The sequence below is a fragment of the Sapajus apella genome, unplaced genomic scaffold (assembly GCF_009761245.1).
Source record: "Sapajus apella isolate SASKATOON/1434 unplaced genomic scaffold, GSC_monkey_1.0 scaffold1, whole genome shotgun sequence".
In the NCBI taxonomy this organism is placed as follows: domain Eukaryota; kingdom Metazoa; phylum Chordata; class Mammalia; order Primates; family Cebidae; genus Sapajus; species Sapajus apella.
This window is the reverse complement of record NW_022436941.1, coordinates 79,842,426-79,914,514: the sequence shown is the minus strand read 5'-3', so window position 1 is coordinate 79,914,514 and position 72,089 is coordinate 79,842,426. Positions and strand designations below refer to the sequence as shown.

At 38.5% G+C, this 72,089-nt stretch overlaps 2 protein-coding genes across 4 annotated transcripts in view; one reads left to right on the top strand and one right to left on the bottom strand.

Moving 5' to 3' along the window:
* Nucleotides 1-34,579: 34,579 nt before the first annotated feature.
* On the bottom strand, nucleotides 34,580-40,819 carry PLK2 (polo like kinase 2). Of its 2 annotated transcripts, none has more exons than XM_032280309.1 (14): nucleotides 40,263-40,819; nucleotides 39,562-39,669; nucleotides 39,302-39,418; nucleotides 38,981-39,110; nucleotides 38,646-38,733; nucleotides 38,074-38,169; nucleotides 37,767-37,965; nucleotides 37,519-37,666; nucleotides 37,068-37,165; nucleotides 36,609-36,738; nucleotides 36,121-36,361; nucleotides 35,868-35,997; nucleotides 35,511-35,621; nucleotides 34,580-35,373 (listed from the first exon to the last, which is right to left on the bottom strand). In XM_032280309.1, the coding sequence occupies exons 1-14, from the start codon at nucleotides 40,530-40,532 to the stop codon at nucleotides 35,182-35,184; spliced, it is 2,058 nt and encodes a 685-aa protein (XP_032136200.1). In that variant the 5' UTR covers nucleotides 40,533-40,819; the 3' UTR covers nucleotides 34,580-35,181. The 2 variants fall into 2 exon arrangements, 1 of the variants encoding a protein (XP_032136200.1); XR_004269649.1 differs by having other exon boundaries at nucleotides 35,228-35,373; nucleotides 36,117-36,361.
* Nucleotides 40,820-70,751: 29,932 nt separating this feature from the next.
* Nucleotides 70,752-72,089, top strand: part of GAPT (GRB2 binding adaptor protein, transmembrane) — a 4,817-nt gene continuing 3,479 nt past the window's right edge. The window contains exon 1 of one of the 2 annotated variants that reach the window (XM_032280290.1): nucleotides 70,752-70,882. The gene's annotated coding sequence lies outside the window, so the exon portion shown is untranslated. The remainder of the gene's footprint in view (nucleotides 70,883-72,089) is intronic. The other variant, XM_032280298.1, reaches the window with a different exon arrangement.

The window sequence follows — 72,089 nt, the reverse complement described above, 5'->3', positions numbered from 1 at the left end:
TCTGGATGAAAGGGTAAAAGCTTTCAATTATACGATGCATAAGTTTTGAAGACCTGATGTACAACATGATAACTATAGCTAAGAAGAATGTGCCGGGTGCGGTGGCTCGCGCCTGTAATCCCAGCACTGTGGGAGGCGGAGGCGGGTGGATCACGAGGTCAAGAGATCGAGACCATCCTGGTCAACATGGTGAAACCCCGTCTCTACTAAAAATACAAAAAATTAGCTGGGCATGGTGGTGTGTGCCTGTAATCCCAGCTACTCAGGAGGCTGAGGCAGGAGAATTGCCTGAACCCAGGAGGCGGAGGTTGCGGTGAGCCGAGATTGCGCCATTGCACTCCAGCCTGGGTAACAAGAGCGAAACTCCGTCTCAAAAAAAAAAAAAAAAAAGAAGAAGAAGAATGTATTGTTTATACTTGAAATTTGCTAACACTGTAGATCTTAAGTGTTTCTATAGATACACACAAAGTAAACATGTGAGATGATGGATAGGTTAATTAGCTTGACTGGGGGAAACATTTCACAATGTATTCCTATATCAAAACATCACATTGGGCATCTTGAATGTACCCAGTGTTAATCTGTCAACCACACATTGATTTTTTTTTAAAGAATGGTAGAGATGCAGACAGATTAACATGAGATACTAACTTGAGAGAATAATTTAAGAGATGTATTAGACAGTTGTACTCTTTGCTCTAAAAACTAGTGGTAATTAGATAGATATTTTGTTCTAACATTGTGACTTTATTTTTAATTTGTGTTCTTTGGTACAAAATTATTGCAGGCTTTCTCTCATCATTTATAGAAAGTTCTAAAATGACTTTTTTCTCAATAGACAAAGGTTTTGTGTTCTGTTTCATATTAGTGTAGAACCGTTTATTCCAGAGAGGCAAGGATTCATTAATATAACTCCCAGGAAGTAGGCAGGCATCACAAGCTGGGTGATGAGAAGGGTCACATGGAAAGAAGTGGATGGAGTTGTTGTATAAGTATTCTATGTGTGAAAGAGAGAAGGTGTCAAGGATGGCTTTGAGCTTTCAGACTAACACAACTGATTGGAAAGGCTAGCCACTGAGAAATGGAATAATAAAATAGGTATGGGAATTAGGCAAGAAGGTCATAAGTTCAGATTTGGATATGTTGAATTTCATCTAATTTGGGGGCTCTAAGATGACTTTTCAAATAAATAGTTAAATATATAGGTATGAAGCTCAGAAAAAGATCAGATCTGGAGAGCACTGCTGTGAGTTGTCTGTGCATGTATGTAATAATTGAAGCAGGAGTGGAGATGTGTGAATCTTGGGCTACATCTTAAAGGACTCCAATATTTAAAGATGAGACAGAGAATCAGGTCTTGAAAGGAACACTGGGAAGGAACAGCCAAGAGGATAGGTAGAAAATCAGGACTGAATGTTGGGTTTTAGAAGTCAAGGAGAAAGATTGTTTTAAGGACGAAGTTGTCATTGGGTTAACCACTGGTGAAAGATACACTGGGAAGAAAACATGAAGAATAGATTCTTCTGTGCTAAATAGAAAGGATTCATAAAGCTTCTCTTCCAGAGGAATTTGGTTCTATTTTACTGATTCCCTGCATCACATTTTTATGAGAAGGCTAAGAAGATTTTTAACCTCTTGGGAAATCATGGAAGACCACAGGAGGCTCAGTATGATATATTCAGATTCAGAAGGATGTACAGTATTATTTTTCCCAAATGTAGAAATTAGTACTTGCAGATTATGATTTTATTCAATCATTTACTTTAAATGTTTAAGGGCCCCATAATCATCATACTGATTTCATGTTGAAAATGTAGGTAAAGATGAGCCTGATATTTCTAAAAGTTCTAATAATTACAGAAACAATTTTAATAGTGTGGGTAGGAAAATGAAGGGGAGAGAGAAAGCTGAAGAATGACCGCAGGAAAATATATCATCAAAAGACTCTAGATCATCCCTATCTGTTTTCTTTTATTCGTTGTGAGGTATTGGGATGTATTGCATAGCTTAACTTATTCCTGGTGCTCAATGCTTATAACACAGTGCTTTTTTAATAATGGAAAAGAGGCTGGTAGTGTTGGCCCACACCTGTAATCCCAGCACTTTGGGTGGCCGAGGCAGGTGGATCACCTGAGGTCAGAGTTCAAGACCAACCTGACCAATATGGTGAAACCCCATCTTTACTAAAAATACAAAATTCGCTGGGCATGGTGGTGGGCACCTGTAATCCCAGCTACTTGGGAGGCTGAGGCAGGAGAATCGCTGGAACCCGGGAGGCAGAGGTTGCAGTGAGTTGAGATCGTACCATAGCACTCCAGCCTGGGCAGCAAGAGTGAAACTCCATCTCAAAAAGTAATAATAATGATAATGAAAAAGAACATGCAAACCTGAATCAGAGAAATCAGAATATATATGGAAAGCAATTAAAAATGTATATTTCATCTTCAAAAGAAATACTAAGCCACTCTTTCCAACTACATGACAAATGATATTTGGAAATAATTTTGATATGTTTCTTATTGCATAGGGTATTTCCTGATCCTCGTCTTTCTTTTTCACTTATTTTTATACCAGTATATATAAATACTCTATCTACTCTTTCGGCCAGGAACAACCTCTTCCATGGAGTGAGGAAGAACAGGGCCAGGGAGCCACATTATTCGAAAAGCTGCCTGACAGCAAGAACAGAGCTACTTTCTGATGGACACCTCATTTAATCCTCATGAAAAACTCATGAAGTTAGTCTTAGTCTCCCTCATCTCACAGATACAGAAAGTGAGATTCTGAATGGAATTTGGCTCCAGGAGGAACAGTAGCTGTTTTCACCTCTGAGCCAGAGTTCACACAACTTGTTCTATATCACGCTGTCTACGCAGAGCCTCAAGGATGCCTGGAAGAATGTTCTTTCACCTCAAATACCATCTTTACTTGGTTATTAAAGTCTGAGTTATTCTATATGAGGTATACATGTTCATTCTAAATTAGACTTAAAGAGGTAATGCATTTGGGTGTAAAAGCATGACATTGGATTGTTTCCTATGAGCAGATTAAAATAAGATAGATAAAATGTCATTGGGCATCTGAGAGAGACAGGACACGGAATAAGTGAAGAGAGGATCAAGAAGGACCTTGGAATACCCAAGACAATTTCCTCAAATTTTGCCTTCAGCTGGCACTGTTGAGGGCAGAGTCACTGTGTTATTGATGGAACATTCTTTCCACCTGGAACAATTAGCAAGTTAGTACCAATATTTTCCCTTCGCACAGTGTCCAAAATAATTTTTCTCCATTTCTGAAGCTACAACTTTAATCCAAGGAATAATGATTCCTGGGTAAGGTGCCTTTGATAAGAGTGCAAGTTCCACAGACAGGAACAATCGAGTCCACAATCCATTCATTAACTCTGAACTAGAACAATCCAGTCCACAATCCATTCATTAACTCTGAACTAGAACAATCCAGTCCACAATCCATTCATTAACTCTGAACTACATTGATTTTTCCAATGTTATGGTTAAAAAATAAAAAGAGCAGAATAAGTTCATGACCACAGAATGTCAGTTCTAGCTAATGTTTTTTCCTCAGAATTTCCCAAATGGAACCTCCAAAAACAGTCGCCCTCTACCCAACAAAATTTGATTTGGAAATTAACACCTGTCTCATTGAAGAGTTTTAGTTCCATAGGAAAAGATATTAGAGAGGTAGCTGTAAATTGCACTTCTACAGTTCTCAAATGTGTGACTGCTTCTGAACTACAATAGACTGTTCTGCCTTGTACATAGCATGGCAATTTCAAAAGAACATGGCATCCTTCAAGGGACTTCACTGTGTTTTTAAAATACAGTATCATCATGTAAGTCAGTAAAGCTACAAAGCTAGATATGTGATTCAGTGACTCATCTGCAATGCTCTCACATAACCCCAGGCTTGTTCTACTAATTAACCTGAACTCAGCACTTCACTTTTTTTATGTAGCTTTGCAGTCCCTAGAATGAGAGATAGAGGCTGGAGAGGCCCTGAGAACCTTCTAATCCACTACAGTTGCTTGGGGAAGAGGCTGTCAGATAGCCATTACTACACGTTGCTGCTCAATCTCTCTAAACATTTCAATATTTGTTTTAAATACTTTGGTTTCATTTAAAACGTTGAAAAACATTTAAAGTACTTTTCAGAGGTTATTAAAGAGACCGCTCAATTTTTCTGAGTGATTTTTTTTCTTTTTGTCTCCTTCAGAGTTTAAATTGTGCTTAATTGTAACTTCCCATAAATATCAAACAATAAAGGACTAAAAATAGGAATAGGATATGTTAACATACTCATTGGTTTAATAAATATGTAGTAAGAATCTGTTGTGTTCTGGCACTGTTCTAAATTTCTAGATCCTTATGTGTCATGAGAGATACTCCACATTCACAAATAGCTATGATATAAGTTCCCATGTTAAGTTCAAAAAATGGGGCATGAAGGAGATGCTTTACTATTTTAGAGACGTGGCTGGGCTGATGACTACTTAAGAAGAACAGAATGTGTATTGTCGATTGGCAGCCTAGATCATTTTCTGTTCTCTTCTGTTGTTACTCTGCATTTCAGGGCCTAGAAAACTAGGAGCTCTATTTTCCTGAATCCCTTGCTAGCAAGGTTTTAGGTTAGTCTCTGCCAGTGACAGGAATATATGCAAAATTCGGAGGCAAAAGAGACACAAAACCATATTATTGTTCCTTTGACAGTAGCAAGCTGTGGGGTGAGCTACACTATAGCTGAGGTTTTTTAGTGACTTTAGGCATTTTTTTGAGAATTATCTGTTTTCCCACTCCAGGCAGCAGTGAACTTCACTGGCAATTTTCTCTGGTTCTTTGAACTTCCTGATTTTATAAATGTTAATAGCAAACCTAATAACTAGCAATAGCTTTCCTTGACCTTTGCTTCCTACAGTCCTTTCAAGCACCTATACCCTTTTCTACCTAAATTCCTACACATGGCTTTAGCTGAACTTAAAGCAGGAAGGCAAATTTGGGAATGGGCGGCAGAGTAGACAGTGAGCGAGGGCAGGGTTGTCTAAAGCCCTGCATGAGCACCAGTGCATCCTCTTATCATATTTCCCATCACTATCTTCACTGCCACTATTTAGAGTGTTTTCTCTATGTGTCACGTACTGTTCTGGGTACACATGAACTCATTTAATCCTTAAAACAATGATTTATAGGTGCTATTACTGTAAAAAATGAGAAAATAGATGCCAAGAGGGGCTAATACAACTTGCCTAAAATCACAGAATGACCAAGCAATAAAACCAGAAGCCATCATGTTTAGATGAGAAAGAGTTCTCCTAAAATTATTGGAGATATGGCCAGAGAAATTGAGCCAAAACATTGTAGGTGGTCTTAAATATTGTGAATGAATACTTTTCTTAAAACTTTTTGTTTAAACTATCTATACACTTAGAGGAAGTTTCCAAAAAAGACATTAAAAAAAGTAGCAGAGAAGTGTTCCCTTCCCCCAGCTTCCCCCAGTGGTAACATCTTAGTAATTATAGCATAATAGCAAAACCAGGACATTGACCTTGGCACATACCTATAAACTAGGCAATAGATCTTATTCAGATTTCATCAATTTTTAGATTCACTCTTATGTGGGGGCTAGGGAGAATGTGATAAAATCAATTCCCATTTTTAAACCCAGAAATTTAACTCCACAATGTTAGCATGGTCTAATAGATTTTCAACGGAGAGATGTTTGTCTGATATAAACTCATTTTGATTTAATAATATAACATAATCACTGAAAGTGTTCTTAGGTAGCCTTAATATCACTATGGTACGCATTGCTTAGATCCCAGCTCAAGAACTGTGCTCATTTGGACCAAAAGAAACAAGACAAAGACTCCCAGAGAAAGGCAGCTAGGTGTTAAAGGGTGATAATCAAGAGTCTGAAATCCCTGCTGTACCAAGGAAGGTTGAGAGAACAGGCAATGTTTACCTCTGAGATGATGTAGGCAGACATGATGTCAAGCTGCCTATTCAATTCTATGTCTTACATTTACATATCACACTTAGTTAAACCAAGTATCCACCAAATCATGAACATCTATACCTTCCTTACATAAAAAGCCCTATTTTCAGAAATTCTTCCAAGATTTTTATTAATCCTTTCTTGAGTATACATGGCATTTACCAAATGACCAAATAATTTAGCCTAGTGGTTTTCAAAGAGTGATGTAGGATCAGCAGCCTTAGCATCACCTGGAAATTTGTTAGAAATGTAAAATCTTGAGCCCCAACTCAGACTTACTGAAACTCTAAGGGTGAGGACCAGAAATCTGTATTGTAACAAGCCATTGGATAAGCTTATGTACACTAAGTTTCCAGATACTGGTGTAGCTCTTCACCACTTGAGTTATTGTTATTTTGTATGTGAATATCATCTCCTCACAACTGTTGTTCTGTTACATCTGTACATACTCTCACCTGACCATCTATGACAAGATCATGGCCAAGGAAACATATTGTTCCCTCACCATGTAGCTCCTTTAGCTGGCTTCCCTATCAAAGCTCAGGTCAGAGAGTACTGGACTGTGTTTTTCATTCCTAGTCTATCCTCTGCTTTCTAAGAAACTGGAACTGAATGCTTCCATCAGAAATCAACAATCTTGTTTTCACAAAATCAATAAGTATTTATTAAGTAACTGTTTCTTAGTGGCAAAAGACATGGCCCCTACTCTTAAAGAATTATTTTTAGGGACATCAAGGGGCATCTGAGATTAGTTCAAGGAAAAATTCTTCTGCCTCCCTTCCTCTCTCTACCTCCCTAAATCGACAAGCCATAAGCAGTGAAGGCCAGGCACTCATGCCTGGGTAATACTTTTGTGTATGATTCCATGTTTCCTGAAGGGGTCTCTAGCCTTCTTCCCTGGCTAATGAGGCAAGATCAGTGGGTCTCAAACTCTTGTGTACCTGAGAATCACCTGGGAATGTGTTAAATTTGTGCCAGGGTCACTGCACAGAAATTCTGATTTAGTACATCTGAGATGAAGCTGGGAAATCTACAATTTTAGCAAGTGCCCAGGGTGACTCTGATATAGGTATGCAAATGACACCTGAACAAATTGCAAGCAGAACAGCAACACTTAGAGTATTTAACACAGCCTGATTCCCCAATGAAGAGGCAGAAAGTAGAGATGGCCGTAAGTCTGTTTTCACATCTTACCAGCCAGTCTTCAGCATTAGTGATGTGGTGTCACCACTTAGTGACAATGCATGGCCTGCATCATAACATATACCTTAAATATTATTCAAGTTTTTCAGCGAATCTCACTCCACACATTATGGGCCAGGTCCTGTGCCAGGTGCTGGGGTTACTGGGAGAATTAAGAGATGACAGTTTCTCCATTCAGGGAAACAGAGACAATTGTTAACTTTGCCCGTATTAAGGAGGTATTACAAAAGGAATATTGTAATCTGAAGAAACAAAGAATAGAATTAACCTAGTGGCCAGGGTTGAAGGGACAAGGGATAATACTTCATTTACTTAAATGACTTTCTCCCTCTAAGTAAGGAAAACTTTTGAGACATGCAGAAACTCACATTGTTATTGGCCTCTTCCTTTGGAAACACAGTCTGAAGCAATGTAAAGTCCTCTCAAACCAATGGCCAAAAGAAATGTTTCAAGTTTTTATAAAACATACAGCCACGGAACAAATATGTGTATGGACATATACATTTGTTTAAAAATAAAGATTATATAGATAAATACAACTGGAGAATTCAGCATAGTTTTGATCTCTGGGATTTATGATTACTGATGATTTCTAAGTTTTTGATACTTTATGTTTTTCAAATTATAATAAGTATGCATTTTTGGAATCAGATAAAAATATTATTAGAAACCAAGCTAAGGCAGATTCTACAAGAAAAGTCAAAGGCATTCATAAAAGACAAGTATGGAAAAATGCATTGAGGCAAAATGCATTTTTTTAAGTGTTTCCTATGTAGATACTAAAATTCCCAGAACCGTAAGCTGTAGATCTTCAGGTTACCAGTTGCGTGGTGTTGGATAAATTACTATATCCCTGTGCATCCATTTCTTCACCTGTAAAGTAGCTCAATTGCATCTATTTGGTTGGTGTGACAATTAGATGAAATAATGCTTGTTAAGTAGTTAGAACAGAACTTTGAATAGAAGCTGATAAGCCCTCAGTAAATGTTAGCCACAACTATTATTGCTGTTATATAAATAATTATTGTGTCATTCGATCAGGGAGTCACCAGGCTCTTATAGAATACGATTTGAGAACATGAGCACTTCACTTTCTACGATAGTTTTTAGGTTATTAAACAAGTCTGCTTATTGACAAGCTCTGCCCTATGCTGAGATGAAATATGCTTCCTTGGAGTTTCCATTGGACACTCTTCCTTCCATTACAGCACAATATTGCAAACTACTACCACTTTTTCTCTCAGACTTTTCCTCTGCTTGGTAAACAACTCCTCAAATGGCAAAACAGCAAGAGCAGTAACACTTGTCTTATACTTTATAAAGCTCTATCACATATATTATGTCATTTGAGCCTCTCAGCACATAGGATAAATATTACCACAATCATCATTTTATAGGTCAATAAATTCAGGCTTGAAAAGGTAATTGACTGATGAAATAGCATGTCTAGAAGGTGGTGGTGTTGAGAACTAAACACAGATGTCTAGTCCAGGTCTCTTTCTTCTATACCACTTCTGTTTAAAGTGCCTACCTTAAGTGCAACACTGCAGTTGCACACTGAAGGAGTCTCCCATGTCTTCAACTGCATTCTTTTGTGGCTGTCAATTAAGTTTATTATTAGTCAGAATTCAGCCATGAAAAATAAAAATCACTCTACAACTTCCAAACCTGGGAACCATACAAGGAACTTGGTTACATATGTGGTGAAAGAGTTGAGAAGCCAAACAGGGGATGCACAGACTATCAAGAGATTAGCAAAAGCAGGAGCTCATTACCACCCGTAAGACACAGAAGTTGAGTCCAGGAACAAGGGCTACACAATGGAAGCTGCAAAGTAAGACCTAGCACAGCCTGCCTGTGAGCTTGATGGCCACAAGAAACAGATGCAGGGATTAGAAATGCTCTTGCTGCTCCTCCCCTTCTGCCCTCCAATCCTCAGTCAGGTCTGGCATTGGCTGAACATAACTGGAAATCAGAGTCCAAGGAACTTAGGAAATATGGTTCCTGAATTACAGAGCAGAGGCAAGGGATAGTGACAAGTGGATCTGAGCACAACCTAACTCTGTTGGGGGCACAATTTCTTGATGACCACATCATATTCCTAATTTATATTAAGTTCACTGTTAAGTTAGACCTAGGCCATTTTTCATATGAACTCTTTTTCTTTCTTTTCTTTTTTTTAATTGTACTTTAGGTTCTGGGGTACATGTGCAGATCATGCAGGATTGTTGCATAAGTACATACACGGCAATGTAGTTTGCTGCCTCCATCCCCCTGTCACTTATATCTGGCATTTCTCTTTATTTTATCCCTCCCCAACCTCCCCACCACCTGCTGTCCCTCCCCTACCCCCTCAACTGATCCCAGTATGTGATGCTTCCCTCCCTATATCCATGTGTTCTCACTGTTCAACACCTGCCTATAAGTGAGAACATGTGGTGTTTGATTTTCTGTTCTTGTGTCAGTTTGCTGAGAATGATGGTTTCCAGATTCATCCATGTACCTACAAAGGAAACGAACTCATCCTTTTTTATGGCTACATAGTATTCCGTAGTGTATATTTGCCATATTTTCCTTGTCCAGTCTATCATCGATGGACATTTGGGTTGGTTCCAGGTCTTTGCTATTGAAGACAGTGCTGCAAGAACATACATGTGCATGTGTCTTTATAATAGAACAATTTATAATCCTTTGGGTATATATCCAGTAATGGGATTGCTGGATCAAATGGAATTTCTATTTCTAGGTCCTTGAGGGATTGCCACACTGTCCTCCACAATGGTTGAACTACTTTACACTCCCACCAACAGTGTAAAAGTGTTTCTGTTTCTCCACATCCTCTCCAGCATCTGTTGTCTCCTGATTTTTTTTTAATGATAGCCATTCTAACTGGTGTGAGATGGTATTTCTATGTGGTTTTCATTTGCATTTCTCTAATGACCAGTGATGATGAGCATTTTTTCATATGTTTGTTGGCCTTATATATGTCTTCTTTTGAAAAGTGTCTGTTCATGTCCTTTGCCCAATTTTGAATGAGTTTGTTTTTTTCTTGTAAATCTGTTTTAGTTCTTTGTAGATTCTGGATATTAGCCCTTCGTCAAATGGGTAGATTGTGAAAATTTTTTCCCATTCTGTTGGTTGCTGATTCACTCTGATTATTGCTTTTGCTGCACAGATGCTCTGGAGTTTAATTAGATCCCATTTGTCTATTTTGGCAAACTTTTTTTTTCTATTTTCTGATTGACTTTTTGAATGTAAGTATGGGTTTTACTTCGTCTTGCTTGATTCCATCATTTGACATTCGGTCAGGCTTTTAAATGTTGTTATCCTTTCTCAATCTATACTTGGATAACCTAGAAATTAATCAACATAATTTGTACACATATTCAAATTATTATTAAATATTTTGAACAGGGTAAGGTTTGTAGTCAGTAACTATAGAGTGGCTAGGGTGAGACAGGTGAGGTACTCTCCTCAGGAGCGAAATGTGAGGGGGTGCCAAAAAACATAATAATCAAGATAAATATTTCCATGCAATTTTTAAAAAATCAAAATTATTACAAAATTTCATGATGAACAAAATATTGAAAATACAAGTAAAGACAGGACCCACAAGTGATGAATGTTTATCAATTTTTAAGCCTGTTGCACATTCTTCACTTTATACCCTCATTTACCCCATAATTTCCACTGATTGCTGAAGAATATCATTTTTAAAACTTTGTCAAATCAAATATCTTTCAAATATTTTGAAACATTTTGTTCTAGAATCTAGAACACCAATTGATTAACAGTGTAGAGAAAGAGAGCAAACTCAGCATCAGATTTGGAAGCTTGTACAAATTGGGGCTATGTGTTTAAGAAAATAATTCAAAGTTGCTGTGAACCATGTATGTACAACCATTTTATGCTAAACATATCCCCATATCAACATCCTTCGCCAGATCCACCAAATGTGGTGACTCCAATCCTGCCTGACAAGATGGAAAAGATAACACAGGCAAAGTAGAGGTGGAAAGGGTGTCCTTAAGTGATTGTGGTTAAAGTATTTTGCAAACTTTATGAAACATGCATTCACATGATCACCTTATGCCACTGCCAAGGCTGTGGAAAGGGCCCTTACTAGTGAATCTTAATTAATTTCAACTCTGAATTTAGACTAACCTTCAAGTCGAATTTCATTTGAGTAAAACAAATTCCAGCAGTAGCTTCCATTGTGCATGATCACACAGAGCTGATTTCTTCCTATATCAAATGACACCTTCTGAACAAAATTACTTGCCTACACATGAATAGATAGGAGCCAATGGTTTTAAAGATGTTTTAATTTTAACATCCTGCTCCACTTCGTAAAATACGAGCTGGCTATTTCAGTGTTAGTATAGAACAAAAGTGAGAGTCAACTTTCCCAGCATAGGTTCTATAGAAGGAAGTCTGAACATAAAGCATCTTTATATTGCAAAATGTCTCGTTTACAAAAATATTGTCTCAATTTAAAAAAAGAGCTAAATTCACAGTCAATTTTTACTAAAAGAAATGAATATCTTGGTATAGTTTACCAGTACAGATAACAAAAGTAACCGAGCTTTAAATTTCCAAGAGTTGGCCTCACCATTAACATTTACTCAAGGAGAACATGTCTGAAAATAAGCTCAAGTCGCTGGATAAGATTGGGTTTTTAAAAGAAATGATTCAAAAATGCTAATATGGATGCTGTAAATCAAACCCATAAATGTCTTAAGTTAATATTTTTAAATGAATTGTCTTCTAAAATAGGATCATTACTTTTTCAGTAAGTCGAACACAGAGAATGGCAAAATCCTCCACAATGAACATCTCAGTCAATGTGGTAGGAGGTATGATAAGTGATAAGAAGAGCTGAACAAAATGATTTATATGTATGAAAGAGATGATCTGGCCTTTAATCTTGGAAATGGTAAATACCCATTTTAGAACAAGAGATGCAGTCTGACTCAGAAAATCTGAGTACATCTTCTTATCACTCTGTTAAAACCACCCACAAACAAGAGACAGATCTCCTTTGCTCAAATCATAATAGTTTCTATTTAGACTTGTGAAAGTGACAGTTGACTCTAATAAAATACAATCAGTATAATTTCCCACTGCTTAATACAAAAGCACTAAATCTGATTATTTAATTGACAATGATTTTTGAACCTCAAAATTTTAAAGATAATTGAAATATTAAGACAATCATTTAGAAGCATGTATTTGGCCCCTACAATCCATGGTAAAAAAAATAAAAATAATGTAAAATGTACATCATTCTATAAAAAGTATGGTGTTATTTTGACAAGGACTTTTTTTTTTCAGTATCATGTAGAGAATATTTTTTACTTGTTATTCATTCTAACAAATGTTATCTATTATTTTGATAAAATTTATAATTATTCATTTGTTCATATTATTTCTATCATTCAGTCTTCTTAGTTGTTTCCAATAACATCTCAAAATCTTATCAGATTAAGTATAAACAACTTGGTTTCATTTTTTTCTGTATAGAATTGTATCTTTCAATGGTAAATATCAGTGGTTTTTATGTAGCTCATGACATCCTATCTTAAATTCCTATAACCGCAATTGTAACAAAAAGTAGGAAGAATTTATAATATGAGTTTTGATATTAGCAAATACCATGTAATGATTTCAGCTGGCCCTAAAGGAGGAAAAATTGACATTGTACAAATGTACATTAACAGTCTGATTCCACGTGGTCTTGTTTATGCAAAAGAGGTCCAGAAAATCTGTAACAACTCACGCAATTCAGCATTCACAATTTAATGATGAAGTAGTTTATGTCTGCAAGATATCCAGTTACTTCTTGATAGAAACAAAAATTTATATTAGCATATTCATCATTATACTTGGAAATAAGTTTTGGCACTCATTACTCATGAATAAAAGAATACTGATGCAATAAAATCCTCAGAGGCAATTTTCATAACACAAGGGTTTGTTTGTTCAACCAAAACCTTCCACTGTTGAGCCACATTTGGGAAACTAAAGTTTATGCTTCAGAGTACCTATTTGAAAAATCAGATGAAATTTAATTTTGAAGCTTATTGGTTCTTAAATCTTTATTTCATGGATTTCTCCTTGAAAAGATATTGCATATATAATTCAGAAGATAAAAAATAACTCTGGTTTGTTATATACAAATAGAAATGTCTAAATTCTCATTCTGACCACAGCTCATATCTTCTAGTATACATGAAAAAAGATTATATTTCAAGCCTGTCTTAAGCACAAGGTAATTTTCTATCTTCTATAATATAAATTAGTTTACTGAAAATGCTTATATGGGGGATAAGACGAGGTTCTCAATGCTCAATGTTGTCCCTATCATACATCCTCATTATTTACAGAGCATTTTGCACTTTGAAATACTTTGTTAAACTTTACTAGTCATTTCTTATTGTATTCTTTGCAGTTGTATCATTACACTCATTTGATACACAAAGGAAAGCTTAAATAGAAGTATTAAGGCTATAGTTTAATCTGTGCCAAAAATACTCATTTCATTCTGTCAGTGCAGCTCATCTGGTCATACAAGAAAAAAAATCCCTGCTTAATCAAGACATTTGTCACTACATAGACAACAAAGAAAACCAAACAGAAAGTAAATATAAACAGAAAACCTGTTTATAGAGATTACCTAAATTAACTGACTATGACTACCATATGTAAGTTGTTTGTTACAACAATGTTTCAGACGCAGCTTCTGCCCAGCATATGAATTAACTCCTGGGGAAAAGTTAGCTACATTTTTCTCCCTGAAGATATAAGTTATCATTTTCATTAGTGCATACAAAAAACTCTACAAAAGGAGTTTTTACTATGTTCATTTGAAGTTTGTTTATCTTAACTTTTTCACATTAAGAATTATATTTCCCTCAATTGTTAACATTTTAAAGAAAAATGATAGTTAATATTTTTGGAATCACTCACATGAGTCATTATATTTAATCCTCAGAGAGTTCATAGTCCTATGACATGGATTTTTATGTCTTATTTGTAGGGATCATGATAAGGACCAGAGAGAGAAGTCAAGTAACTTGCTAAAAATAAAGAAACTAGTTAGGATATATCTGGGTCTTGGACTCAGTGGTCTGACCTTAGAATGTGCATACTCTAACAGAGTTCAGCACAAATGTCTGTCACTTGGATTTGCCCCAACTCTGACACCATAGACTCATGACTTGGTCCCAGGTAGAGAGAATGCTGTGAGTAAAACTTAAAATAGTTGCTTTCACTAAAATCTCATAAAACAGCAGTACTTTGATATTCACATGACACCATGCCAGACAAAACAAAGATGAGTGCTTCTTCCTCCCGCTTCTGTTTACAAGGAACCCTTTGCATCACGTCTTCAGCCATTGAAGTTTCTGGAATATATACTCTCAATTTGACATCTGGAAAATTTTGATATGAGAGCAGGATATTGCTTGATGGTACCTAGGAGCAGTAGTACTGTGTAGATGGGCGTTGTGGAAGCCTGGGCATTCTTCTAGAGGATGGAAGAGCAGAAGAAGCAAAATGGTTTGTAGCTAAAGCAACTAGCTGTGAACTCATTCCTGCAAACCCTTTTTGTAACACCATTAATCCATTCACAGAGGTGGAGACATCGTGACACACCTTTCGAAAAGCTCTACCTTTCAAAATCACTGTTTTAGGTACCAAATTCCCACACATGAATTCTGGAGGACATATGCCAGTGAGATATCCCTGCAGACTTTAAAAATAAGTGGAAAGAAGCATTCTGCTGGAAGATAAAAGTTCTTCAGTAACAAGTATGAGTGAGAACCTAGAAAACCAACATCGTAACTGCTGATCGCATTCTATTTTTACTTTCCCTCCCTCCCTCAAGACTCAAAGCAACATAAGAAAACACAAACTACACAAAAAGTGGCTTTCATCTCTGCAATGGTGTGAGTATGTCCCTCAGAATTCGTGTGCTGAAAACCTGATACCCAGAACAGTTATGTTGAGAGTTAGGACTTTTCGAAAGATGTGTCGTAATGGGTCCACGTTTGTGGATGGATTAATGGTGTTATAAAAAGAGCTTGCAGAAGTGGGTTCACTCTATCATGCCCTTCTACCATGTAAGGACACAGAAGACTTAGCTTTTAAGGCACTATGTGGAAACAAACAATAGCCTTTATCAGATACCAATATCTTGATTTTGGACTTCCCATCCTCTAAAATCATGATAAATAAATTTCTGTTTTTTAATAAATTACCTAATCTGTGGTATTCTCTTACAGCCACAAAATACATGTATGGCATATCTTGGTGATATGGCAGGTTCAGTTCCAGACCACTGCAAAAAAGTAAATATTACAATAAAGGAACTTTTTTTTGTTTCCTAGTACATATAAAAGTTATGTTTACACTATTCTGTAGTTTATTAAGTAGAATACAATAGCATTATGTCTAAAAACAATGTACATATCTTCTAAAATATTTATTGTTAAAAATGCCAATGTTGTTTTAGCCTTCAGCAAGTCATAATCTATTTGCTGGTACGGGATCTTGTTTGATGTTGATGGCTGCTGACTGATCAGGGTAGTGGTTGCTGAAGGCTGGGGTAGTTGTGGTAATTTTCTAAAATAAGGCAACAGTGAAGTTTGCCACATCAATTGACTCTTTCATGAAAGAGAAGTCTTTCATGAAAATGATTTCTCTGTGCATGCAGTGCTGTTTTGTAGCATTTCACTGACAGTCGAACTTTCTTCAAAATTGAAGTCAGTCCTCTCAAATCCCACTGATGCTTTGTCAACTAAGTTTATGTAATATTATAAATCCGTTGTTGTAATTTCAATGATGTTTGCAGCATCTTCACCGGGAATAGATTCCATTGTAAGCAACTTTTTTTTTTTTTTTTTTTTGTTCATCTATAAGAAGCAGCTCTTCATCTGTTCAAGTTCTATCATGAGATTGCAGCAATTCAGTCACATCTTCGGGCTCCACTTCTAATTCTAGTTCTCTTGCAGTTTCCACCACATCTGCAGTAACTTCCTCTACGGAAGTCATGAACACTTCAAAGTTATTCTTGAGAGTTGAAATTAATTTCTTCTAAATCCCTATTAATGTTGATGTTTTGACCTCCTGTCATGAATTGTGAATATTCTTAGTGAAATCTAGAATGGTGAATCCTTTTCAGAGGGTTTCAGTTTACATTGCCCAGATACATCAGAGGACTCACTATCTATGTCAGCAATAGCTTTATGAAATGCATTTCTTAAATAAGAAGACCTAAAAGTCAAAATTATTTCTTGACCCACAGGCAATGGAATGAATGTTGTTTGAGCAGGTATTGATCTCCCTGTACATCTCCATCAGAGCTCATGGGTCACTAAGTGCATTGTCAATGAGTAGTAATATTTTGAAAGGTATCTTTTTTTCTGAGCAGTAGGTCTCAGCATGGAACTTAAAATATTCAGTAAGACATGTCATAAACAGATGAAGTGTCATCCAGTCTTTGTTCCATTTATAGAGCACAGGCAGAATAGATTTAGCAAAATTCTTAAGGGCCCTAAAATTTTCAAAATGGTCAATGAGTATTGGCTTCAACTTAAAGTCACGATCTGAATTACCTCCCAACAAGAGAATCAGCCTGTCTTTCGAAGCTTCGAAACCAGAAATTGTCTTTTCCTCCCTAGATATGTAAGTTCTTAATAGTCTCTTCTTCCAAGATAAGGCTGTTTCATCTACACTGAAAAATCATTGTATGTAGCCACTCTTATTAGTGATCTTAACTAGATCCCTGGATAGCTTGTTGCAGTTCCCACAGCAGTAATTGCTGCTTCTCCCTGTACTTTTATGTCATGAAGACAGCTTCTTTCTCTAGACCTCAAGAACAAACCTCTACTAGCTTCAAACTTTTCTTTATGCAACTTTTTCACCTCGCTCAACCTTTATAGAATTGGAGGGAGTTACGGTCCTGCTCTAGATTAGACTCTGGATTAACAACATCCCGTAACTGGTTGGATCTTCTGTCAAGGCCACTAAAACTTTTTCCATATCAATAACGTTGTTTTGCTTTCTTATTGTTTCTGTGTTCACTGAAATAGTACTTTTTTTTTTTTTTTTCAGGCAGGGACTCACTCTGTCACCCAGACTGGAGTGCAGTGGTGTGATCTCAGCTCACTGCAACCTCCACCTCCTGGGCTCCAGCAATCCTCTATCCTCAGCCTCCCAAGTAGCTTGGACTACAGGAATGTATCACCACACCTCAATTTTTGCACTTTTTTTGTAGAGGCAGAGTTTCACCGTGTTGCCCAGGCTGGTCTTGAACCTGGGCTCAAGTGATCCCAGGTCAGGGCCTGCCTGGGCCGCCCAAAGTGCTGGGATTACAGTGGCTAAAATACTGAGCCTAAAATAGTAATTTTCATTTCCTTCAAGATCTTTTCCTTTGTAGTCACAACTTGACTAACTCTTTGACAAAAGAGGCCTAGCTTTGGGTCTGTTTCGGCTTACAACATGCCTTCCTCACTGAACTTCATTATTTCTGGCTTTTGATTTAAAGTGAGAGACGTGACTCTTCCTTTCACTTCAACACTTAAAGGCTATTGTAGGGTTTGTAATGGCCTAATTTCAATACTGTTGTGTCTCAGGAAATAAGGAGGCCCAAGGAGAGGGAGAGAGATGGGGGAATGGCTTATTGGTGGAGCAGTCAGCACACATATATTAATCAAATAAATGTGCTGTCTAATATGAGCATGGTTCATGGCACCTCCAAAAAATTATGATAGTAACATCCAAGATCACTGATCATAGATCACCATACAGATACAATTATAAAGAAAAATTTGAAAGATTGCAAGAATAATCAAAATCTGACACAGAAACACAGAGAGAGCACATGCTATTGGAAAAGTGGCACCAATAGACTTGCTTAACTTGGGGTTGCCATAACCTTCAATTTGTAAAAAGGGCAATATCTACAAAGTATGATAAAATGAGGTATATGGCCAGGCACAGTGGCTCACGCCTGCAATCCCAGAAGCTTGGGAGGCCGAGGCGGGAGGATCATAAGGTCAGGAGTTCGAGACCAGCCTGATCAACATGGTAAAACTCCATTTCTACTAAAAATACAAAAATTAGTCAGGCGTGCTGGCACACACCTGTAATCCCAGCTACTCAGGAGGCTGAGGCAGGAGAATCGCTTGAATCCGGGAGACAGAGGTTGCAGTGAGCCAAGATCGTTCCACTGCACTCCAGCCTGGGGAACAGAGCGAGACTCCATCTCAAAAAAAAAAAAAAAAAGAAAAAGAAAAAGAGATATATATGTATGTGTGTATTTGTGTGTGTGTGTGTGTGTGTGTATATCTTCTCAAAAATGTCTTTTATATACCATCTGATAGTGTTTTAAATATTTTTCACTCTACTCTTGATTTTTTTGATTTCCAGTTTTTCATTATATGTAGGTTCACTGTGTATTTCAGTGGTAAATCATACTATGAATGACAAGGCATGAGTTTTCTCCTTAATACAGCATGAAATTGTCTCCAGCCAAAGTAGCCGATTGACATTGTGATTACATTCAAAGTTAATACATAGGCTTAGGAAGTAATCCAAAGAAAACAGGTCAACACAAAAGCAGCTACATACGTGCCAGGAAGGGGCTACACAGGAGCTGTTACCCAAACGTTACTTTTTTTTTGTTTTGTTTTGTGTTGTGTTTTGCTTTTCAGTTTCATGCTTCTGATATCTTTAGGGGCCTATGGATGAGAACCTTTATTATGGCTGTTCAGGGCGATGACTATTTCTGGGATTCTTAATAATAAGAAGAAAGTACAGGCATAGCCTGAAGGATTTTGCTTTCAAGTCCAAAATTATAGGCAGATTGTAACAAGACACATTGAGGAGAATAATCACAGGATACCTGCATGCGCACACATTCATACGCATGAATGGTTTATGTGTCTTGGAAGGGGGCAGGCAGCTTTCTTAGCTTGGTGTCAGGAGTACCAGAGTGGCATGCTGCTCATGATAGGCAGCTGAGACAAAGGAACCCAAAGAGAGTTTTCTGAGATCCCAGGAATAATGCCGAGGCTCAGAGTCTCCACAGGTATGGAAGTGAGGGTCTGGGATTTACCTTAGATCCACACTACCCGCCCATGTACTTCCCTTGAATGAGGCCTGGCCAAGGAAAAATGACCCTGCCCCACCTGGCCCAGCCTTTTTTTGACCCTAATGGAGGCATGAACTTTGGATCCCCCATGGCTCTGTAAAGATATCTTCACATTAGATCCCTTAATAGAAGAAGTTTCTGCCTACTTTAACTTTGCTTGTGATGATCATAATAAGCATTATTAACTGTACCTCATTTTGGTAGAATGCTTTGCATTCTACAAAATATTTCAAACCTGGTATCCAATCCAATCCTCACAATACCCCTGATGTAAAGTTAGGGTGGTATTATGTTTACTTGCAGTTGAGGATACAGACCCAGGAAGGAACTTGGCTTAGGTCAAACAGCTTGTGAGTGGCAAAGCAGCTCTCAGACTTCCAGAGACTTCCCTTGCCAAAGTCCTATGCTTCCCCTCTAACTGTGGGCAAGCTTCTAAAAAAATGAATATCTAAGCTGCAGGGAGAAGTCATCTATATGCTTTGTTCATCCCAATGAATTCATGACAGTATGTTCTCTTCAAAAATTTTTGGATGAAATGAACAAAGAGATAGACTCTGTTTATTCACACTCTTTGTCTCCAGGTTCTGTTTACCTCTGACTCTGCAATGATGAATAAATTGTTCACTTCTCTGTTTGTCAATGTCTGCCTTTAAAATGGAGAGGATAATACTTGCCACCCACTACCATCACTAGAATGAAGGAACTAATGCTTCTAAAATGTTGTGAAGGAGATGCTCTAGAAATAGAAATTTGAGACTTTTATTGAACTTGTATCTGTTTATGATGACAGCCCATCTGTTTATGACATTTAAATGTAATTTTTAACTGAAATTATGGTTTCACCAAAGATTCTTGCCACACTGAACTAATCACAATTTATATTATTATTATTACTATTTTTTCTGTTTTACTTTAAATGCCAATGCAGGAAATAGACTTTCCAATTTTATAGATCTTGCCATTTTACAGACCACTGCTGAGGGCTGCAATCCTCTTATCTTGTGCCGTCCACCCAAGCTTTGTTTTACCTAACTTGTACTAGCTATCACTATAAACATTAACCATTTTGCTCTACATAGGTAACAACATATTCTATAGAAACTGGCTCAGAAAATTGCATAAAATGATGAAACAGGCTTTGCTTTGACACTAAAAGCGTCACTTTGCTACATAACCCAGAAATGGCACAACAGGATTGCTGGACCTGGTGACTGTCTTCATTAGTCAGGCTGGCTGGCAGGCTTTCTGTGCAGGGGAACTGGAGAGTTTGTAAGCTCTCCAAATAGTGCCTGAGGTACAGCAGCCAGACAGCTGAGGTCTTCCTAATGAATGACTACTTCAACAAGCCAGAGTTCTCAGGGATAAAACCATTAAGCCACAGAGACAGCTATGGCTTGTAAATTTCATGTGGTATGCTAACTTTTGAGAAGACATTTTAAGATAAGAAATGCAAACTTTCACATTGGGTTGGATTGTCCAAAGCACCTGAACAAACAAAATGTTTTTGGCTATCAAAGTTGACTTTGAAATGATACAAAATCATTTTTCTCAAAGAATCTGAAATTCACAAATAAGAATTTTTATGACTATTATACTTTATCAACTATTTCATGGGAAGTAATTTTTTTCTAAATTTAACTAGTATTTCGCTTGTCTTTCTCTTGTTTTAAGGAAAACAATAAGTTAATACACTTTTAAAAATCTTCTAAGAAATAATTATATTTACTCTGCAAAGCAACTGTCAAAGTTCTTTGCTGAGTTGTAATAAGCAGTGTCTAAAACACACACACACACACACACACACACACACAAACAGTTCATTCCTCAAAGGATTTTATTTGTTAACTTTCTTAAAAGCAGGAAGTTCTAGCTTAAATGATTTTAAAATGTTCATTCTTTCTCATGGCACCAGTCATATTTTGGATGCTTTGGTTAGAGATGTGCTTTTTGTGCTGTTTTTTTTTTGTTCTATTTTATAAAGTGAGTAATATTCTTCCATTAACCTGTCAAGAAACTGTCCTTTTGTTCATCTCATGTCCATGAAAACAAGCACACAATGTTTGGAAAACAATCTACAATAATTTCAACTGGGGTCAGTACGTTGGAATGTAACCAAACATTGAGATTCTCTCTAATTTACTGACCTAAAATTCCTTCAGGGTCACAAGACAGTTGCCCCTACAGACATTTGGTGTGTTTTAGTATCAGACTGGTACTGTAGCAAGAGTGCTAGGTCAAATATCGACATGTGTAATACTGTTTCTGAAAAGCTCATTGCGCTTCACTGAAAAAAGTTATTCAAACACACAGAGAAATTAAGACCATGCCTGTGTAAGTGAAATAAATGATATGTTTTTAAAAAACAGTTACTTTAGTCATTTCAATGCTGAACTCACTAATGGCACAGAAGAATGAGAGGTTAAGTCTCCTTTACAGGAATCTGGGGTACTGTGATATAACCTATAGTATCTGCTATTTTTTAAATCACGAACTTTACAATTTTCAATAAATATATTGATATATCCTAAAGATATTTAATATTATATTTTTGATTATTAATTGGAAATCTTTAAATACACATAATAAAAGTCTCATTTTCAGTTGTTAAAGTACCCAATCTTCATTTCTGTTTTTTTTTTTTTCTCACAAATAAAATGTAACTTCAAGAAATCATAATATATCATTCTTATGCCATGAGTGCTAAGAGGAAAGCCACTTAGAATCAGGGAAGACCAAATGAATATTTCAAATTGTGATGTACTACACTAGTGTATTCTCTACATCACTATAGCAAACCACCTGTTATATGCCTGGCATAAAGCACATTCTTACTTTTACTTCTTAAGGAAGCCCATAAAATTTATCAATTTGATTGCAATTCTAAATGTATTAGCAAATTGACAGTGTTACTAAGTTCAAGGTGAAATTCTTTTGAAGTACCTAGGAACCCAGAAGAACATTATTTTACAACTTCCTTTCCTGGATAAATAATTATGACATCTTGGTGTGTTTAGTTAGCGTTGGCATTTCAGCTAATATTGACCAAAGAAGGTAGTGTGGCTATATTTAAACTCTTATCTCTGTCAGAGTTTCACCACCACGTCACAGCACATTTTAAGTATCTTATAATGAATGAGACCTATTATTCCCAGAGCACGCTTCAAATTCATTCATTTCTCCTCTCAAATTATTTTTCTAGTTATGTCCGCCTAAACTGTAGGAGATCCTTTTATCTGAAACAAGAATTTCATATTTCTATTTCAGTCCTTCCTCTATGAAGCCAGGATGAAATAATGTTGCTATGTAATACAACAAAACATATACTTCCAAGCTGAAATGACAAGGAGTTGATTATGACTCAGAGTCTGCAAAAGATTAGTGATTAGAGAAACTATACCCTGCCCAAATACATATCTTTCATTCTCATATGCCAGATGGTACCTGTGTCACTGACTGTCATCAACAATTTTTACCACCACAGTCACAGTGGTCAACAAAACAGAAAAAGTGAAAAATAATATAAGGGGTAGTAGGATCTGAATGAATGTACATAGCCTGCATTCATTTTTCTGCTGTTCTCCTTAATAAATCACAAAAATAAGGTCATACATGGTTATAGCATGAAAAAATTTGAATCTGTCTTTTATAGGAGAAGCAATTGAAATCAAAGATGTGGTAACATGAGAAGTGGATCATGCTAAATGCATCTTAGCTACATTAAACTCACATGGGCTAGCAATGAATATTTCATGGTATAACCATATAATTCTTCTTAGAAATACAGACTGTTTTAGAGATGGGGTCTCTCTCTGTCCTCCAAGCTGCAGTACAGTGGTGTGATCCTGGCTCACTGTGGCCTTGATCTCCTGGGCTCAAGCAGTCCTTTCACTTCGGCCTCCTGAGTAGCTGGGACTACAGATGCACATGAGTTGCACACCCAGGTAATTTTTGTTTTTTGTTTTTTTTTTTTTTTTGGTAGAGACAGCATCTCACTATGTTGCCCAGGCTGGTTTTGAACTTCTGGGTTCAAGCGAATCTCCCACCTGAGCCTCCCACAGTGCTGAGATTACAAGAGGAGACTACCACCACCCCCAGCCAAATACAGAGATTTTTAACTGAGACAAAGCATGGCTAAGAGTTTCCCAGGTAAACAGATGTGCAGTCACCATCCATAATACATGCATTGTATCTTTGGCACTACACAGCTGTTCAACACTAGTGAGAAATAAAATGGACTGTTTTATCAACAGCAAGTCTAACATGTTCCAAACCATGTAGTGGACATGGAAGGATGCATCTCAGTTGAATTGAACTGTGAAGTTATGTTTTATAAATTTGTATAAGAAACAGTTTAAAAATTATTCATTTAAGTTTTCTTCGATATTTTTGGTTTGTTTTTTTTTTTTTTTACCAAATTTTGTTTCTATGTCACTTCTGGACATAGAGGAGGAATAACTCCTTTCCTCACTGTGCAATTCAAATAAATCAATTGAAGCATACTCTACCTATTTTAAATTTTAACTTTAAAAATCTTATTTTCATCACTTCTTGGCCTTTTGGCTAAGATCAAGTGTAAAGGTCTTGCTCTAATGTACTCAATGTGGTATAGCCTCATGCTTTGTTAGTTAGGTTCTCCCCCAAAAGTGGCCTGTGAAGAAACAGCTCTGGAATCACAATGCAATGGTTTGAATAAGTCCTCCAAATTTCATACGTTGGAAACCTAAAATTGGTATGTTAATTAGAGGTGGGGACTTTGGGAGGTACTTAGGATTAGATAAGGTCATCAGGATGGGACCCCATGGTGAACCTGATTGCTTTAAAGAAGAAGAAGAGAGATCTGAGCTCATATGCATGCTCTTGCTCTCCTACCATGTGATGCCTTCTACATCTTATGACACAGAACGAAGACTCTCGCCAGATGCTAGCATCATGCTCTTGGACTCCCCAGCCTCCAGGACTGTAAGAAGTAACTTTCTTTTCTTTGTAAATTACCCAGTCTGCAATATCCTATTATAGTAATGCAAAAGAGACTAAGACATATGATGTCAAAATTGGTGCTAAATTTCCTAGTTACCTAATTATTGTCCTACTACAAGAAAAATCTGAGCTGGCACCCCAATCTATTTGACAGATTCAGGATCTTTTTAAATTAAATGTACCTTGTATAAGACAATTACTTACATATATTGACAAAATCTTTCAGGGAATATTCTTTGTGATCTTAAAAGTTATTTTGAAGAAAAATAATGTGTCAGTGTGTAAGTTTGGAAAAACCTTCACACTCTATTTCTCTCTTGGAGATTCATAATGCAGATTTAGGATATGGAAGTTCTAGAAAAATCTTGATTTAAAGAAAAATGTTTATTTTATTTAAACCAGCATTTCCCAAAAGAATTTGCCAGTTAGTATGTTTTTCAGGAAATATTTTATAATATCAAAGAAATTTGGTATTCCTGGAAATACAGTTGGGGAAAATTTTTAAAGGTACAAGTTGAGAAGGGACAACAATAAGAAAAAGCAACATAAAAAGAGTCAAAATGTAGGAAACATTTATGTGACTTACCTTTGATTTTGTCAGTCATAAGAGAGTAAATTGGCTGGGTGTGGTGGCTCACACCTATAATCCCAGCATTTTAGGAGGCTGAGGCAGTTGATCACCTGAGGTCAGAAGTTCCAGATCAGGCTAGCCAACATGGCAAAACCCCATTTCTACTAAAAATACAAAAATTAGCACGATGTGGTGGCATGCACCTGTAATCCCAGATACTTGGGAGGCTGAGGCACAAGAATTGCTTGGACCCAGGAGGCAGAGGCTACAGTGAGCCGAGATCATGCCTCTGCACTCCAGTCTGGTCAACAGAGTGAGACACAGTCTCAGGAAAAAAAAAAAAAAAAAGAGTAAATTGCTCACACTTTGGGACACTCTCCAATTTGGTTTCCCCAAAAGCATGATGAAGGAAGCAATTAATAATTTAAAAGCTCTAATAATAGGTTAAGTATAAGATACTGAATGACAACAGTATAACATGACATAAATATCAATAACTACTGATGTCAATATAAAACAAAGAGTTAATATGTATAGAGAAATATTAATAAAGATATAATATTAAAATAATTAGAGAGGGGAGGAAACTTACTAATTTCTCCTCTTGCTATTCTTTCAAATAAGAAAGGGTTTTTGTTGTAGGTCAAAAATGGTCAAATACTCACAATATTATATTGTTCTAGCTAATGAATTCTAAGACAGTTTTTATTATTATCTTTGTTTTACAGAAAAGAAAAAATAGGATCAGTGTCATGTTCATGATTGTTCACCAAGCAATTGGCCCAGTTTCTTCAATCTTGATATATCTGATTAAAATTCCAAACATTTTCTGCTATATGGTTTTAACTTGAATAGGATAATTGACTTAAAATAAGCGTGTGTGTGTGTGTGTGTGTGTGTGTGTGTGTACCCCTGGGGGAGGAAAAATCTGAGAGGAATATGTCAGAGTTGACAAAACTCAACTGTTATTTTTTCTTTAGTATCTAGGTAGAGAGTTGTATTTGGAGGAAGATTTAATTGCTTCAACCCAGAGTATATTATTTATTTAAATTCAAAAAGCCTAGTGCTTCTCTTGGGCCTATTGTCAGCCACTGGCCCATCCCTATGACTAATCTGTATTGTGGATATCTGGAGCTTAATCCTGAGTCACTCTGTAGCAAAACTGCCAGGCATACCTGCCAGATAGTGAATAGAAAGGTTTGTCTCACTAAAGAATTCACGAGGTTAAGTCCACATGTAGCACGTGCAACTTGCTGCTATAGCTGCCCCTTTGCCACCCATATATGTTGCTCTTCCTCAAATGATTATGTTATTCCCTCTCCCAATGTGGTAAAAGAAATAGAGATTAGCCACATAAGCTTACACAAGTCCCGATATTTCAGAATCAGTAAAGTCAGTCTATTCACAAGCCTAACAAAGGACATGAGGATAGATTATGGCAACTGCTGATGAAATTGATATTTCAACCAACAATACAATTGAGGGATGATCTCTTGTTCCTAGTTAACTAAACTGCCAAATTCACCTTTATCCAAAATTTTATTATGAATTTAAGAGAATGATGTGAGTTGATAACCTTATGTGGATCAGGTGAAAATCCATGTAGAAAAGAAACCATCTACATCGCGGTGGAAACCTTGGCTTATGAAAACTGGTAGGTCTTCTATTGTCAGACTTATTCTTCTATTTCTTTTCAGTGCTACTGCAACGGGAAAAGGTCCCTTGTTCCCCTCACAGGGCATGTGATGGGGGTGTGGTCTGCTTCTTTGGTCAAATCTCTATGGGGAGCATGCAGACAGGCTGTGGGCCTCTGACCTCATGGCAGCAACTAGGGTGAATGTTTACCGCTCCTGAAGCTCCAGTGGGCATGTGGTACCATGTGCTCTTTCAGTTTTGCCAGCTGTAGGCGGCTTGTATTTATCAACTGAATTAGACCCCTTGCCTTACTGCAAGGACAGAGGGCTTTCTGTATCCCAGGGTTTCTTGCCTTGGTGTACCAGAAGAATCAAATCACACGTGGGCTTGGAGAAAGAGTGCAAGGCTTTTTGAGTGAAAGTAGCTCTCAGCAGAGGGGGGAGCCAGAAGCGAGATGGAGTGGGAAGGTGGTTTTCCTGTAGAGTCGGGCCATTCAGCGGCTCTCCTCCGACAGCCCTGGCCAAACTCCAAATCATTCTGCCGCTCCATGGCCTGTCATCCTCTGCCGGTGCCTGTCGATGTTTTCTTCCCTGGTGCGTTCTTCTCGATGTCCAGCTGCTTATGTCTTCTTCCACCACTGTATTCCCCCTCCACATCCAGCTGCTTGTGTGGGACCCGCCAGGGTCTCCAGGTTTTTTAGGCACATGATAGGGGCGTAGAGGGCTAGGGTGGTCTCGGAAAATGCAACATTGGGCAGGAAAACAGAAGTGCCAGTCCTCACCTAGGTCCGTGGGCACAGGCCCAGGCGTAGAGCCCTAGCCAAAATCCCGCCTTTCTCCACCCAGCACTTCCCTGCCCCACTCTAGAGTCATTACCTGACCTTTAACTCCACTTAAACCAATAACACTTAAAATGCCAGAAAATAGCTTTGGATGAAGCCCACACTTTCCCTAAAATCATCTATATACTTTTTGGAACTAAAATCAGCTTTCCTAAACAGAACTTGGAAATAGACAGGCTCCCTGAATATTTCACCTGACTCCATGCACTAGGCTCACCTTCAAACATCTGAGGAACCAGTTGAGTGAATCCGTCAAGCAAGGTCCCTGGAGAGGGTTGCCTCTTCTCTGAGGCAGGTGCTTCTCAGCTCCAGCTGATTGTTGATATATAGAAATGTCTGATCATATTGTCTGATCATGAAGTTTTGCAAAAGAAGTTAGAAATTTTCATTTTTATCTGAAAGCTCCCAATGACTAAGTGATGACAATTGCTTGAAAATATTTTAAAACCCACTCTAAAACTCGCTGTTCTCAGCTCTAAAGGTTTGCCTAATTCTCTACATGAATTCATCTTTGCCTTTCATTTCTACTCATGTCATGTTCTCAGAAGAATATTCCTGGAATAAAATTACATGCTTTTATCAGAAAATTATATTGACATTCATGTACAAACAGAAATTCCCAGGAAAGCAGATAGCCAATGAGTTGTCTTTTGTTTTTTGGTTTTTTTTTTTTTTTTTTGAGATTGACTTTCATGCTCAGAAGTGGATTTGGTTTTCAAATCCAAATGTTTGGACATTCAGTGTACTTAAACATCTAGTTCTTCTTTGTATTTTTAAGTTTAATTTTAAAAATTTATATTGTTTCTATATTTCAACAAGAGACTTTAAGAGGACTTTATTATAGGATCCTAGTTAAAACTTAATTAAATTCTCTTTAATATTTTATATTACATTTAAAATATGCTTGACTTCCTTTTAATATACTGTTTTGCAATTGTCTGCTATAACAAATACTCCTAAGTATGTAAACGTTCTAAGTTGAATAAATTAAGCTTTTAAGATAATAAATTTAAGTGATCATATAATACTAAATTTAAATGTCATAAGGCTTTTATCATATAATACTAAATTTAAACGTCATAAGGCTTCAGTTTAAATTTCTAAGGCCATATCAGCTACTAAAATTTCAGGTTTTAATTGGGATTATAGTACTAATACATTACTGTATGTGAAAATTAACATAGAGTTTCAATGTTAGGGCTAAAATGTAGACATTCTTTCTGTAACAAAAATTATTAATTCCATGATTCAGATTATCTTAAATACTTATGTGCTTATTACTAAGTCTTCTTGAAATTAAATGGTATTTCACTACTAAATAAACTGTTATATTATCTAAATTAAAATTTTTGTTTGTAACCTAGGCTGGCTGAGATTTTACATACACAACCACAGCTGTAGACCAAGATATCTACTGCAGTGCTGTCTGAGATGTTAAAAAATGTATACCAAGCCCTGTTATTCAGAATATAGGGGTGCTATCCTACTTCTCAGACCACATGTAATTCACATCCCCAGGTTCAAATTATTATTGTAAACTGGAGCTGGTTTATAAAGGTTTGTGAGAAGTGATGGTTAAAATATCAGGAATCATGTGAGCCAACTGTTAACACAGCCATTATGTATTTATATAGACTTACAATTATATAAATTATGTTTAAAACAAAGACAATAAATACTTTAAACTCTCTGCTGATTGTCTCCCTACATTTTGTTATTATACTTGATCTTAGCCAAAAGGCCAAGAAGTGATATACATTTTATTATTATCTATTTTTTGAGGTTATTTTTGTCTGTTATATCTGTATGCTGGAAATACTTTATAACGATGTGCTGCTATGCATCTCTTTCCAAATCCACATTCAGTGACATCGCTCTGGTAGGGAGAAGTCCATCATGGTAAAAGAAATTATACCACAGAAATCTGCAAATGCAGTAAATCAGGGTTCTAGCTGATTTACATTCAGCCAGAATGTAAATCTGGCTGGTATGAATGTTTTGGCTGCTAAACATTCATTGGTACACCAGTAGTTATGTTATTATCGAATTCTCTGTCTGCACTCCCCTCCAGGATACCCTATCACTTGTTTGGATTTCACATTTGTTTATCTCTTGAAATATTTGAAGATCTTCCATGTGGTCCCAAAGTGTGCACCTATCACATTTTTTCTATTTAGTAGGATCACATAGGTCACATAATAAATTTACATCTCAATGAAACTATTTGACATGTCTATATGATCATACTTTTGAAATCTGCTGCCACAGATTTCAAAGAGGTGTAAAAGGAAGGCATTTTTTGCTTACTTCATTGAAGTCTGATGCCTTATTTTTTTTGTCTGTTTGTTTATTTATAGAGATGGGGTCTTGCTCTGTCACTCAGGTTGTAGTGCAGTGGTGTGATCACTGCTCAGTGTGGCCTTAACCTCCTGGGCTCAAACAAATCCTCCTGCCTCAGACTCTCAAGTAGCTGGGACTATAAGCATGCCCCACCATGCCCAGCTAATTTTTAAATTCTATAGCAAGATGGAGTCTCACTGTGTTGCCCATGCTGGTCTTGAACTCCTGGCCTCAAGTGATCCTACCACCTCCCAAAGTGCTGATATTACAAGCAGGAGCCACCACCCCTAGCCTAGGCCTGTTGCCTGATTTCGTGAAGAACTGATTTTTTTATAGGCTTGGAACAGAGAATGTGTTCTAACTTGCATGGCTAGGTTAAAATATCTAATCATTTAGTATTTCATAGCAGAGATAGATTGGTAGTTTGTTATTTTATCTCACCTTAGAAGTAAAGTTTTTGTACCTCAATCATTAAAATCAATTTTGTTTTACATATAAATGTATTATCAGGCTAATCCTAGAGGCAAAATCTATTTATTCTATTCAATTGAATTTTAGACATCGATGAACCATGATATTATTTTCTAACACTGCATACGAAAGTTTACCTTTTTAATTTGAGTTCACTAATATAATTAAATTGTGACAATTCAAACAAAGAAATATCTTTCATTACTAAAGTTAATAAGATACAAAGAAGAGCTAGAACAAAGCATGAATCTGACCAAATATAAACCAGAATCTCTTCCAAGTTGGGAAAAATAAAGTGGAATCTACAGGTTTCTGGTTAAAGAAGAGTTTATTACAAGGTTTAGAAATATACTGATTGTCTCATGGATGGATAATCATTCTCTCATGCAGCATTGGTTTTTCTGTGTACCTTATGAAGATGCAGCTATTCATTTTTAGTCACACGTATTTTCAGTAGATTAAAATCTCTATAATGTATAAACGGTCTGATGATGTTACAGAACACAGAGGCCTCAAGCGGGAATGACTCCATTCTTCATGCCCACCCATGCATGTTGTTCCTTCTCCAACCTTCCACTGCCTGTCATCCTGCTGCCTAGCTAACTACAGCTCTTAGCAATTATTTCACTTTGGTATTTAAGAGGAGAAGATAGAAGTGGTACAAAATTAATGGAAGATAAAAACTAAGAAAGGAAGGTAGGCCATTAATATGCTGACTAAGGCTCAGATCCATTCTCTGCCCTTCATCTTCTTTATTTTGCGATACTACAATGACCTGACAACTATATTTCTGAGGTTTTTTTTTTTTTTTCTACTGCCTTCCAGCTCATTTGGTCAATCAGAGATTGGAGGGCAAAAGCAAGAAATAATCCAAAACATTTTGTCCCTTTTTTTTTCTCATCCAAATAGGCGTAGGAGTCATCTCAAGCAATGATGACATTTGTTCCATGATTTCAAAATCCTGGTAAGCAGTGACCATCATGATTCTAGTTTCGGCCAGAAGACTCAGTTCTGGGCTCTGGTAACATGACTTTTTCTCTGGATCTCTCTAGCCATTGGCATAGTAGCGCCTTCTGCTGCTGTGAGTCTCTGGGTTGCCTCACTACTGAGCTCTTCCATCATCTGTATGACCAACAATCACCATTAGGTTCTTCCTCCCTGAAGGTCCCAAAATGATCCCAACTGGATCTCAACTTACACAGAACTGAAGACCCGATTACAACTTACATAGAACTGAAAGTGGGAGAAACAAGAATGAGACAGTTATTTTATATTCTAGATAATTAGGGTTCCTGCCGTTACAGATGTGGAAAGAGGCAGAAGAAACAAAACAAGAACAGGAACAAACACTTACTGTGTACCTTTGATGTGCAAGTATTTTATTTTCATTTTAACTTCACAGATGAGAAAACTGAAGCTTGGAGAGATTAGGTGTTTACTGAAGATCGCATTAATAACATGTGGTTGAACAGAAATTTGGACTCAAGACTTGACTCCACAGCTTTTCCACTGGAGTAACCTTCCTCCCTAGCTGACATGAGGTTACATTCAGAAACAGTTCTTGAAGGGTTGATGGGACTAAGAGATAAAAGTCTTAAATGTCAAATAATCTGAGAGATCAAGGTTAATATCATGACCACACTAAGTTTAGTTGAAGGTATCTGTTATTTTCTTTTTAGGAAACAAGGTCTCCCTCTGTCACCCAGACTAGAGTACAGTGGCATGGTCATAACTTATTGCAATCTCAAACCTCTGGGCTCAAGCCTCCTGCCTCAGCCTCCCCCATAGCTGGGACATGTAACAAAACTACAAAATCTTTAAACATTGCTTTTTTTTTTCTCAGCCTATAGACTGTTAGGATTTGTGAGGGCTAATGGAGAAGTGTTCCTGGGGATCAAAGGTGTTCATTAAAGAAATCTAGAGGTTTTGGGGTTTTTTTTTTGTGGAATTCAGGGTCCCCTTATTTGGAAGGGTAATTTACTTGGGAATTTTTTATTCTCCTTCCCCCATGGCAAAGACTTATCAACACATATTTTATGGAGATAGCCTCTGTACTCCTCCCCCAAAAATGCAGTTGGGAAGGGGAGACAGAGGTATCCTTATGTGTTCTCATCCACTCCCAAGATATTCTCCAAAACCTGGTTACTTCCAAATGTTGCTTTCTCTTGAGATATAGACCTGCATATCCACGTGTTTTCTGGACCTTTGTGGGCATCCTTATACAAGTCTGATTTGATATGTCTAAAACTCCCTATATTTCCCGTCAAGCTCTTCCTTCTTATTCCTAATGTACTAGAGTTAATGGCCCAAGAATGCAACCCTTCCACCACTGACTGCCTCAGCCAATCTTTCTACACCTCACATTCTTTCTTAGGCATCACATTCAACCAGCCTCCAGATCCTGTTAAAATCAACTTTCTAAGTCCCTCCCAAATCAATCTTCATTTACTCATTCGTTTGAGAGTTGCCTGTCCCGTACCAGATCTGGTGCTCTGTGCTGGAACATTGAAATGAATCAGGTGGGCCAAATGAGATATTGCCTAACTCTTCCTTTGCTCCTTTTCATTAAGTCTCAGATCCTTTCTCAACTGAATCACAACGTTAATATTTTTACTGTTTGGGCTGTTTCCTTCTTGTTCCCCACTCCTATCTCCTATGCTCCCAGAATAAATTTTAGGAACCTGAAATACTATGTCACTTTTCCTCCTTGAAATTTTTCAGTACTTTGGCATAGCCTTCAAATGCAGCCTAAAAGTGATGGGTTGCACAATTCATGTCTTACAGCCTTTACCTGTAATACTTCAGACTTGCACACTCACATCTGTGAACTCTTTCATCCTCCAGGCTTCTGTACGTGCTATTCCCACTGCGTGTAACAGTCTTCCCCATCACATACTTCTGTTTACCCCACACTAGTCTTTCAAACCCAATAAAAACAAATTTCTTCTCTGGAATCTATTCACTGAGTCCAGCCCATGCCTGGGGCTTCTTCCTCATGATTCCTGCTGTGAATTCCCACAACACCCAGTACATACCTTTATCATAAAATCACAGCTGTTATCACCCTAATAGTAAATGCACTGTCTCCTCCACTCCACGGTGACTTCCTTGATGGTGGGGTGGGGGGGCAGGTGGCTCGGGTTTACTCTTTGTCTCCAATGCCAGGCCCTGGATGTGGTATACAGCAGATGCTCAGTACATATAAGAATGGGTAAATGTGTATTTTGGAACCATGAGGTAATATACAATCTTCTACTGTGAAACTCAAAAGAAAGGAACATTTTTTTTCCACTGTTTGGAAACTATTGTTTCTTCTCTGCTCATAAAAATACAACTGGATTCTACCTTTGCACAGCCAGCTGTTAATATTCAGTTTCCTTCAGCTATAAGCCATTTAAAGAAAACTGAATTTGTATACATGGCCAGAGAACTCCAGCCAGCAGGAGTTAATCTAGGACGTGTGAAATACTCATAACATATTCCCTGGATTTGGCTTTTATTAATACAATATACAAAGTGGAGTTTTAACAACTTTAGAAAAATGTAAAAATGCAACTAGCATCTCTATACTATGCTGTTCAGGATCACAATGTAAACACAGCCTTTACAAGCCAAAGCACTTCTTTCCATAGGACAGTATTTTTCTTATAGTGGGATCACAATTGAACAAAAAATATTTACATCTTATGCAGATCCCTGTAAGTTCAGAGTAACAGGATAAGCAGCTTTCCTTTACTACACCTATCAAAGAGTAGATTCCACTGAAAAAGAAAACCTCAGATTTACCTCATAGGTAACTTAATAGTTTAAAAGATGGGCCCCAAACTGTAAGTTGGTTCCCATACCACTCCTCAACTACCATGCACCAGAAGGAATATAAAATGACTTATTCACAAAGTATTTCTCACTACTAGAATCAAGTGCTAGTACTGCCAGAGGCACTAGAAGTGTTTAGGCAGGTTTATGCTGAGTAACATGTTTAGCTGGTGCACACATTCTAATTCAGTTTTGCCCATATTAAGATAAACTTCCTGTGCCTATTGACACTTAATAACAGACATCTGTTTACTCTGGCTTTACCTCCAAGCTATGCAAGTCTTGAAGAAATACTTCAGAGAGAAATTGGATTTGCATTTTGTAGGAGGCTTATATTTTGGTTGTAACTAGAATGGTGTTCTTAAGCTAGATCTACCCTGAAAGTTTATGATTGTACTTCAGGTATTAGACATCCTAGAAACTGTAGTTAGAAAAAAATTGAAGATCTAAATTTCTAGTATGCTTCTATCCTCAATGGCTTCTTGGCACTGCTTGGCATAACCTTATCAAAAAATGCCACAATGTGGTGATGAGTTCTACTAAAGACAAGAGAACATTATTTCTGCTTTTTCATACTCTTTATTGCCAACAGTTTAAAATGATCAACATAAAAAAAAGACATCTTGATAATAAATACTGCTCTTTGGGCTGTAATAAATAAAAAGTTTATTAACAAGGAATGCACTTTTCCAGCCACAAGTATCTTCAAAAATTAATGAAAAAAAAAATTATATATGGCCATAGTTCACAGTTACGCAGCCAAAAGCTGCTCCAATTACAGCCGTTAAACAACGTGGGAGCTTCCTCCCTTCTCCCTCCCCTTCAGGAAGTATATTCACAGTTCCAAGTCCTCTGGCTGAAATGCTCTCAACAGAGAGAATTTAAGAATCAATGCACCTTTCTGCAAAATTTTCTTTAAAAACCTTTTAAAACAGGTATCTCAAGGAAAACTGCATCCTGGTTCACTCTTGGACTGTCCACAGTCAAGAACTGGATGCCCTGGCCTCTTCTGGTTCCACCCAGTCCAGCAGGCCACAGAGGAATTGTTTTCGTACCACCATATGTCCATCTTCTTCAACATGCTCTAGATCATTCTACTGCCTTCCCTGTAGATCTCACAGTGGAAAAGAGGAGTCCCATAGGGTCTGTTCAAAAAGTCTTTTAGTTACATCTCTGTAAGAGCATGTTTAGGGCATATTCCATTCGATTTTTTAATTCTGATGAACAGCCAGACATCAGCAGAGTTGTCAATCTGAAAGTTGTAGATATCCTATCCTCATTGATGTAAGTGAGAAGGTATTCTTCATTTTGGCTACAGATGATTATTTTTGTATGATCATGGTAGAAATTCACCTTAAAAAAATAAACACGGACATTAGATCTCTTGAAATAGTCAAGAATTAGAAAAGTTCAGTCAATTACTAAACTGCCTAGGTACAAATCTTTTTGTTTAGGACCTAAACATGCACTGTCCTGCAGAGTTCACTTACCTGAAAGGTGCCATCATTAAAGAGCATCATCAAGGCCTTATCAGATTTTAGCCACTGAAGGAGGTAGAGCCGAGGTCTTCGAATATCAGTAACACTAGGCAGATCTCCACCCTGGAAGAGATGAGTGAGTTAGTGCCTACAAAGATTTTGTAGCATGTACTCTATTCTTATTCTAAGAAAATCTTTTCAAACTTAAGCAAGCATCAGAATGGCCTTGAAAATCTCTGCCTCCATCTCTCAGAGATTCTGATTCAGTAAATCAGGGGTAGGACAGGCGAATCTCTAGTTCTAACAAGCTTCAAAGTGATTCAGATGCTATTGGTTTGTGGACTACCCTTCAAAAGCCACAAAACTTACATCCATTAGGTTCTCCTCCATGTAATGAGAAAAGTATTTCAGCACCGTCACTTGACTAATAAATTGCTCAGGAGCATCTGTTGCTGAGAAAACAGAGCACTGGCCAAGCTCTGCGTAATAGTGAACTGTTCTATAAAAACAGGAACGACAGGGAGAAAAGAGGAAAAAAAATAGAAGCAGTTAATCACTGTTTTTAGATTTCTTTAGTCCAAGACTAGAGAACTGACAGTATTTCATTAATCAATACACTTACTTTTTATCTGGAAGGAGGCTCATGTGAGCACCATTATTGAAAAGGACACCCACGGTGTGGTCTGAGAGCTGGTACCCAAAGCCGTATTTGTTAGAGTAATCAACCCATTTGGTGACCCATTGAAAGGATGTGCTCAGCTGCTCTTTGGGAATGCAGTCAGCTTCCGGCATGTTTTCCAGACATCCCCGAAGAACTCTTGCCACTGTGTCTGCAACACTTCCCATAGTGCTGTCTTCAAGGCCTAAAAAAGTCAGACAGAAATGTTTTAAGGTAAACAATATTTTAGCAATAAAACCTCAGGCTTTGGTAGACATTAAGTTTCACTCCATTAATTCTGAAGACATAGAACTTAGGATTATTTTCCAATTCCTATAACCTTGCTGCTTCTATGTTAAATTAAGCTACAGTGTAAATTGACTTAAATTACTATGTATTTAGCACTGGCATTTAGAGTTTCATTATTTAAAATGAGACTGACAACTACTTACATTCACTGCTGCTGCTGCAGCTGCCAAGAGTCCCTCTGACTATCATCCGAATAGCATCCCCGATCTGCTGCTTGTTTTCTACTGCGGGTGTTCCAGACCTGACAACCGTGGTGGTAGGTGGCTGGAGCTCCTAGGAAGAGAGGAAAGTTATGGAATGAGTCAAGCATCGAAAATCATTTAAGGTTGAGAATTCCAGATTAAGATGAGAGTCAGGTAGCTGCTGTGAAAGCTTATCAAAAAGCAATGGACACAAGCCAGATAAAAGATAATGCAGTAACTCACTTGCATGCACTATAAAACTAAAAGCCAATAACTTCCCTTTCAGAGGGTTTGAAGAAAAACTTGAGGTAAATACGGCCATGATAATTTGAACCATGATAATCATAGTTCAAGTCCTAATTCATAAAGAGTGGAAATAATGTGAAGCATGAATATCTACTTTACTCTTCCCCAACACACCTCATCTGTCCTGTGTTTGCTGGGTTGCTGAGTTATTGAAGTCTTTTTCAAATCATGCCTAAGCTTGTAGATGTCTTCATCTTCTTTAGACACTCGATCTGCATATCAAGGAATAAAATTACAAACATTAATCTATCTTAACAAGGAAGGAAAAGGGTTAGCCACATTTCCTCATTCTTGCATTATTCACCAGCTTATGAGCATCCAAGGCAAAATAGCATTTTACCTTTGCCATTAGCTGCAACTAGCCCAAAAACCCCTCTTTAATGTTTGCAAAATGAAATGCTATCAATCACAATTCAAGGTATGGATTTATTACGCTATAAATATCAACGTTTAAGAATATGTGAATCTGGCTAGTTATATTAATATAAAATTCCCTTTTAACTAATGTACCAAATTTAAATATAATATTGGATACGAAAAAGGAAAAGAAGTCTTATTAACTTACTATGTGTGTCAATATATCTTGCTTTGTCTTTTTTGCCACCAAAAAGAGCAGCAGCAGCTTTCTTAAAGAAATTCTTAGCTGGGCTCGATAAGTGGAAATCTGGAACTGTGTGACAACAGCTAGAAGACAGTCTGTCCGGAGTGAAGCCCTGTGGAATATTAGAAAAGGCCTTCAGTAACCTGCCAGGTAACTGGGATCAATAGCATGGAATTTAAAAAAAAAAAAAAAAAAGGAAGATAGCAACCAACCTGCAAAAAAAAGTCATGTCGAATGATGTCATCCAAACTGGGACGATCCTCTGGGTTTTTGGATAACATACTAGCTATTAAGTGCTTGGCAGGAGCCAGCAATGAGGATGGCATTGTATACCTTGCTTCTCTTATGCACCTATAAGTTTCTTTGAGATTTGTAGTTTCAAATGGGGGCCTCCCTAGTAGCATTGTATACCTGTGTGCAAAGAAACACATCTTTAGCAATGGTCATAAAGCAACTCTTTTCAGGTGTTAACATCTAAATCTGAATTTGCTTTTTAATTATTCTGTTGTATTTACTTACATTACACAGCCCAAGGCCCAAATGTCTGATTCACAGCCGTGTCCTTGTTTGTTGAGGACTTCAGGAGAGAGATAATTTGGGGTACCACATATCGTTCTGGAAAGACAAAAATCGAGATCTTGTTAGGAACTATTTCACTATTTAAACTTAGTTCTCTTGATGTGACTTGATGGGAAACAAAATCTTATCATCTATGCTGAATTTCTATTTGGAAACATTTGACTTTTAGCATCTGAACAATTGAGGTCTGGCCAAGTGAGTTTTGGTAATTTTTTTTACATACACAAACAGTGTTTTAGCCCACAGGTCAAAATGTTGTTAACCAACTAAAACCAGGGACATTGTGGCATTTTATACATTTCAGGCCCAGAAAAGATGTCGTTGACTGCTTTCATAATCAGTTTAGAGGCACAGGGGGCTCTGTCTAGTACACAGTGGGCATTTAGTATTTCTTTAACATTGCTATGGTTTATAGATTTTATCACCTGACCTCTAAAACATCAACTGCAAAATAATGAAGGCACATTTGGTCTCCAGGAAACCCTCCCATGATGCATCTTTCTGACTCTTACCTCCTTCTGTGTTCCAAGGGTTCCAGCCTGGCTGCCAAACCGAAGTCCCCAACTTTTAGTTCCATGGCTTCATTAATAAAAAAGTTCCCTAAATGATAAACAAAACAAAAAGTGAATCCCTTTGAAAACGCATTCTAACCAAGTACACACATATCCACTTTGGACCCAGGCAGCCAATTGTTATATCAAAGTCGTCCATTCAAAAGCTAAATTGCAGAAGCTAGATCCCAATAGATTCCAATTAAGAATGTTAATATGTAAAAAAAAAAAAAAGTAGGGAGAGAAAAAAGAACTATCTCTAACACAAAACTCAGCTTTTGGTGTCAAGGACTCACCTAGTTTGAGATCTCTGTGCAAGATTTCTTGTTCATGAAGGTACTTCAGTCCAGACACAATCTGCCTGAGGTAGTATCGGACTTCCGGCTCTGTCAACACCTTTCTTGCTTTCAAAATATGAGCCATTGACTAGGGAGAGGAAAATGAAAAAAAAGAAGCTGTCAAACAGTTATCAAAATCACTGGTTTCCCTTTGCAGGATGAGCAATGAAAGTTAACGTTGCAGTATGAGTACTGACACAGCTAAAATCCCAGATAAAATACTCTTTGAATGCCATGTTAATTCAAAGTAAATGTTCTCAAATAGGATTTGACACTTACCCTTCTACTGCAGTATTCCAAGAGAATGTAAATGTTTTCTTTGTCCTCAAAGTAGTTGTAAAACTGCACTACATGTTTATGATGAAGAATTCGGTGAAGCTCTATTTCTTTGTCAATCTACATGAAAAAGTAAGGTAGGGTTTGTTAGCCTCCAGTCACCTCGGAAAAGCCAGTGATTACACAGGCAGAAGACATTTTCCTAACAGGGAAGGGCCATCCGTGCACACAAAGAAAATACTTTACTCAAGAGTCATACACACCTTTTCCCTTTGATGAGGTTTAGCTACCCTGCTGTGAGGAATAATTTTTGCGGCGTAGACTTTGTTATTTGTCAAATCTGTCATCTCGTAACATTTTGCAAAGCCACCCTGAAAGGAAACAAAGCCGAGACGGAATTGAGTATGGCACAAAAATGGACGGCAGATATTTTAAATAAATAAATAAATAGCAAGAAAAAAAACCAAAAAAAAAAAAAAAAAAAGGAATGGAGAAGAGTGGACAGAGAGATGCATTCTAACTCCGTTAAAGCTCCCTCGTGAAGAGAAACGCATTGCTGGAAACAGCAAGTCCAGTTTCTCTTCTTCCTTTACAAATGGGAGATTTATGGAGGGTCGGGGCGGGGAGACATGAAAAATAATGTCTGATGAGACTTGTCAGGAAAATTCTCTGGGAGCAGGTGGAGGGAGAGAGGTCTGAAATAGAAAGCCCTCGCTTCTTTCAAGATGCATTTCTCTGGGCTGCGGGAGGCACACAGTTCTGAGGCTAAGATTGCAAAGCCGAGATCGCCTGTGCTGCTGGCGCACAAAAGCCACAGGACAGGTGTGGAGGCCACCTCGCGCTGGGATCGGACCCCCTAGAAACCCGGAAGCGGCGGGCGCGGGACCCCGCGGGCCCGCCCAGCTTGGGGTCGCCCGGGCAGACCTCCCGCCCGCCCGGCAGCCCGGCGCCCTCCGCTAGTCACCTTTCCCAGCACTTTGCCCCGGCAGTAGCGCTTTCCCGTCGTGGGGTCGACGATAATCCGCGAGATCTCGGGCCCCGAGTGCGAGTGGTGGTGATGGTGGTGCGGGGCCGCGGGCGGCACCTGCGCCTGGGACTGCGGCGCCTGCGATTCTTCTGGGGGCTGAGGCGGCCGCTTCTTCTTCGAGTCCCCTCCGCAACCCTTGCCCAGCGCCTGCTCGCACATTTTGGTGCTGGCGGCCGGCTGGTAGGTGATAGTCCGCAAAAGCTCCATGGTCGCCTCGCCGCCCCGCACTGCCCGCTGCCGCCCCCTCCCTAGGCGCGGTCACACGTCCGAGCCGGCCGTGGCCCTCGCACCCCTGCCTCTGCTGCCGACGCGCACCCGACAGCCCGGTCCACTTGTGCGAGTGAGAATGCTCGGGGAAGTCTTATATACCGGCCGGCGACAAGGGGGCGGAGACTCGAAACGCGACACCACATCACGGCCGACGCCCCGCCCCACGGCCTCCCTAAGCACGCAGGGCCGAGAAGCCGGTCTTGTCCCGCTTCCGAACGGAGCCGCGCGCCTCGAACTCCGGCCGCTGAGAGTTCTCGCGGCCACGAGGAGGCCATCGCGGCGTCCGTGGGCCCTGCCGCCGGTTCTTCGAAGGCTCCAAGCCTTAGCGAGGAAAACAAACCCGAGGTCAAGCGACTGGCCCCACCCCAGCCCCAACCGCCGGGAGGCGAGGCAGTGCAGTGACCTGAGCGAGCTGGGCGCGGGTGCAGACGCAGCCCTTCCCGCGCGCAGCCCTTCCCCCCCGCACAGCCCTTCCCCCCGCACAGCCCTTCCCGGCCGCCCCGCCCCCAGCGCCTTCTGTGTCTAGGTGTCAGGGTGCCCGGAGCCCGCCGAACGTGCACGCAAGGCCTCCCCCGGCCGTGTGACAGGACTCGGTTGCCGCTGCCCCGCGACGCCTGCCGGCGCTGTGACGAGCTCGCTGGTGTCTAGCAGGGGCAGTGCCCAGAGGCCGTGCCGGGGGAGAGGCCGTGGTTCGTGGAGCCGGGCATTCGAGCTCACCCCGCATCGCGCTGGGGCGGACTCCGGCCCGCAGGCTGGGGTCCCGGGCCGATAGGCCCACCGAGCCAGGATCCCCCTCGAGGCCCGTCAGACCCCCGCCCATCCCCCCACAGCGAGCCTCTGTCCGAGGTCAGGCCCTGAACCCTGGAGAGCGAGGTCGGCGCCCAGGCAAGGCGTCCTCCGCCGGTGTGCCGAAGATTGAAAAGCAAGGGCGCCATCTTGTGGAGTATTCCGGAAGTGCCCTTAGGTGTCGGAGTGGGCCGCCTTTGAGGACTGTGGGCCTTTGACAGTTACTGGTATTAACAATCGATGCCGATTAAGAGTTTGGAATCAGAGTCATCTATGACTTCTTCCGAATGCATCTGTTGAGATGCCTCATGAGCTGCCCCGGCTCATGGAGAGTCAATCTGAGACTTCCTGGGATGGGGGATTGGGAGGATGAAGTAGGATCATAGGCCAGTGAGTGCAAACACGACTTAGTTTCCTGTTTCCAGATTTACTGTGCAGTTTTACTAACCTAGGAACACGTTTAATTTTTCTTCCTCTAATTATGATAGTGTACATTTATTGAGAACTGTGCAGTATTTTGAAATGCCTTATTTAATCCTACAACAATTCTGAGTGAGAAATGTTGTAAGGAAGGAAAAATAATTTTCTACCTTTCAAAGTTTTGGCCTGGATCCATGTAACCAGACAGATTAACAAGAAAACAAGAAAGTTTATTAACAGGTATGTCTCCTATATACATGGGAGATAACCCATGAAATGGCTGAAAATCGGGCTTAAATACCATCTTTAGCTAAACCAAAAGAAAAGAGTATGGGGTGGGCAAGTTAAGGAAGCATTACCAGGAAATGTATAGTAAATAGGAGTGGGGTTTCTTATTTCTTCACTGATAAGAGTTTTTCATGATTTAGAGTCAAACTTTTCTTCCTGGCACAGAGAAGACACTCTTACAAATGGAGTTTTATGGGGGTTTTTTGTTTTTGTTTTAGTAAATGTAAGTTTCCCTTACAAAAGGGTAATATGCCATTTTTAGAGCATCTCCTGGGTCGGCTAGTTCTCAAAATAATTATCTCTAAATAATCCTTATCCCAGAGCCATATTTGGGGTGGCAATTTCTGGTCTTCTACATTATTATTCCCATTTTATACATGAGACTTGGAGAATTTAACTGTATTTTTAGTAGATCATCGAAGTTAGATTAATTAGCACACTTGAATCTTTTTATCTATGTTACCAAGATATGGTAAACAGTTTTTAGAAGCGAAATTCCAGAGACATTTGGAATATCAGATTATTGAATCCCTGGAAGGTATGTGCAAAAAGGGTTGCTGCAGTCCACTGTCAAATTTAGGTGTGCGTGGTATCAACATGAATCAAACATTTACAAAGATACTGTGACTCAAATACTTCCAGCATAATGTTGAAAAGAGGCTCATTGCCGTTACAGAGGAGAAAGGGAAAGTCTTTGCCATTACAGAGGAGAAAGGAAAAGTGCTTTCTGTGGCTTCTGTTTTTAATTCTTTAAAGAGTACAGGGCAAGTCCAGGCATGTTTCTCATAAGTGACAATAGACTTTAATCCCAATATTGTCAGGGATGGAGTAAGGGGTGGGGCTTAGGGGTGGGAATTCAGAATTACGTAATCATCCTCTTTATTCATAAACCTAGGGTGACCTTTGCTTCCCAGATTTATGCAAACCTACTTTCTAAGATTTTGAAGGTTTTCGGTTTTAGAAAATATTACTAGAATTTCTCGAAGCTAGTTTTACACACCATGTCTTTATTGGTTGATAATAAAGTTTAAATGTATACATATATATACACACACACGCATATATGTGTATGTGCATATGTATTTCTTTGTGCCTAAGATAAAGACTATGAAAAATAGATTGTCATAATTTTTAAAAATTATTTCAATTACTTTGATTAGCATTCACAATGGTGTGTGTCTTTACCAAATGGACTTCAGTATTTGATAAACTATTGAACATTCCATATGAAATTCAGGTCTGTTTTCCACAACATGGAGGCATTTAATGAAATATTAACACTGTGTAGATCTTATGGTGTCTTCCTTCCAATTGAGAAAATGATTTTTTTGGGTTGTGGTGCCATCATGTGGACAGAACCAAAATTGTAGTTCATAGGACAAAAAAGGAAATAAATGTACTTTCTATTAAGTAGAATAATTACTAAATATCATGGGGTTGATTTGGTAACCAGTAGGAAGGAAAAAATGGACGCATACTTCATATGTGGCTTAATTTCAAACAGATGAAAGTTTGAAATGTAAAATGTGACCTCAGAAGACAATGTGAGAGAGTTCCTTCATAGCTTTTGAGTGTGGCAGATCTTTCAACTATTTAGAAAATCTAGAATCCCTAAAAAAAAAAAAAAAAATTCGTTAGTGTAACTGTATAAAAACAAAACCTTTTCATTGATTTAAAATAACAAAATGCCATAAATAAAGTCAAAGGATAAATAACACGCTGGAAAAATTATTTTCAACCCATCACAGAGAAAGAGCTTATCTTCCTATTATATAAAAACTCCCACAAATTGATAAAATACAAATTATCCAATAGAAAACAAATGGTTCTTACATTTGCTCAATTTCATTCATCAGAAGAGAAATTGAAATGAAAAATATACGGAGACACACTTTTCTACCTACAAAATTGGCAAAACCCTCAAAAGTTGGTGTGAACATGATGAATTGCTGAATATATGAAGCAGTACTCCATATATTGCTGTTGGGAATGAAAATTGATATAATCTCAGTGAAAGATAAGTTGGCTGAATCTATCAAATTTAGAAATGAATGTATGCTCTTAGGAATTTATCCTATGGATATAATCTTACATAAAATGGATATAATCTCATATAAAACGGATATAATCATATAAATTGATGCATGACACATCAACAAATGATAAAACCATAGCCAAATTAAGCCCAATTCTTATTTTTGTAAATAAGGTTTTATTAAAAACAGCCATGCTCATTTGCTTATGTAGATTGATTGTCTATGACTACTTTCATGCTACAATCACAGAGTTCAGCTGTTACAGACACCATATGGCCTACAATGCCTAAAATATTTACTATGTGGCCCTTTACAGAAACAGTTTGCTGACGCTTCATGTATAAGGTTCTTCACTGCAGTATTGCTTGTTGTAATTAAAGATTAGAAACAACCTAAGTGCCCATCAATAGAAAACTGGTTAAATAAATGCTGATATGTTCATACAGTGAAAATGTAGGAAGTCGTAAAAACAAAATGAAGTTTTAAGTATTGATATGAAAATATCTCCAAAATATGTACTGTGGAAAGCAAGTATAGGATAGTGTATGGTATAGTAAAATATGTTTCCTTGGAGTAAGAAATGAGGTGAAAATTACATAAATTTATAAGCTTAAATATGCATGAAGCAAAAAAATTTGGGAAGAACTAATAGCAAACTAATGATAGATTTTCTTCTATTTACTTGTTTACATATTTTTGTGAGCAGATTATTTATTTTTCTGATCGTTTTTATGTGTTTTAATGTCTGAACGAGAATACATTACTATTTAAAAATACATATAAAAATATTTTTTAATGATGCGATTTGACTCCTCAAAGAGAACTTTATGTTCAACTCTGTTATGCTCTGTCATCTAATCAAGGTTTGTGATACATACTTCACTTTATATTAATTAATTATTATTTTTCTTTCCCACAGGTATGAAAGCTTCATGAGGACAGGTAACATTTCTTAGTTCAATGCTATATTCCCCATGTCTTGAATAGTATATGACAGAGTAAAAACTCAATTATTTGTCAGATAAACATATTTATAAATAGAAAACTATTGAGAAAACAAGAACCTCTTAGATTTGATCTCGCACAAATTACTGAACCTCTCTGTGTCTCAGTTTCTTCTTCTGTAACAAGAGAATGACGATATTTTATAAAGTTGTTGCTATGATATGAATGTTTTTGTTCCCACAACATTCATTTGTTGAAATCCTCACCAATCACCTCTGCATCCTGATGGTATTAAGAGATGGGCCTTTGGGAGGTGATTAGGTTATGGGGGTAGAGCCCTCATAAATGGCATTAATACCTTCATAATAGAGACCCAAGAGATACATCTTGCCCCTTCCACCATGTGAGACCACAGTGAGAAAGTTCCATCTATGAGGAAGTTGGCTCTCACCAGATACCAAATCTGCTAGCAACTTGATCTTGGATTTCCCAGCTCCTAGAACTGTTAGAAATAAATTTGTTCTTTATGAGCCACCAAGTTTTATGGTATTTTGTTATCGCAGTCCAGAGGTGCTAAGACAATTGTTATAATGATTAAACAACCCAATGCATAGAATGTGCTTAGAACAGTGCCTGTCACATGGTGGGAAATCTATAATATTAGTTACTATTTAATATTCAAGAGAAAGGAAGGGGCAAGAAGAAAAACTACCAAGGGCAGGAGAGATGGACAAGAAGGAGCTGAACCCAAAGCAGAGTGGAGAGATACTATCTCCAGCATCTGGCTTACAGAAAGGAATTCAACAGAACTGAATGGAGCTGACAAGGAGGAACAACGACAAATAAGCACTGTTTTTGTTTGCCTTTTTTAAAATTTGTTTTTGACTTGGGGAATTGACAAGAGAGAGACAGCGAGAGAACAAATACCTAGGAGGCTGTCACCACCAGGCAATGAAGAAGACGGCTCAGTTCTGGACCTCGAAAGTGAAGAAAGCTGCCTCGTGGCTGCTGAGGGAAGGGGAGGGGCTGTTGTGCTACTCTCAGTCTCTGCTTAGGAGGCCACAGCGGTACAGGCTTCTGAGTGAGCCTTAAAGAACATCTGGCCATGAGTAGGTCCTGTGAATGGTTGTGTGGGTAGGAAGTATGAAAGGAAAATAAATCTTGGGGCCCCCAAATTACTAAGCCAAGGAGAAATATCAAGCTGGGAACTGCTTCGGGCAAATCTGCCTCTCATTTTACTCCTAAATAAGATAACTACAGAGATTAAAAAAAAAAAAAAAAAAAGCTGCATACCTCCCTCACAATTTTCCCACTAGGAAATTCCGTGTAAATCCCAAGATCTTTCCCTTATATCAGTTTTGTTAAATTTTGCCCTGACAATGTAAATTGATAGCTTATCTTCAGAGGTGCAGCACAGAAAGTTATCCCTCTGCTCACCTGAGACAAATGCATATCTGATTGCTTCCTCTGATGTAAAAAATGTATATTCACTGAGCTAGATAAGGCAGAAGTGACTATTCCTCTACGTCCCTTTCACATGTAAATTGTATATTCAGTGAAAGGCTGATCACAGACTCAAAAGAATGCAACCACTTGTCTCTTATCTGCCCATGCCTCTTAAAAATTTCTTCCCTTTTCCTCAGTGTCTACCCTTTCTTCTTTAAATGTTAAAGCCCTCAAAATCATCTTTGGCGAAAGGCACAGATCTGCCTCCCAGGTGCATGTCCTTAACCCTGGCAAAATAAACTTTCTAAATCGATAAAGACCTGCCTCCGATACTTTTTGGTTTAATAGGTGTGACGTGCTGTACCTGGGAAACCCAAACACACTCTGCCCAAACAATGTCCCCCGCTTCCTTCCATGTCCACTCCCAACTGAGTCTCTGGGACTTCAGGACTACAAAGACCAAACAGAAATGTGGGAAAGGGTGGCATTCTGAGGATGGCAATGACTTGGGCTTGGCAGAGGTTGAAAGAATGGGCTGCTGTATCTTCACAGTAACAAAGATGAGCAGCAATGACAAGAAGGCAGGATAGAGGCTGTAAAAATTCTGAAAATTGTTAAAATGTATAAGAAAATTGAAAGAAGGATGCAGTGAATATTCATATATCCATCCCCCAAACTCAACAATTCTCTCTCTCCTCATTTAAACATATGTTACAAACATCATAACATGTTATTCCCAAATACTTCAGCATGCATCTCTTAAAACAAGATTTTCATATAACGATAATACCTTTTACACACCTTGTATTAATAAACAATAATTTCTGAATATCTAATACCTAGTTCTTATTCACATATTCACCACTTGTTCCCAAAGTCCTTTATGTAACTGATTTCTCAGAGCCAATGGAGGATCTAGACTGCATTCTGTTATGACTCCTCACTCAATCTGCAAGAGTCACTACTCCCTGCTTTTGACTTTTCAAAGAGACTAGGCCAGATATCTTGCAAAATGTCCATTTTCTGGATTTGTTTTATTGCTTTCTGTTGGTTTAACTTAATGTATTCTTTTGTCTTCTGTTTGTCTTTTAAACTTTTAGTTAGAAATGGAGAATGATTTAGATTTGGGTTAAGCATGTTTTAGTAAGAATATGTCATAGAGAACACTGTATAATTCCCACAGCATCCCATCAGGAAGCATATGGTGTCTCACTATTCCTGATAGTCAGTTTGACTACTGTGTTAGGATGGTGGCAGCCATATCTGACACTATAGATGTACAGTGCCCCCATTGGTATTGGCAAGTAATATGTGGGCTAATGTGGAAAAATGTTTCCATGGACCATTCATCCAATGACTTGATCCCATGTTGACATTCTTAATGGAAACAGTTATTTCATTTGTGGTTGCAAAATGGTAATTTTCTGATACTGTCCATTTATTACTTAGTTTTCTTCCATAAAAGTATTTCCTCATCAACTGAGGCTATTTTATTACCTGCACTGCAAGTAGAATGCATGTTTAATTCACTCCTTTTAATCACCAATTTTTCGAATAAAGATTGGTGTAATAGTCATCGCCAATGTGGGCAAGGAAATTTTTGTTTTCACATTTACTGCTTTTTTAATATCATTGTGGCTTCATGGATTTTTATATTTTACAAGTATTTTAATAAACTATATTCACTATTTTTTAGTTCAAGCCCATTCAGAAAACAGAAATAGGAAGTATATTTTTTATATTTTTATTTTAAATTTTTGGGGGTACATAGTAGGTACCCATATTAATAGGGCACATAATACATTTTGGTACACGGAATGTAATGTGTAATAATCATATCATGGAAAATGGGGTTTCCATACCCTCAAGCATTTATCCTTTGCATAACAATCCAGTATACTCTTTTATTTATTTTTAAATGTGCAATTAAATTATTATTGACTATAGTCCCCTGATATGCTATCAAATACTAGAATACTACATCTTATTCATTCTTCCTATTTTTTGTACCCATTAACCATGCCCACCTTCCCCCAACTCCTCGTATCCCCCCACTACCCTTGGTAGCCTCTGACAACCATCATTCTATTCTTTATCTCCATGAATTCAATGAATTTGAGTTTTAGATCCCACAAATGAGAACATGTGACGTATCTCTTTCTGTGCTTGATTTATTTCACTTAACATAATGATCTCCAGTTCCGTCTCTGTTGTTGCAAATGACAGAGTCTCATTCTTTTTTATGGCAGAATAGTACTTCATTGTTTATGAGTATCACATTTTCTTTATCCATTCATCTATTGAGGGACACCTAGGTTGCTTCCAAATCTTGGCTGCTGTGAGCAGTACTGCAACAAGAGCACATAGACATCTCTTTGATATATTGATTTCCTTTTTGGGGGGTATATACGGAGAAGTAGGATTGCCGGATCATATGGTAGCTGTAATTTTAGTTTTTTGAGGAACTGCCAAACCGTTCTTCATAGTAGTTGTACTACTTTACATTCCCACCCACAGTGTATAAGACTTCCTTTTTCTCCACATCCTTGGTAGCATTTGTTACTGTCTGTCTTTCAGATATTCGCTATCTTAACGGACGAGCTGATACCTCATGGTAGTTGTGTTATCCATTTCTCTGATGACCAGTGATGTTAAGTATCTTTTCATATGCCTGTTTACCATTTGTATGTCTTCTTTTGCGAAATGTCTATTCAAATATTTGGCCCATTTTTAAATCGGATTACTAGATTTTTTTCCTATAGAGTTATTTGAGCTCCTTCTATATTCTGGTTATTAATCCCTTGTCAGATGGGTAGTTTGCAAACATTTTCTCCAATTCTGTGATTTGTTTCTTCACTTTGTTGATTGTTTACTTTGCTGTGCAGAGGTTTTCAACTTGATGTGATCCCCCGTTTGTCCATTTTTTATTTGGTTGCCTGTACTTGTGGAGCATTACTCAAGAAATTTTTTCCCAGACCAAGGTCCTGCAGATTTTCCCCAATGTTTTCTTATAGTATTTTCATAATTTAAGGTCTTAGATTAAGTCTTTAATCCATTTTGATTTGATTTTTGTATAAGGTGAGAGGTAGGGATCAAGTTTCATTCTTCCACATATGGATATCCAGTTTTCCCAGTACCATTTATTGAAGACAATGTCTTTTCTCTAATGTATGTTCTTGGCACTTTTGCCTAAAATCAGTTCACTGTAAGGGTGTGGATTTGTTTCTGGGTGTTCTGTTCTGTTCATTGGTCATTGTGTCTGTTCTTATGCCAGCACCATGCTGTTTATTTTCAATAGATCTGTAGGAGGTACTTTTTTTTAAATAGGATTTAAATTGGTATTTGTCAGTTCAAATTTGGCTTATAGAATTTTATTTAATTATTTTGATTGTTTTTACTATCTCTTAAAATGAAAATTTTATTTTATAATAATAGTGACAATCATTTATTTGCTTTATCTATATACTATACATAAACCGATTTCAAAATAACAATGTCAATATCATTATTATCAATACAACTACTGAATTTAAAGCTCTTTCTGTCCTTAGACTATATAAGTTTACAAGAGTTTTCAGAAAGAATACCATTTTCTAGATTCATCTAAAGTAATTATTCTGTATGATTATGTTAAATTTTGATATACAGTTAGTGTCTTCTTTTAATATTTTTAATTGTATTGTTTTTTTGGAATAAGTAAAATATTTACATACTTAAGTCAAAGTTGCATAAAAGTGTACTCCAAGAAGTCTTGCTTTCATTTCTGGTCACTTAATCTGTTCCCACCTCCATTCCCAACCAGCAAGTATTTCTATTACTTTCTGGTCTACCTTCCAGTTTTGTTTTGTTTTGTTTTTCCTGCAAATATAAGCAGATTTACCACTATACCTCTGCCTATTTACTTACCTGTATGTATATATATTATACTCATATACATATACTTTTATTATTTCTCCTCCTTTCTTACACACAAGTAACATATCTATTAGTCACTCTGCATCTTCCTGAGGCTCATTCTTGAGTCACTCAGAGGTTGTTCAGAGACAGAAGGGCCTGTTTAAAGATTGGGATTTTGTCCTTGTGTTAGTTTGCTTGTACTACGGTAACAAGATATACAGACTGTGTAACTTATAAACAATAGAAATTTACTTCTCACAGTTCTGGAGACTGGAAAGGCCAATATCAAGGCACTGGTAGGTTCAGTGTCTGGTGAAAATCACTCTATGTTTCCAAGATGGTGCAATGTTGCTGCATCTTCTGGAGGGGAGGAAAACTGTGTTCTCACATGATGGAGAGGCAGAAGAGGACAAACCTACTCCCTCAAGTGCTTTTATAAGGGCCTTAATGCCTTGAGGGCTGTACCTACATGACATAACCACCTCCTAAAGGCACCACCTATAAATACTATCACAGTCGCAATTAAGTTGCAACAGAGGACTTTTGGGGGACACATTCAAACTATGCAATACTTATTCCAGTGCAGCTTCAAGCAAGAGATAATTAAGTTGTTGGTGCTATAGTTAAATTTTATCTCAGGCTGATGGGACTTGAAGAACACCTTTCCACAAAAATTATAGATTTTATTATGCTGACTATGGGATGAAAGTCTGCAGTTAAATGTGAGATGTTCAAGTAGCAATATCTTGTTGGTACTTTTATTTTTTTATTGTTTTTGAGATGGAGTCCACCTTGTCACCCAGGTTAGAGTGCAGGAGCATGATCTCGGCTCACTGCAATCTCTGCTTCCCAGGTTCAAGTGATTCTCTTGTCTCAGCCTCCTAGGTACTTGGGATTACAGGCACACACCACCACATCCAGCTAATTTTTGTATTTTTAGCAGAAACAAGGTTTCACCATGTTGGCTAGGCTGAACTTAAATCCCTGACCTCAAGCAATCCATCTGCCTCAGAGTCCCAAAGTACTGGGGTTACAGGCCTGGGCCACTACAGACAGGCATTGGTGCTTTTAAATGCGGGAAAGAATCAGTAGATTTCTAAGTTTTACCTAGAGGTGATAATTAAGTTTCTGAAACTGAGTTAATTCCCCAAGAAAAAAAATACAGAGAAAAGAACAAGAGGCCAGATGCGGTGGCTAATGCCTGTAATTCCAGCACTTTGGGAGCCTCGGGTGGGCAGATCGCGAGGTCAGGAGTTTGAGACCAGCCTGACCAACATGGTGAAACCCCATCTCTGCTAAAAATACAGAAATTAGTTGGGCAAGGTGGTGCGTGCCTGTACTCCCAGCTACTCAGGAGTCTGAGGCAGGAGAATTGCTTGAACCCAGGAGGCAGAGATTGGGCTGAATAAAGAGAAAGAAACTATTTTTGCAAAAAATTCCCTTCAAATGAAGCTATGCACACCCCTGAAAATGTTTCAAAGAGTACTGGGCTCCACAGAGATGTCTAAGGGAATCAATTTACAGATACATCGGCTGTTACATATTCTTTTCTGAAACTAATCTGTTGATACCACAGGTCTACTTGTTCTCCTTTTCCAGTTTCTTTTCCATGGTTATCCTTCTTTCATTTTAAAAATGGAGAGCATACCTTTCATCTACCCATACATCAGTTCATCCATCCAGTCATTCATCCATCTATTCATTGAAATATACGAAAGTTTTCTCTGGTGAATTTTCACCAGCTATAAACACCACTGGAACCCCCAGAACAAAGGGAAAATTTGAGACTGCAGAGCTTCTTTAAGAAATATCAAAGTGCATGGCTCTTACTTCCTCTGAGTGACAAACCCATAGCAAGACTTCCTGCTTTATTCTTTGTTTTGTTTTGTTTTGTTGTTGTTGTTGTTGTTAATCCTTTCTTCCCCCCACCAGCACAAAATTTGGCAACAATATGTTTGTCACAGTTATAGATATTAACACATTTGTTTTAGTTGAAACACAAAGTCGTATTTTCTGATTGATTAGTTTGACAATGAAGGTTATGTTTGTCAATTAAGTTATACAGTGGAAATTGTTCATAAACTGAAGGTGCATCTCCATTGTTTTCAGGAAAATTATATTTAAGAGGCATATATAATTTTCACCACATCAGATACATTTTTTGTTGCTCTTTATATTAGTCAGTTCTCCCACTACTAATAAAGACATACCAGAGACTGGGTAATTTATAAAGAAAGCAGGTTTAATTGACTCACAGTCCCACATGGCTGGGGAGGCCTCACAATCATGGTGGAAGGCAAATGAAAAGCAAACTCATATCTTACATGAGAAAAGGCAAGAGAGCATGTGCAAGGAAACTGCACCTTATAAAAACATCAGATCTTGTGAGACTTATTCACTATCATGAGAATAGCATGGGAAAGACCTGCCCCTGTGATTTAATTACCTCCCACTGGGTCCCTCTCAGCACATGTGGGAATTAGGGGAACTACAATTCAAGATGAGATTTGGGTGGGAACACAGCCAAACCATATTATTTTGCCCCTTCCAAATCTCACCTCTTCACATTTCAAAACCAATCATGCCTTCCTAACAGTTCCTCAAGGTCTTAACTCATTTCACCATTAACTCAAAAGTCCATAGTCCAAAGCTTCATCTGAAACAAGACAAGACCATTCTGTCTATGAGCCTGTAAAATGAAAAGCAAGTTAGTTACTTCCCAGATACAATGTGAGTACTGGCATTGAGTAAATACAGCTATTCCAAATGGGAGAAATTATCCAGAAAAAGGGCTACAGGCCCATGTAAGTCCAAAATCCAATAGGGCAGTCATTAAACTTTTAAGTTCCAAAATGATCTCCTTTGACTCCATGTCCCATATCCAGATCACCCTGGTGCAAGAGGTTGACTCCCACAGCCTTGGACAGCTCCACCCTGTGGCTTTGCAGGAAACAGCCCCCCTCCCAGCTGCTTTCTCATCTGGCATTGAGTTTCAGCAGCTTTTTCAGGAACATGGTACAAACTGTCAGTGGATCTACCATTCTGAGGTCTGGAGGATAGCAGCCCTCTTCTCAAAGCTCCAGGAGGCAGTGCCCTAGTAGGGACTCTGTGTGAGGGCTTGCACCCCACATTTCCCTTCCACACTGCTCTAGTTGAGGTTCTCCATGAGGGCCTGACCCCTACAAAAAAATTCTGCCTGGACATCCAGGAGCTTCCATACATCTTCTGAAATCTAGTCAGACGTTCTGTACACCCCCAGGCTCAATACTGCTTGGAAGCTGCCAAAGCTTAAGGCTTGCACCCTCTGAAGCCATGGCCCAAGCTGGACCTTTGTGTCTTTTATCCATGGCTGGAGCTGTTAGGATGCAGGACACCCAATTCCCTAGGCTGCACACAACAAGAGGGTGCTGAGGCCAGCCCAGGAAATCATTTTTTCCTCCTAGGCCTCTGGGCCTGTAATGGGAGGAGTGGCTACAAAGCTCTCTGACATGCCCTGGAGACATTTTTTCCCATTGTCTTGGTGATTAACATTTGGCTCCTTGTTAATTATGCAAATTTCTGAAGCCAGCTTGAATTTCTCCTTAGAAAATGTTTTTTTCTTCTCTATTACATCATTAGGCTGCAAATTTTCCAAAGTTTTATGATCTGCTTTCTCTTGAATGCTTCTTCACTGCTTGGAAATTTCTAAGTGTCTTTTAGATACTCTAAATCATCTCTCTCTGGTTCAAAGTTCCACAGATCTCTAGGGCAGAGGAAAAATGCCATCAGTCTCTTTGCATAGCAAGAGTGACCTTTACTCCAGTTCCCAAGAAGTTCCTCATTTCCATCTGAGACCACCTCCTCCTGGACCTTACTGACCATATCACTATCAGCATTTTGCTCAAAGCCATTCAACAAGTCTTTAGGAAGTGCAAAACGTTCCCACACCTTCCTATATTCTGAGCCCTTCAAGTATCTAGGAATTTCCAAACATTCCCACATTTTCCTGTCTTCTTAGCTCTCCAAACTGTTCTAACCTCTATCTGTTATCCAATTCCAAAATCTCTTCCACATTTTCAAGTATCTTTATAGCAGCAACCACTCTACCGGTACCAATTTACTGTGTTAGTTTGTTCACACAACTGCTAATAAAGACATGCCCAAGACTGGTAATTTATGAAGAAAAGAGGTTTAATTGACTTACAGTTTCACATGGCTGAGGAGGCTTCATAATCATGGGAGAGGGCAAATGAGGAGCAAAGTCATGTCTTACATGCTAGCAAGCAGGAGAGTACGTGCAGGGGAACTCTCGTTTATAAAATCATCAGATCTTGGGAGACTTATTTACCACCATAAGAACAACATGGGAAAGACCTACCCTCATGATTCAATTACCTTCCACTGGGTCCCTCCAAGGACACATGGGAATTATAAGAGCTACAATTCAAGATGAGATTTGGGTGGGGACACAGCCGAACCATATCACTCTTAATCTTATAATAAAATGTACATGCCAACTTAAAAGTGTGTGAAGTGGTACATAATTTTCAAAAGTATTTTATTAGAGAGTCCAGTAAACAAAACGTGTAAAGTTCTGTGAGTTAGAAGACAGGAAGAGACAAAAAATGTCAAAGGCATAAAAAGAGAATCAGAAGAGATGGCAGAAAAGACCCCAGGAAATAAAGTGTCAAATGTTGCAGGAAGGTCAAAGAGAACAATGATTAGAGGATAATCTGTGTCAGTGCAGTTTTTGTAAGTAGAACAGAGTGAACAGTCTATTTAAGTCATTCAAGAAGTTGGGGAGTGATGGTGAGGAAAATAGAACACTATCTAGAATATTATCCAGCAAGATCTATTTTAACTAGTTAAAATAGAAAAAGCACTTCAAGATATTGAAAAGTGAGGACTATTGAAGGAATATAATCTGGGGGGCTGGGCAAAAGAAAAGAATTCACCTTTGGGACAATGAAGACGGCTGTTCTCTGAAGCTGACAATGAGAAGAGGACTTTGGAGATAGCTGGAGAGGAAAGAAGGAGCCAGAGCTTCCACCACAAGGTGACCATCTTCTCAGTAAAGCACAAAATGAAGTCATGTGCTGAGAGTAGCTATTTGGGTGGAGAGCAGAGAAGGAGTGAAGGAACTATTTGGAAGAGCTTGCCAAGAAATCCATAATAGGGGAGTTGGAGAGAGAGCCACTTCAGGATCATTGCCCATCTTAGCTTTCCGATGAGTTCCTAAAGCAAAATTGTATCAATACTTCAAGGTGAAGTATTGATATTTGTCCAGTTTCCTATAGTAAACAAGGAAGAAATATATATATATATATATATATATATATATATATATATTTTTTTTTTTTTTTTCAAAATAAAGGCTCCTCACCCTCACCAAAGAAAAAAAATCGAAGAAGGTGCAGACAAACAATGTCATGAACAAGTTCTCTTGGTACTCTAATGTAAAGGAAGAGTTTATTGCATTTATATGGACTAACTCAATATTTTTCAGTTTGTTTAGTCAGTCTTAAATGCTTATAGAGATGTCCTTTTAAATTATAGACTAGAACCTTCAGGCAGTCTATTCATAGCCGAGCAAACAAGCTAGAAGGATCAGCCGTTCGATCTTACTTTAATTGTATTGGTCAAGAGTATGACAGTTTCTAAAGATCAGTTGCATAGAAGTCATGTTTATAACAAAGACACTAGTAACTGGGCATGCATACAAAAATAGGGGGTGAGAAATTTAAAAAAAAAAAAAAACGAATACAAAAACAAAACTACACACACACATTGCCAAACCAAGATTTTTAAGCAGTAGAGGGCAGCCTTCTCCAGGTTTCGGTTTTAGAACATTTGCTCCCAAAACATGCTGGCACTGACCTTCTACAGTAGCATTTTTTTTTTCCTTGCAGGTGATATAGATGTCAAAGATAAACAACACTTGGCACTAGTAAAATTAAAAACACAGATTTTTAATCAGTAATATATTATCACAATGAGAAAAGGAGCTCAGCATGAACTGAGGTCAAGTTCTATTTGTACAAAGGTAATTCATCATCTTAAAGGGAGAATGAGGGAATAAGGAGGGAGTGAGCAGAGGCTCCATAGAATCAGGAAAGGGAAAAAATTACAAAAAGTAGGAATAGGGAAGTTGGTCCATGTGAAACCCATCTGAGTTTGCTACTGACATTATCAAGGTTGAGCTCCTACCCTTCCATAGAGACTGGGAGACAAGGGCCCCATCTTCAGGTGTTAGCTGGAACAAACAGTGAATTCTTTTGGTAGCTTTGAGGTTTTTCAGGCAAGCAATTTAAGGGGCAACTAGAGTCATCCTAGGGATGTGGCCCTGAGCTGTGAGAAACTGTTAGTGTTTGTTCCAGTCTGCATAGGCCAAGGTTGGTGCTTAGTAGAGAAAAGACCCAGCAAATCCTGGGGAGAGTTTGGTCAAGAATAGAGTCTTTGTCACAGTGGAGAGTATCAATACTAGTTTTATTGACAAAAGTATAAATCCATTATTTCCTTCAACCAATAGGACAATTTGGTGCTTCTTGATGACTTATTAATAGTAATTCTGCTTAGGGGCTGCCTTAGGTCCTCAACAGAATTTGGGAGACAACTTGAGAAATGGCTGTTATCTCTCTCTTAAGGGAACTGTTTGTCTTGCCCTTGTCCCTTGAAACAGTCCTCAAGAATTGAAGTGGTCACCTGTGTTTCTCCTGTCCAGCATCCCTTCACCTTCTTAAAGTCAAAATATCATTGCTAGCCATTGACAAACCATGCTTTGGAGTAGGGAGGAGTGATTGGCCTCATTCCTTAGCCCCAGGGTGGGTGTGTGCCTGGCTCAACCCATCAGAGCATCACACATGTCGAGCCACAGGGTGTTTCAGTAGTTGGCTAAGGCCAGTGGTCAACTCTAGGACTTCTGGAAATGTAAAGAGGACAAGCATTCTTGCTACTAACCTGCCAGTGTGTGGAGCCTGGAGCTGCAGGGGCTTCCTAGAGGAAAGGGAACCACCCAAAAGAAGGAGAGACCAAGACCTGATGACACTTCTGAAACCCTGGATCCAGCCATTTCATGTTTGTTTTATGTTAGTTTATTATGAAATGTTTCAGATATCCAAGAGGAGTATTATAATGAATACCCATGTATTCACCAGGCAGTTTGAGAAATAAGATTGCCAATGAATCTAGCACATAGACTCTTCAGTTAGATATGTCAGTAAATCCACTTTGTGTAAGTCAGTTTGAGTTGTGGCTCTGTCCCTGGAAACAAAAGAGCTCAAACAGAATTTATATGTATCCAATAAAACCCTTCCTAAAGACAATCTAGAGGCAAAGTATAAAACTGAATAAATATTAAATGAATCAATCAATCAAAGCATAGGGTATCAGACAGCTTTTTATTGCAAATAATGCACCCTATTCAAGCTAACTTTGCACTTTTTTAAACCTAAGGACAGAATATCCCAGTGAGCCTGGCCCCTATACCTGCCTACAATTGTCTTATCTTGACAGTCTTCTGCCTGGATCAGCTGAAAACCCTCCTCCCTTTACAGAAATGTCTTTTTTTTTTTTTTTTTTTTTGACCAACCCTAATGGCCATACTTAGGAGCAGAAAATATGTAACAACCCTGGCTCTGACCTTATCTGTCTCCATCAGCCATCCAGTGTCTGGTCCACTCTAGAGCCCTGCTAGCTGCCAGACAAGCTGGGTATTTTTCATGGCACTTTCCGCACCTGTTCCAATGACATCTGAGCCCCCCAGAAGGGACTTTGTAAGTTCTCAACAAGCTGGTCTCATGGCTCAGTGTGAATTCTCTCCTCCTGAGAGCCTCATCAAAGAGTGAAGATCTTGCCATTTCTGTATTAGCTGAGCCTGCACTCCTACACTTGGTGTCTATCTAGATTCCCAAAAGAATTTACAAGCACACACTTAGATGATCAAATTCTTTTTTTTTTTTTTTTTTTTTGGACACAGAGTTTCGCTCTTGTTACCCAGGCTGGAGTGCAATGGTGTGATCTCGGCTCACCGCAACCTCCGCCTCCTGGGTTCAAGCAATTCTCCTGCCTCAGCCTCCCGAGTAGCTGGGACTACAGGCATGCACCGCCATGCCCAGCTAATTTTTTTTTGTAGAGACGGGGTTTCACCATGTTGACCAGGATGATCTCGATCTCTTGACCTTGTGATCCGCCCGCCTTGGCCTCCCAAAGTGCTGGGTTTACAGGCGTGAGCCACCGCACCTGGCCCAAATTCTTAAAAAGAACAAGAATGTTTAACAAAAACAAACCAAGGTGATGGTTACTTTTGAGATGAAGAATGAGAACATCATGGGGTGGGGCAAATCGAGGTTTCCAAAATAGTGGTGATTTTCAATTTCTTTACCTTAGTGTACTTATTTGCCATCCTCTAAACTATATATGTATATTTGTATGTGTGCAAAATTTGTGCGTGTGTGTGTATGTGTGTGTATATATATATATATTTATATATATAAATAATACACATACAAGTGCTGCATATACTGTGTGATAGATATTTATATTTAACATCATAAAGTCTATTGTTTTAGCCCGAGATTACTCTTCCAGAATAATTCCTACTTTTTTCATTTATTAATACACAACATTTATTGAACCCCTTTTACATGACATGACAGACACTGATAAATAAGACAGCAGTGAACAAGAACCATAACCCATCTTCTCATGAATTCAGCACTACATTTAGGAGGGAGAAGAGTAACACAAAATATCAAAGTATTAGATAGTGCTATGAGCTATTATGAAAATGGAACAAGTTGATATGAAAGTGAGCATCAGTGTGTGTGGGATAACTGGAAGTGCCAGCGTGTGCAGGGTGACAGTGAGAGCATGTGCGAAGAAGAGAGTAAAGATGTGTGTAAGGGTGACATGACTGTGCATAGGGCTAACAATGATAATGGACATAGAGATAAAGTAAGAGCACGTGTAGGTGTGACAGTGCATGACAGTATGTATAGGGGTTACAGTAAGTGAGTGTGTGCAGAGGAAACAGTGAGTGACAATGTGTGCAGTGGTGAGAGCATTGTAGCTGTGACAAAGTGACAGTGTGTGTAAGGTGGCTGTGTGTGACTGTGTATGGGGTGACAGTGACAATTTGTGTAGGGGTGACAGTGAAAGCATGTGTAGGCATGACAATGAATGACAATATATGTAGGGTGAAAGTGAGTAAGAGCATGTGTATGGGTGACAGTCAGTGACAATATATGTCAAGGTGACAGTGAGAAAAAAATGTGTGTGCAAGCAACAGTGCATGAGAGAATGTGTAGGAGTTAAAGCAAATGATAATGTGTGTAGAAGTGACAGTGAGTGACAGCATGTGTAGGGGTGACAGTGAGAGCATGTGTAGGAGTGAGTGTGTGATAGCCTGTGTAGGGATGACAATGAGTAACAGGATGTGTAGAGATGACAATGAGTGACAGCATGTGTAGGGGTGACAATGAGTGACAGCATGTGTAAAAGTGACAGTGAGGACATGTGTAGGGGTGACAGTGAGTGATAGCATGTGTAGGGGTGACAGGGCATGTCGAGGAGTGACAATGAGTGACAGCATGTGTGGGGGTGACAATGATTGACAGTATGTGTAAAAGTGACAGTGAGGGCATGTGTAGGGGTGACAGTGAGTGATTGCATGTGTAGGGGTGACAACGAGGGTATGTTGAGGAGTGACAATGAGTGACAGCATGTGCAGAGGTGACAATGAGTGACAGTATGTGTAAAAGTGACAGTGAGGGCATGTGTAGGGGTGACAGTGAGTGATAGCATGTGTAGGGGTGACAGCGAGGGCATGTTGAGGAGTGACAATGAGTGACAGCATGTGCGGGGGTGACAATGAGTGMCAGTATGTGTAAAAGTGACAGTGAGGGCATGTGTAGGGGTGACAGTGAGTGATAGCATGTGTAGGGGTGACAGTGGGGGGCCTATTGAGGAGTGACAGTGAGTGACATGTGTGGGGGTGACAATGAGTTACAGCATGTGTGGTGGTGACAATGAGTGACACCATGTGTAAAAGTGACAGTGAGGGCATGTCTAGGGGTGACAGTGATAGTATGTGTAGGGGTGACAGTGAGGTCATGTCGAGGGATGACAGTGAATGACAGCATGTGTAGGGGTGACAGTCAGTGACAGCATGTATAAAAGTGACAGGGCATGTCTAGGGGTAACAGTGAGGGAAAGTATACATGGGATGACAGTGAGGGGAAGCATATGTAGAATTGACAGTCAAAACGTGTAGGAGTGACAGTAAATGACAGCATGTATGGGGTGACAGTGAGGGGCATCATGTGTAGGGATGACAGTGAGGGATAATATATTTAGGAATGACAGTGAGTGACAACATGTAGGACTGATAGTGAGGGACAGCATGTATAAAGGTGACAGTGAAAACATGTGTAGGAGTGACAGTGAATAACAGTATGTGTAGGTGTGACAGTGAAGGACAGTATGTTTAGGGGTGACAGTGAGAAACAGTATGTGTAGAGGTGACAGTGAGGGACAGTATGTTTATAAATGACAGTAAGGAACAGCATGTGTAGGGGTGACAGTGAGTGGCAGCATGTGTAGGGGTGACAGTGAGTGAAAACGTGTAGAGTGACAGTGAATGACAGCATGTGTAGGGGTGACAGTGAGGAGCAGCATGTGTAGGAGTGACAGGGAGTGACAGCATGTGCAGAGGTGACAGTGAGGGGCTCATGTGAAGAGGTGACAGTGAAGGACAGAATATGTGGAGTGACAGTGAGGGACAGCACGTGTAGGTGTGATAGTGAGTGACAGCATGTGTAGGGGTGACAGGAGGCTAGAGATCTGGGCGGACACAGCAGGAAATCATAGCAAGAGGCAGCTGCCAGAGCATGGAGAGCTTTATAGCCTGTATTAGGGGTCAGGGTTTAATTCTAAGACTATAGGTAGTCAGTAAAGGGCCTTGTGCAGGGTGCTGATGTGATCTGGTTTATAATTTGGGAAATACGACTCTATCAGCTGAAGGATGAAGTATTGCAGGATCGTCAGTGTAGGAAGACCAGGAAGAGGCTACTGCAGTTGTTCAGGCAAGAGATGGTGTGATCTGGAGTACAGACATGTCCTTGCATATGTGGGGACATGGGCCACCTCTAATTTGAAGCCACTCACTAAGGGCCCAGTCAGAGGTAACCATGAGGTCATTTCCATCATTCTGCATAATAGTAACAAGGGTCGCTATTCTTAAGCCCTGTTTTGAGCATGTCACTCCCCAACTGGGAACTGTAGGAAAGAAAAATTCTAATCATGAGCTTCATGATCTTACAGCTTAGCCTCTCGTTTTTATAGCTCCTCAATTACTTCTTAAAACCTCTCATGGTTTCCAAAACCTAGGCAAGAGCTCTGTTCTAGTCTATCAATATTCCACAGTCAGGGCACTGTCTTTAGCTCTGATCAGATGGTGTGAGATAAGTAGGAATTTGACTTTATCTCCTTTGGAATAAAACAGATTTTAATCTGGGACTTCATCACAGGAATTTAGATAAACAAAGTAAAAATAATAAGGTAGTTCACAGTACTGCCGAGGTTAAAAGCACAGGCTCTAGACTCAAATTTTGTGAACTAAGTTGGAATTTAAGCCCTGGCATAAGCCATATAAACTTGGGTTGGTAATTCAACTGATCTGTCAGTTTCCTCATCTCCAAACTCGGGAATAATACTCACCCATATGCTTGTTGTGGGGATTAAAAAAGAAAACCCATGTAAAGCAATAGAGAAATGTTTGCCATATTTTCAGCACCCAATAAATGTGAATTATTAGTAATATTTTAGCCAGTATACAAATTACTGGGTTCTTTCTTTTTCTTTTTCTTTTCTTTTCTTTTTTTTTTTTTTTTGAGATGGAATTTCACTTTGTTACCCAGGCTGGAGTGCAATGGTGGGATCTCCCCTCACTGCAACCACCACCTCCTGGGTTCAAACAAATCTCTTGCCTCTGCCTCCCGAGTAGCTGGATTACAAGTGACCTCCACCAAGCCCGGCTAATTTTTTTTTTTTTTTTTGATATTTTTAGTGGAGATAGAGTTTCACCATGTTGGCCAGGCTGGTCTTGAACTCCTGACCTCAGGTGATCCACCCACCTCGGCCTCCCAAAGTGCTGGAATTACAAGCATGAGCCACCGCACCCAGCCCTGGGTTCTTTCTTTCTAGTGATACATATTCCTCTGATGAACTTTAAGCACTTTGCAGATTGTTTTCTCTTGCAACACTGTCTCTCAAGTTCCCTTTTCATGTGAAGAAACCCAAAGTAGAGAGTTAGGTGGTTTGCTGAAGAGGATAGGGCAGAAAGTCACAGAATATTAGTTCAAGAAAGCTCTGAGTGTTCAATACTGGCTAGCAGGGGACATCTACATACCCAGGGAACTTTTTTTTTTTTTTTTTGAGACAGAGTTTCACTCATGTTACCCAGGCTGGAGTGCAATGGCGCGATCTCGGCTCACCGCAACCTCCGCCTCCTGGGTTCAGGCAATTCTCCTGCCTCAGCCTCCTGAGTAGCTGGGATTACAGGCACGCACCACCATGCCCAGCTAATTTTTTTTTTTTTTTTGTATTTTTAGTAGAGACAAGTTTTCACCATGTTGACCAGGATGGTCTCGATCTCTTGACCTCGTGATCCACCCGCCTTGGCCTCCCAAAGTGCTGGGATTACAGGCTTGAGCCACCGTGCCCGGCCAGGGAACTTTTAAAAAATATATTAATGCTGGCCAGGTGCAGTGGCTCACACGTGTAATCCCAGCACTTTGGGAGACTGAGGTGGGTGGATCACAATGTCAGGAGTTTGAGACCAGCCTGGCTAAGAAGGTGAAATTCGGTCTCTACTAAAAATACAAAAAGTAGCCAGGTGTGGTGGCGGGCATCTGTAATCCCAGCTACTCAGGACGCTGAGGCAGGAGAATTGCTTGAACTTGGGAGGTGGAGGTTGAAGTGAGCCGAGATTGTGCCACTGCACTCTAGCCTGGGTGACAGAGCAAAACTCCGTCTCAAAAAAAAATACTAATGCTTGAGTTACACCCTTGGAGATTTTGCTTTAATTTTTATGGCCTGGAATCTAAGCATCCATATTTTTAAAAATTCTTCAGGAGATTCCAGTGAGCAACTGAACCTAAGAATCATTGACTTCTTAAAATCCATTTTACAGATGAGGAAATTGTGATTCTCTGTGACTGAATGACTGGCCCAAATTAATCAATGTCAGAGATAGAAATATACTCTGAGGACAACACAGAGATAGACTTAAAATTCTAATAAATTAATAAAAGGAAAATATCATAGTAAGTGATAACGTCTCTTAGGAAAGAATGTTGTGACTTTAGCCTAATCTATAGTTAACATGTCCAAGGAGAAGGTGATATCTACTTGGAAGCACAGAGCAGGTTTAGCAGCAGCATCACACTGTCTTACCTGAGGTCATGAACCATTAATGCCCTACACCAGTGCTCTCAAGTTCTGGGTGAATGTTAATCAGTGTTCATGTAAAGATAAATTGGCTTTCAAAGCATGTTTCCCATGGGAGAATAAAAGGCGGAGGCCTGATTATGAGGACCCATTTAGACAGGTCCCCTGCCCCACCCATTCTTTCAGTGTTTGTTTTCTTATTTTCTTCACCCTCTACTTCTCCTTATTGAAATAGATTTATGCAGGGCACCATCCCATTCTGTAAAAAGAATGGATCTAAAGCTGTTACTTCTCCCTGCCTCCTTTTCACTGATTCTCAGAATCAGTGTACACTTGAGATCATGCAGGATCTTAAAGCAAAGGGCTTAGGGTAGTATTTTCCTTTAATGAGGTAGCCCCCAAATGCAGCCAGTTTTGAAATGGTAATAGTGATTGACACTGTCCATGGGAGAAAATTTCTATGAATCCAGTAGTTTTCTCATCTAGCCTGACTACATGCACAATTTCAAAACATACCTAGTTATTCAAAAATTATACTATGTGGCCGGGTGCAGTGGCTTAAGCCTGTAATTTCAGCACTTCGAGAGACCAAAGTGGGCCGACCGTTTGAATCCAGGAGTTCTAGACCAGCCTTGGCAACATAGTGAAACCCTTTCTCTACAAAAATTATAAAAATTAGCCAGGCACGGTGTCTCATGCCTGTAGTCCCAGCTACTTAGGAAGCTGAGGCAGGAGGACAATTTGAGCCTCAAATGCAGAGGTTGCAATGAGCTGAGATCATGCCTTTGCATTCCAGTCTGGGTACAGCAGGAGAGCCTGTCTAAAAAAAAAAATAATAATATGTTATACTAGGCCTTTCGACATTTACTGAAGAAGTTAGCAGAATCAAACAATGACTAAGTTGGTGTCTTAGGTACTAGTTCACAGTACTCTTCTCAAATGAACAAAAAATCTTCCCATTGTAATAGTTTATGGGCTATATGACTTGTGAAATTTTATACATAGTCTGAGATAAATGGTGTATCTGATATAGGCATACTGAATGATGCAGTTTTCAGTTGTATTCACGAAGAAGAAAAATGTTTCAATTTATTTTCATATTAAATGGTTATTTGATTTCTTCAAAATGTGCATTTAGTTTTATCTGAAGAAATAAAAGGAGAAATAATAAAGGAAGAAGAGACAGTGTTGTTCAACTAAAGTTGAAGCAAGCCTCATGCCTTGTTATCTGATTTGCATAGCAATTAGGAAAGACTTATGCAAAAAAAAAAAAGAGTTGGACTAAAGGGAAGTATACACTAAACACGAAAATCAATTTCAAACGTTCTGTTCTGACGACAATTTTTTTCATCTGTACTTAGTAGATTTGAAGGAACCTCAGGGATAACCTCATCCATTGCTACCTCATGGACAAAGAAAGCAAGATTCACAGTTGTGTTACTTAATCAAGATGAAAAACAAATAGGTATAAATTGCTTTATACCTATGTGTTTTTAGGTTGTACATAATCTTGAGGGAACACATCCTGTGAGTAAGTCAAAGTATGTGTGATCATATTTTTTATCTCAGAAAATAGGACCCTTTGCTTTGACTGGGTTGAAGCTCAAGATTCATTAATAACTCATTAATAATTCATCTTCATGCCAGCCTCACCAAGCCTGAGGCTCGGGAAGTTCCAAATAAAGTTAGAATTCAAATAGTTTAAAGTCTACCTCAAATTTAGCAAAGAATTCCTTCCCTCAAACTAGTAGACCAGCTTGCCAAATAATATGGTAATCTGAACGAATAAAAATATGTATATAATTATCTCCATTGTTATAACATGAAAGAATTCTTTTATTATTTATTCCCAGTATCTTTTTTAATCAAGATACAATTTATATACAGTTCACAAATTTTGAATGGACAGCTTAATGAACGGTTACATAAAATACATCTCATAACCACCACAAAGATCAAGATATAGAACTTTTCTAGCATCCAAGAAGGCTCCATGGTGCACCACCAGATCTGTAGTAACCACAGCTCTTCTGACCTCTGTCATATATCCATTGATAAGTTTTATGTGATTTTGATCTCATATAAAGGGAATCATACAGTATATACTATTGTGTATGTGGCTCCTTTAATTCTGCATTGCTTGTAAGCTTCATATTAGGAATATAGTTTGTTTCTTTTTCATTGCTGTGTAGTATTCCATCACATAAATTTACCATGCTCTTTACCCACTCGTTTTACTATTGATGGAACTTTGGGTTATTTCTAGAGCTTTGAGTTATTATGCCTAAAGCCGTTATAAAGAGAAGTGATACTTATTTCTATTGACTGTGTACACTCAATGAATTGAATTCCTGGGTCTTTTTACTTTTGCTTTCGATGTCTTCTCTTTTAGTCCCAGACCATAATTTAACCTTTCTAAGTTTGTCAAATGAATCATAACAACGCTTATCATTTTAGGCCAGAGAAGTGATCCAGGTGAAGAATTTCATGTCTTCAAAGGGTCCACCAATAGGGCTATGCCTTTCTTAGTTCATTCCTGTGGGACCCCTAATGGATTTTCCTCTCCCTTTTCCTTCTCCCCAACTTTTTGTTATTTGTGTCTAAACATACATCTTCCCAACTCCTCATGATGTGAGAAGAAGAAGAAAAAAAAGATAGACGATTGAAGGGGACATCTAAGGACTTCTTTCTCATCTATTCCTCACTGAGATAGTGCTGTGGTACAACAGAAGTGCTGGGTCAGAATGAAGGTACTGTATTTTTAAATCCAGACCAGGCTTCTGCTTTCTAGGCTAAAGGCTGTGGATTGAATCACATCACTTATCTGCACTTCAGCCAGGGTGTTCATTTCTATCAATGGTTCCCAAACATGGCTGCAAATCAGAATCACCTGGGGAGGCTTTAAAGTTTGTTATAATAGTGGTACATGTTAATGGAAAAGATCAAATAACACAAGAGACTGTGAAATAAAGTGTAAACATCTCTCCCCTCATAGTCTGTATAATATCCCCTTTTCCTACCCATAAATTCCTGGATGTTGTTCTAAGGTTTTAAAATAAAAATCTCTGGGCCCCACTCCAGACCTAATGAAGCAGAATCCCTGAGGTCCTAGAAATTTACATATTTGTTTAGAACTTCATAAATGATTTTGATAAACATTCAAGTTTGGGAATGAATCTCTTGACTGGTATCTGAGATCCCTTTCAGTAAAATCCATCCCCTATACTCTACAAATTATGTGATTTAAGTTTGCCAGCTGCTAATGGGATTGGCCCTAGGCATAACTAAAGCAACAATGCCATTAAAGCAATTTTATTTTTACCTCTTTCTATTCATGCTTTCTCTCTTCATCTTTAGCTGCTCTTTCTTCTTTCTTTTTTTTTTTTTTTGAAACGGAGTTTTGCTCTTGTTGCCCATGCTGGAGTGCAATGACGCGATCTCGGCTCACTGCAACCTCTGCCTCCTGGGTTCAAGCGATTCTCCTGCCTCATCCTCCCGAGTAGCTGGGATTACAGGCATATGCCACCATGCTTGGCTAATCTTGAATTTTTAGTAGAGAGGGGAATTTCTCCATGTTGATCAGGCTGGTCTCGAATTCTTGACCTCCGGTGATCCACCTGCCTAGGCCTCCCAAAGTGCTGGGATTACAGGCGTGAGACACTGCACCTGGCCCTTTAAAATTTTTCTAACTCTTTGGGCCACAGAGTGTAAAACTTCTAGTTGGAAGGTACTGACACATTCTTTTAAAACTCTAGCTCCTTTTTGGTTAGTCCCATAAACTAATCAGTGTTAATAAGTTTGTTAGCTACTAAATATATTACCTTTCCCAGGTGACGTAATGCCTTATGCTGAAATGTAAATTTCCCTAATACCCTTAACAAGTCGCATGGGGTTTGGGGGCTCCTTCCAGAATAGCCAGAAAGATGCTTTTTGTCTAGCAAGCTTTCAAATAAAATTCACGTGCACAACATTTGTTCATTTTTACCATCACTAATATACTCAGTTCAAGTATCCGAAAAAGGGCATGGGTTAAAAGAAATAGATACCAACTGACACAGAAATTGTGAGGAACTTAAATCACAATCAGGCAAAGTGGTTACTATCATCAATTAATAGGAGAAGAAGATTTACTTAGATGAAGGATCCGGTCCAAATTACTCTAGAACAATAAACTGCCTCCTAAGCCCTTTACTACCCAAACCATATAACTGTAGAAGAAAAATCAGGGAAAGGAAACTTGGACATAATTGCTGTGATTAAAAAGGAGCTCAAAGAAGACAATAAGAAATGTACTTTGTGCGGCCAAAGATTGGGAAGTAGGAAAATATAGAATTCAAGACATAAAACCTAATCCCTACTACTAATAATAATCCAATAATTCTATTTTGAATATATACAGCATTTCTTTTATAAACTTTAAGAATAGTTATATCTATTACCTCAAAAAAAAATTCTATTTGAAGAGAGTGCCAGACAATATCCCTGCATTTTATTTATCCATAGAAAAACTAATCAGGGGTTAAACAACTTTTTTTCTTTCTTTCTTGTATTATTATTATTATAGTTATACTTTAAGTTCTGGGGTATATGTGCAGAATGTGCAGGTTTGTTACATAGGTATACACGTGCCATGGTGGTTTGCTGCACCCATCACCCTGTCATCTACATTAGGTACTTCTTCTAATGCTATCCCTCTCCTATCCTCCCACCTCCCAACAGGCCTCAGTGTATGATGTTCCCCTCCCTGTGTCCATGTGTTCAACAACGACTTATGAATGAGAATATTCGGTCTTTGGTTTTCTGTTCTTGTGACAGTTTGCTAAGAATGATGGTTTCTAGCTTAATCCATGTCCCTGCAAAGGACATGAACTCATCCTTTTTTATGGCTGCATAGTATTCTGTGGTGTATATGTGCCACATTTTCTTTATCCAGTCTATCACTGATGGGCATTTGGGTTGGTTCCAAGTCTTTGCTATTGTGAACAGTGCTGCAATAAACATACGTGTGCATATGTCTTTATATTAGAATGATTTACAATCCTTTGGGTATATACCTAGTAATGGGGTTGCTGGGTCAAATGGTATTTCTTGTTCTAGGTCCTTGAGGAATCACCACACTATCTTCTACAATGGTTGAACTAATTTACACTCCCATCAACAGTGTAAACGCGTTTCTATTTCTCCACATCCTCTCCAGCATCTGTTGTCTCCTGATTTTTTATTGACTGCCATTCTAACTGGCGTGAGATGATCTCACTGTGGTTTTGATTAAGTTCAAAGGGCAAAACGTGAATGAGCATCAGTCGTCCTGCCTTCTAGAGAAAATCACATAATTTTACAGAAACATTGTATAAATTGCTTTTCTTGCAGATGTGTGCCTAGGCAGGAGAGTGTGTATATTATTTGAAGGGGTGGCTAATACTGCAGTTAAACATACTGGTGGAGCACATCAAGTTCATAACTTCACAACTTCATAATTTCCTTCACTATGAGATCTTTGTTCAGGACACCCCTATTCTGCCTTAACACCTTATTCTATGAAACTTAGCTCATGTCTTGCCTTCCCTGAGCAACCTCTGAGCTGGCTGCCTCTTTCTTTATCTCCACTGTCCCTGTCCATAATCATGTCTTTCTTAGGCCTTACCACCTTGATCTGAAATGTTCTATGGGTGCAGCAGCCTCCCACTCGGTTGTAGGTGGTGCAGGGAGCTTATTCACGCTTGCATCCTCATCACTTAGCACAATGCCTGGCATAATGTCAGTGCTCAACAGGGGTTGATAATACATCCTGTCCTTCCAATGTCCAGTAGTTATTTCAGTAACTAAATCCTCTTTTTAAAAACCACCTTATGCAAAGTTAATCCTTTGTGGTTCAAAAAGTTCCAATACGACTTAAAAGACAAATTTTCCATTACTTTGTCATCTCATCTGTCGAATTCATCTGTACTTTGTGTAATTCAGGATCTCCCACTGTGTGTGTTCCCATGGAGTTGGAGTCCAAGAGATGCTGTTAGTAAGAGTTTCTGTGTGGGAGACACGTTACTCAATCTAGCAAGGCAGCCAGTGCAGCAGTTTAGCACACAGGTTCTGGGGGCACACAGCAGGCTCTGTCGGGCAAGTGATTATTTTACTTCTATGTGCTTCTATTTCCTCTTCTGTAAACTAGGACTAACAGTTTTTCTCCCTTATAGGGTTGTTGCCAAGATTTGCTGAGTATTACACAAAAGGTTTGGAGTACTTAGTGCTAAGAACATACTGACTACTATTATTAAGCAAAGTTAAACAATTTCTTTTTCTTATTTAGTTTAGTGCTTTTTTTTTTTTTTTTTTTTTTGCTTGCTGTAGGACTACTGAGAGCCTTTACCATGCTGATATATCCATGAATCTCCAGGGACACAGTATTCCCCACATTTACTTAATAGAAGAGCTACTAACATACCCCATAGGTAATGGGCCTCAAAATATACCTTAGGAAATTCTTACTTAATAAATTTAAAAGAGCGTTAACATTTTCTGAACCCAAATTGGGACACTGATTTGATCAGTATGGCTATAACTTGGGAGCATTTGTACATAATATTAATATTTGAAGAGGGGACTGGTCTAGCAAAACAAGTAAATAATAATAATGAAAAACTCAAGACCTATGTGTTACCACATTTAAAATATTTCTTTTTTAAAAAGAATTAAAATACAAGTGAAATGACTTTTATTAATAATAAAGTGGGAACTGCAAATATGGCCCAAATAAATACATAGGCTTTACATATTATTTTCTGACACAGTTAAAAAATTATTGCTGATAAAGATGAAAGGCCAGACTTCCTTATTCAAAAACTCAGGCCATTTATCTTAATTCTGCTACATCTGATACGAACTTCCTCTAGAGCCAGGAAACTTTGCAAGTATTAAATAACGTGAAAGAAGGAGAGAAAGAAGGAAGTAAGTGGCCAAAGTGACAAAAGAGGAACAAGTTCTAAGCCAATGCATGTTTAAAACATAACCAAAAGAACAAAAGAGAGAGCTTGACACACCAATCTAGAGGTAAGTAAGAACCTGTTTTAAGGTATTTGGGTAATGAAAAACTGTAAGAAACAAGTTTGTATTTAATTAATCAATGATTTTTATCTTATCACAGTTTTTAGAAAAAATGTCTTAGGTAGTCATAAGGAGGGAACCCAATTTACAAACTGAGAGTAACATTAATGCTCCTTTACAATATGATTATGCTTTGCTGTTACCTTGTTTCCAAACAGAACTGCATTTTCTGACATGAAAATTCCTGAAGTTTCTTAACAAATTTCAATTTTTAAAAACATGCTAAATTATTAGTAACTCTGTTGGAACTGCTTTCCAAAATGAAAACAGAGTCTTCTTTCAAACTGGGTAAACATTATTTAGGTGTTAAACTACATTCGAAGGGTTATTGTTTAAAATATGTTTTTTATTACAGTAGGTCTTTGTTTATGTCTCACAGGATTTTTTCCTATAATATTATTTTGAAGAAAAGGACGCATTTCTTTTTCTGTAAAAAGTCTTCTTGTCTTTATCTCAGTAAATACCTCTTAGACAAACAATTTTAATATTTTGGATGTGCCAGAATGTCTACTCTACACAGAATAACATAGATGGTAAAAATACCTTTTCTTCTTAAAAGTTAAGAGGGCAATTTATTGCCTTATCCTCAGCTGTGGAGGGGACGATAGTTAGCATTCCTCAGCCCTCACCCCCACTTCTGTTGCAGGCCTAGTATCTTTCCAAAAGTTGATTAACTTCAATCAATATTTAAAGCTTGTTTTGTAAATTTATTTCAAATATTCTAGCAAATAATTTTTTAAATCAGTAACCATATATACCGTAAAATATCTTGCAGATAATTGGTGCTCATCTGTTTCAGACAGAAAATGAGATCCTAATGAATAAAGTCATTTGGCTAAATTTTTGCCCTTGAACGTAAGCGTGGCTGGCCTTATACAAGAGGGACCCTATGGCTTGCAAAGCTTATGTGGCCGACCATACAGTTCTCAACCTCAATGTTACTCCCCAAAATTCCAAGAAGATTAAAAAGTTTCTACATCTGGGGTGCTTGTCCCTATATTTTTATCAAAAAACTTTTATCAATTACTGCACATCTTAATTTTGTTACACAAAATGTCAAATTAAATATTTGCACATTAATATATTCTAACCTTGGAAAAATTTATGAAAGTTCATTACCATTGAACTTTTCATGAATACTCACTGAAAGCAG

Coding starts and splice junctions, on each gene's coding strand:
- PLK2 (XM_032280309.1), bottom strand. CDS start 40,532: ATGGAGCTTTTGCGGACTATCACCTACCAGCCGGCCGCCAGCACCAAA. Junction 39,419..39,561: donor AACCTCATCAAAGGGAAAAG/GTGTGTATGACT, acceptor TTTTTCATGTAG/ATTGACAAAGAAATAGAGCT. Junction 36,362..36,608: donor CTGCAGCAGCAGCAGTGAAT/GTAAGTAGTTGT, acceptor TGACTTTTTTAG/GCCTTGAAGACAGCACTATG.